General features: G+C 32.7%; 1 protein-coding gene and 2 pseudogenes across 1 annotated transcript; 1 reads left to right on the plus strand and 2 right to left on the minus strand.

Moving 5' to 3' along the window:
- The first annotated feature begins 10,411 nt into the window (after positions 1-10,411).
- LOC139900240 (calcium-dependent protein kinase 28-like) lies at positions 10,412-11,259 on the plus strand. The gene is made up of 3 exons (XM_071883030.1): positions 10,412-10,429; positions 10,609-10,698; positions 11,128-11,259. The coding sequence occupies exons 1-3, from the start codon at positions 10,412-10,414 to the stop codon at positions 11,257-11,259; spliced, it is 240 nt and encodes a 79-aa protein (XP_071739131.1).
- Positions 11,260-21,795: 10,536 nt separating this feature from the next.
- Positions 21,796-29,840, minus strand: LOC139896562 (probable inactive purple acid phosphatase 29; annotated as a pseudogene).
- Positions 29,841-33,971: 4,131 nt separating this feature from the next.
- On the minus strand, positions 33,972-35,732 carry LOC139896563 (probable inactive purple acid phosphatase 29; annotated as a pseudogene).
- Between the last annotated feature and the right edge of the window lie 36,357 nt (positions 35,733-72,089).

Below are 72,089 nucleotides of genomic sequence, written 5' to 3' on the forward strand. Positions count from 1 at the left end.
AAAAATTCAGAATGGGGGGAGAAGACTAGTTCTTTAGGGTCTGCTAGGGAAAGACCATACGTGTTCTATTTTCGAGAACTACATGAAAACAGACAATCTAACTCTAACAGAAATACATATTATCCTTTAAAGACTTGATTCTCCCCACACTTAGTTAGCTGTGGTGTCGAAATTGTGATTAACTTCGTTGTCGACTTCCATCGGACCATGTATGTAATGTTTAACTCTGTGACCATTAACTTTAAATTCAATCCCATTTGAATTTATCAATTCTATCGTTCCGTATGGGAAAACTCTTTTGACTATGAATGGTCCAGACCATCTTGATTTCAATTTTCCAGGAAATAGCTTGAATCGTGAATTGAAAAGAAGAACTCTGTCTCCTTCCTTAAATTCTTTTGAACTTTTGATTATTTTATCATGCCATTTCTTCGTTCTTTCTTTATAGATTAACGAATTTTCGTATGCTTCATGTCTTAATTCTTCTAATTCGTTTAGTTGACTTAATCGTAGACGTCCGGCTTCATGTAAATCAAGATTACATGTTTTCAAAGCCCAAAATGCTTTGTGTTCAATTTCTACTGGAAGATGACACGCTTTTCCATAAACAAGTCTAAAAGGTGTGGTTCCAATTGGAGTTTTGTAGGCTGTTCTAAAAGCCCAGAGTGCATCCTTCAATTTAATGGACCATTCCTTTGAATTTGATCCTACGGTTTTCTCTAGAATACGTTTTAAAGCTCGGTTGGTATTTTCAACTTGTCCACTTGTTTGTGGATGATATGCGGTGGAGATTTTATGAGTTACTCCATATCTTTTAAGAACTTTCTCAAGTTGATTATTACAGAAATGAGTACCCCGATCACTTATTAAAGCTTTCGGTGTTCCAAACCTTGCAAAAAGACGTTTTAAAAAGTTGACTACAACTCGTGCATCGTTAGTTGGGAGAGCTTGTGCTTCCGCCCATTTAGATACATAATCAATGGCTACGAGTATATATAGATTATTATGAGATTTTGGAAATGGACCCATAAAGTCAATACCCCAAATGTCAAATACTTCACATACTTGGATGACATTTTGTGGCATTTCATCACGTTGACTTATTTTTCCGGCCCTTTGACATGCATCACAGGATTTGCAAAGAAGGTGTGCGTCTTTGTAAATTGTGGGCCAATAGAATCCAGCTTCATAAACTTTTCTTGCTGTTAGTTGAGGCCCATAATGCCCTCCTGTTGGTCCTGTGTGACAATGGTTTAAAATTTTACTAGCTTCATCTCCAAATACACATCGGCGTATTATTCCATCGGGACAACTTTTAAACAGATGTGGATCTTCCCAGAAATAGTGTTTTATATTACTGAAGAATTTCTTTCGTTTTTGGTACGATAATCCTTTTTCAAGGAATCCACATACTAAGTAGTTTGCATAGTCTGCAAACCATGGGATTTCTTTATAATCTATCTTCAATAGATATTCATCAGGAAAGTTGTCTTGTATGGCTGATTCATTTAGAACTTCTAATTCAGGATTTTCAAGACGAGAAAGATGATCAGCGGCGAGATTTTCTGCTCCTCTTTTATCTCGGATTTCAATATCAAACTCTTGTAAGAGTAAGATCCAACGGATTAATCTTGGTTTAGCATCTTGTTTTGAAAATAGGTATCTAAGAGCAGAATGGTCGGTATAGACCACCGTTTTTGCTAGAACGAGATATGATCGAAATTTGTCAAAAGCAAAGACAATAGCAAGGAGTTCTTTTTCAGTAGTTGTATAGTTCGTTTGTGCTCCTTGTAATGTCTTACTAGCATAATATATAGGTTGAAATCGTTTTTCAATCCTTTGTCCTAAAACGGCTCCCATTGCAAAATCACTTGCATCGCACATTAGTTCAAATGGTAGATTCCAATTTGGTGTTATCATGATCGGTGCATTAGTGAGTTTTTCTTTAAGAATATTAAAAGATTTGATACACTCATCTGAAAAGATGAATGGCGCATCCTTTTCTAGGAGTTTATTCATAGGAGTGGCAATTTTAGAAAAATATTTTATGAAACGTCGGTAAAAACCGGCATGCCCTAGAAAACTCCTAACTCCTCTAACATTGGTGGGATGTGGAAGTTTAGCAATTACATCTACTTTAGCTCTATCCACTTCAATTCCTTCTTTTGAAATTTTATGTCCAAGAACGATGCCTTCTTTAACCATGAAATGGCATTTCTCCCAATTAAGTACTAGATTTGATTTTTCGCATCTAATTAGCATTCGTTCTAGATTAACTAGACATGATTTAAATGTATCACCGAAGACTGAAAAGTCATCCATGAAAACTTCCATGCATTCTTCTATCATGTCGTGAAAAATCGCCATCATACACCTTTGAAAGGTTGCAGGGGCGTTGCAAAGTCCAAATGGCATGCGTTTGTAAGCAAAAGTACCATAAGGGCACGTGAATGTGGTTTTCTCTTGGTCCTCGGGTGCTATTGGAATTTGAAAATATCCGGAAAATCCATCTAGAAAACAATAGTAACTATTTCCGGCTAATCTTTCCAACATTTGATCTATGAAAGGTAAGGGAAAGTGATCTTTTCTGGTGGCGTCATTTAATTTTCTATAATCAATACATACACGCCATCCTGTTACAGTCCTAGTAGGAATAAGCTCATTTTTCTCATTTGTAATGACAGTCATGCCACCCTTCTTAGGCACGCATTGAACTGGGCTTACCCATGGGCTATCAGAAATTGGATATATCAAACCTGCATCTAGCAGTTTAATAATCTCTTTCTTAACTACATCTTGCATATTAGGATTTAGTCTTCGTTGGCGTTGCACATACGTTTTATGACCTTCTTCCATAAGGATTTTATGTGTGCAATACGAAGGACTTATTCCTTTAATATCATGAATCTTCCATGCAATGGCTGGTTTATGAGCTTTCAACACAGAAATGAGTTGTGATTTCTCATTTTCAGTAAGAGAAGACGATATTATTACAGGTAATTCAGATTCACCATGTAAATAAGCGTATTCCAAATGGTTTGGAAGTGGCTTTAACTCTAATTTCGGAGGTTCTTCTATCGATGATTTATATCGATATCTGTCTTCTTCTTTTAGCATTTGAATTTCTTCTGTTGTTGGTTCATATCCATTAGCTATAAGTGTAGCTAACATTTCAGCTTCATCAATTGGTTCATTACCTTCTCCTAAAGAACATTCTCCTGTTCCTTGTAATTCTGGAAATTCTTCTAATAATTCTGCATGTGCATTTATAGTTTGAATATAATAACATGTATCATCTGCAGATTGTGGTTGTTGCATTGCTCTATCAACTGAAAAGGTAACACTCTCATCCTCTATACTTAGGGTCAGTTTCTTACCGAACACGTCTATCATTGCTTTAGCCGTGTTTAAGAATGGTCTTCCTAATATGAGAGGAACTTGAGAATCTTCTTCCATGTCCAAAACAACAAAATCTACTGGAAATACTAAAGTACCAACTTTAACTAGCATGTTCTCCATTATCCCTCTAGGATATTTTATTGATCTATCGGCTAGTTGTATGCTTATTCTGGTTGGTTTTAATTCTCCAAGGTCTAGTTTAGTGTATAGTGAATACGGAATTAGATTTATACTAGCACCTAAGTCTGCTAATGCTTCTATTGAACTAAGATTACCCAGAAAACATGGAATTGTGAAACTTCCTGGATCAGATAGTTTTTCTGGTATCTTATTCAACAGCACTGCTGAACAATTAGCATTCATAGTAACAGCAGAGAGTTCTTCCATTTTCTTTCTATTTGAGATTAGATCTTTCAAGAATTTAGCATATCTAGGCATTCCTGAAATCACATCAATGAAAGGAAGATTTACATTTATCTGTTTAAACATATCCAAAAATTTGGATTGCTCGACTTCAAGTTTTTCTTTCTTCATTTTACTCGGGTAAGGAAGTGGTGGTTGGTATGGTTTAACATAAGGTTTATCCTTAACTGTGTTATCTTCATTAACCTTTTCAACTACCGGTTCTTTTTCCTTATCTTGATCAGGTTGTGGTTCTTGTGGAGTAGGAATAGTTTCATCAGAAGTTACAGGTATTTCAGGTGGTTTAAGTGTTGTACCACTTCTTGTGGTAATAGCTTTAGCTGTTTCATTCCGGGGGTTAGCATTTGTATCACTAGGTAGACTTCCCGGTTTTCTTTCACCTATTAACCTTGCTAGGTTACTTACTTCTTGTTCCAGATTTTGAATAGAATCTTGTTGATTTCTAAATGCTTGAGCATTTTGTTCATTGGTTTGTTTTTGAGATGTGAAAAACTGCGTTTGAGTTTCAACTAGCTTCGTCATCATATCTTCTAAATTCGGTTTTTTATCATCGGTTTGTTGTGGTGGTTTGTTTTGAAAATTCGGTCTTTGCTGATTATAAGTATTATTGGATACTTGTTGATTGCTAGGACCTTGTTGGTTGTTGTATGGAATATTTCGGTTATAATTCTGGTTTTGATTGTAAATCGGTCTTGGCGGTTGATAATTATTCTGATAATTATTTCCAGGCCTTTGGTTTATGTATGAAATATTCTCTCTTTGTTCCATTGTTAATTCAATACTGAGACAATCTTTTGTCAAATGTGGTCCTCCACACTGCTCACAACTAATTCGTATAGCATGAATATCCTTAGTCATCTTTTCCATTCGTCTCTCGAAAGCATCTATCTTTGCGGAAATGGAATCTAAGTCATGGCTAGAATCGGCTCTAGCTGCTTTAGATGATCTAACGATGTCTTTTTCTTGATGCCACTCATGTGAGTGGGAAGCAGTATTATCAATAATTTTGTAAGCATCAGTTTCGGTTTTCTTCATAATAGAACCACCAGCTGCTATATCTATGTCTTTTCTTGTAGTGATGTCGCATCCTTGGTAAAATATTTGTACTATTTGACAGGTGTCTAAACCATGTTGCGGACATCCTCTTAATAACTTTCCATATCTTGTCCACGCCTCATATAGAGTTTCATTTGGTTTCTGTGTGAACGTAACAATTTCTGCTTGAAGTCTTACGGCTTTAGATGCAGGAAAGAATTGTTTAAGAAATTTGTCAATTAAAACATCCCATGTATCAATCGCCCCTTCAGGTAACGATTCCAACCAATCTTTGGCTTCTCCCTTTAAAGTCCAGGGAAATAACATGAGATATATCTGTTCATCCTCCACTTCTCGGATTTTAAATAGTGTGCAGATCCTATTAAAGGTACGTAGATGTTCATTTGGATCTTCCTTCGGCGCACCACTAAATTGGCATTGATTAGTCACCATTTGTAGAATTTGTCCTTTGATTTCATAATCTGGCGCATTAATGTCTGGATGAGTAATTGCGTGACCTTGGCCAGTGCGTTTAGCTCTCATTCGGTCTTCCATACTTAAAGGTTCCAGATTCTCCATAATTGAATTTGTTGAATCGGTATCACTAGATGATTCTGTTTTAATGGTTCGTTCCTCAACAATCTCTGTTTGAATGATTGGTGGTTCCGGAGGAAAGTTTAGTGGTTCAGGATCTACGAACCGTTCCTGAATATTCCCCGGATTCTCAATTGTGAGGTCGGGTTCAAAAAATGGATTATCGGAAATTTGAACTGAAGTACTTGGTCGACTGGATGACGATTCTAAAGAAAAATCAACGGCGGTTATATTTGTTAAACGATGTCTTGATCGAGTTACAGGTGGTGAACGTACAAAAGGTGATGAACGTCTTGCTCGGTGCATTCACTGAATATCCTATTAGTTTTTAAAAGGAAAGAAAAATTATAATAAGTTATCCAATCAATAGACTTTTCTGATTTTGCCCACGTTTCGAATAGCCAAAAGATGCAGCAGAGGGGCAGGATTCGTTTGGTCTCAATATAATTGAGGACTGTTTGGCTCCAATAACCCGGTCCACGTACAAATCCAACTATTACTACGAACCAGAAAATTTTGATGTCTATTAATTTAACCACTCAAAATAAATTTTCGTAATTTTAAGAAATTTAGATAAGAAGTAGAATAAATTCTAAGTCCTAAAAACTAGAATAGCGAGAAATAAGAGAGAAAAAGAGTTCGTCGAAAAAGGTCGAAAAAGAAAAAAATGGTTGAAAAATAAAAGGTGACGGAAAAATAAAAGAAACTTATAAAAACTTAAAAATACTTAACTAACCTAACCTTATTACTACAACTAACTGAAAATTATAATCGCAAATTGAAATTACTAATTGGAATGACAATTGATACATAGTAAAAGGTCTAAAAATATTAAAGCTTACAGGAAAAACTAAATCCCAAATGGAAATAACTTAAAAAGAAACTAAAACTTAAAAAGGCGTCGCAAAATTCTAAAGTACCTAAATCTTAGTCTAAAGAAAAAGCACTTAAGGAATTCTACGGCATAGCCTAAAAATCTAGGAGTAAAAATAACTATAGCAAAAACTAAGTTTAAAATTAAATATGAGCTAAAAATACAAATATTACGCTACAACGATTAAAAAGGGACAAAATATAAAAATATACAAAAAGTTGTAAAAAGTACAATTTTTATAAAAATATTATTTTTATATTATTTATTTAATAAAACTACTAATTTTATAATTTAATAAAACTAATTTAACTAAAATATATAAATAAAAAGTAAAAGTAAAAATAAAACTAATAATAATAATAATAATTAAAAATCCGTAATAAATGCTGAATTAGGGCATCTGTTCGCGTGTCAGAGAAGCTCCGCGAGTCGCGGCATTTATTGCATCAAACCCCGCAAGTCGCGGGGTTCAGAATTTCAGCTGACAGGTTTGAGTTTTTACGCGTTTTTATTTATTTATTTTTTTTTTATTTTCTGTTTTCTGTTTTTAAATAAATAAAAGATTTTAAAATAAAACTTATATTTTTATAAACTAAAATAAAAATAAAGAAACTTATAAAACTTAAATATTTACCAAAATCTTAAAAATACTTATATTTTTGTTTTTTTATATTTTTCGAATATTTAAAACGTATTTTTACAAAACGAATTTTAATAAAAGTAGACAAAAAATCTTTTTTTTTTTTATATTAGCGTTGCGCTTCCGGCGTTTAAGAGAGTTCCCCGGCAGCGGCGCCAAAAATACTTGATGTCGTACGAGGTGTATATAAAATAGTTTATATTTTACTAGGAAAAACTATTAAATACGATACAATTTTACACAAGATATTTATTTATTTATAGAATGGATATACTTAAACCTTGCTACAACACTTATAGGCAGTGTACCTAATCGTACAGTAGTGTAGTTTTTAGTAAGTCCGGTTCGTTCTACAGGGAAATCTTTAAACAAAGCTCAACGCTATATTAGTTTACTTTTATTAAAAATACAAATATATATAAGTAATATTATTATAAAGGGGGGTTTTCACCGTTTAATGACCGGTTTGTCGATTTTAAAACTTTAGTCGCAGTTAAAACCTAATGTAAAATATAAAATAAATACAAGACTTAAATTAAAGCGTAAAGTAAATAACGATAATGAAATTGCGAATAATAAAATTGCGATAATTAAAAAGTACGATAATTAAAAGTGCGATTAAATAACAATAAATAAAAGTGCGATAATTAGAAGTGCAATTAAATATAAAATAAAGGAAATTAAATATGAAATAAAAGAATTATGCTTATTTAAACTTCCGTAATCATGATGTTTGACGTGTTGATTTTAGTTTTATGCCCATGGGTTAATTGTCCTTTGTCCTGGATTATTTAATATGTCCGTCTGGTTTTTGTCCATAACAGTCCATCAGTCATAAATATAAAGTGCGAGTGTCCTCATCAAATTATTCTTATACCCGAAGTTAAATATTCCAACTAATTGGGGATTCGAATTGTAACAAGGTTTTAATACTTTGTTTAATGAATACACCAGGTTATCGACTGCGTGTAAACCAAGGTTTTACTACTTTGTTAACAATTACACCAATTACCCTTGAATGTAATTTCACCCCTGTTTTAATTATTCTAGTGGCTATTAATCCATTCCCGTGTCCGGTTAAATGAACGATTATTCGTACATATAAATACCCCGCCCATCGTGTCCGATTGAGTGTATATGGTAATTTATAGGGACGCCCAATTGTAAATCTTTATATTAACATTAACAAACTATCATTTAGTTAAACAAATATAAAGCCCATTAATAGCCCATAGTCTAATTTCCACAAGTGTCGTTCTTTTGTCCAAACCCCAATTATGGTACAAAGCCCAATTACCCAATTTTAGTAATTAGCCCAACATCATGATTACTTCGTTTTAAATAAGCATAATAATAACTTAGCTACGAGACATTAATATAAAAAGGTTGAACATAACTTACAATGATTAAAAATAGCGTAGCGTTACACGGACAGAATTTCGACTTACACCCTTACAACATTCGCTATCATACCCTTATTATTAGAATTATAATTAAAATTAAAATTAAAATATAAATTATATATATATATATATATATATATCGTATGAATGAGGAGAAAAAAGATGATGATTTTGATCAGAATTCGGTTGGCTTTATAGCCAGAGTTGATTTTTGGGGCTCCGCGACTCGCGGCAAAAGCCTCTTCAAACTCCGCGAGTCGCGGAGATAGAAATTACAGCTCACACCTTGGAGTTTTCTCTGCCGACGGTTTTTATTATATATATAATATATATATAATTAATATAATTAATTATATATTATATTATATTTATATACATAGTTAACTTGTAATTTTTAGTCCGTTGCGTCGAGCGTTAAGAGTTGACTCTGGTCCCGGTTCCGGATTTTCGAACGTCCTTGCGTACAATTTTATATTTTGTACTTTGCGTTTTGAATCTTGTACTCTTGTAATTTCGAGACGTTTCTTATCAATAATTGGAACCTTTTTGATTGTCTTTTGTACTTTTGAGCTTTTTGGTCGTTTGCGTCTTCAATTCGTCGAATCTGTCTTTTGTCTTCATCTTTTATTATTTAAACGAATATCACTTGTAAATAGAACAATTGCAACTAAAAGCTTGTCTTTCTTGAGGAATAATGCTATGAAATATATGTTCGTTTTTAGCATTATCAGAGATACTTGCAACGGAGGAGATAAACAAGAACTTCCCACCTCCGAAACCTATCGAACCGCGCTTCGCCGTGGATGAAAGTCAATATTGTATTTTCATGAGACAAGGGCACGTTGCTGATAACTGTCGAGAACTGAAGAAGGTAATCATCGAACGATTGAACCTAGGTGAGTTCGACCACTTGAAACCAAGCAAGAAGGGTGGAAGTGGAACGCGTAAGTTTGCTTGGCAAAAGAAAGATAAAATGTCAGAGAAACACATCCACATGATACAAATGTGGCATTCAGGTCACATACGTAAAGCTGAAGTAGTGGAGCAATGGGAATGTGCCCCCATATACTCCGCATAAAATTTGAACATTTATTAGATGATAACATACCAAGTTTCTATTATATATGATGATAGGTATTAAGAAATAAATCTGATTTCCGACGCAAACCATGGTCAAACATTAGTGCGAGTGCCAAAGATTTTGTTAAGAAGTTGCTCGTGAAAGATCCTAGCACAAGATTTACCGCTGCTCAATCCCTATGTATGTCTATCGTTTTCTTGTTCTTGTGTGTACTTATATTTAGAGTTTATTACACTAGTCAAACGCGGCCAAAATTTCGGAATTACTTGAAAAATCGGTCAGAGTCAAACTTGGTCAACATTTTGAGTACTACCTAATAAAAAGTCCCTCTAGAAATGGTTATCTTAGGCATGTAGAAGGTTAAAATGGTAATCTTTTCTCATTTAATACGAAAAATAAACAAAATATCATATAGCCTGTTGGTTCATTATTTTATATATCTTACTATGTCTTCACCTTTTATAGCACACCCATGGGTTCGAGAAGATGGAAATGCTTCTGAAATTCCTCTCGACATTTCTGTATTATCGAACGGTGAATTCAGTCGCCTAAAATAGTTTGCTCTACGGGTACGTATTTATAATTTTTACTCCTGGTTATTAAATCAATTTTACATAAAGTCTTCTAATATCCGATCTTCTTGTATAGGCATTGGCTAGTACCCTTGATGAAGCGGAACTAGCAGATTTAAAAGGTCAATTTCATGCAATTCATGTAGATAAAAACGGTGCTATTAGAGTCATGGCAGCATTTCCTTACCAGATTTAGTCGCCACATCAACGCCACATCAGCACTTCCTTACCAGGACTAACTCGGGACTAAACACTACCAACCATGACACACTTCCTCAAATAAATTGGGATTCACTATATTATCTATTTAATTAAATGTACAAGTATACAAGCAAAAAAGTACACTTAATATTACATTCCCTCCCGTCCCGAAATATGCTTGAGAAAGAAATGGAGGAGGGCGATGGGGTGAGAGCGGACACAGGGCTAGCCATTCAGGGCTAATTGCTGCCATTGGCGCCCTTGAGGGCTAAGAGGAGGATAGGTGTGGTGACACCGATGGGAGCACCCTTAGTCTCAAGGAAATGAAAGATGTATGTTTGACTTTGAACTAAAAAATTAAGCTAAACTTACCTGATTTTTGGTAGGCCCTTGCTAAGGACCTTCCGTGGAAGATGAAAGAATCGCATGTTTCAAAGATTCTAGAAACAATAAGATCGTCGTCTTTGAATGACATTGTTGGATTTTACATATTACTTACTTCGTCTCAATTTAATAGTCTATAAATAAAAAGTACACGTTTAAGAAATGTTATTATCACATTGTACTTTTTGTTTACCCTTAACTTTTTACCTACCTATTGTAATTGCATAAATATAAATAAAGGTTATAAAAGAAAATCACCACATTATTCTTATTTACATTTAGAAGGAGACTATTAATTTGGAACATCACAAAAAGGAAAATTGGACAATTAAATTGGGACCGAAGTAGTTTTATTCTACTTAGAATGTCAAACTATTCTTGATACTTCTGTTGTGATTTTCATGGGCTATATTTTATATTCTTTATGATGCAGATAGATAGTAACACAGATGGACTTTTGAGGTCAAACAACCTTTTGAAACAATATTGAGTTCTATTTTGTGACTTCTATTTTGTTGCAGCATACGGGACTAAAGGGTTCGATAGATCCACTTTTGGAAGAGGCCGATATTGACAAAAACGGTAAGATTAGCTTGTCAGAGTTTCGTAGACTGTTAAGAACTGCAAGCATGGGTTCACGAATAATCACATAATAAACATCAACTGAAAACAATGCCATATATCTCACGTGATCGATGATCAAGTGATATAGTGAATGTGATGAATGTGAATAGTAATCTTCCACCACATTAAATTTAGATATTATTTCAATTCAAATTTTAAGTATATATGTATATATGTATATGTATGTAAATTTAGCAAGCTTTTGTAATTTTAGCTTGTGGCATCGATCGGCTACTGAAGTATTACATATTTATACCATTAGACTGTTAGTTACTGATAGTGCTCCAAATGAACATATATTTAGTATCAATATCCCTCCGATATGTAAAGATTTCAGTTGCAATTGTTCCATTTTCATGTAATATTCATTTATATTAAATAAGTGCGAAGACAAAAGGCGAAAACAACGAATTGAAGACGCAAAGGTCCAAAAAGCTCAAAAGTACAAGATACAATTAAAAAGGTTCAATTTATTGATAAGGAACGTCTAAAAATGACAAGAGTGCAAGTTACAAAACGCAAAGTACAAAATATCTCAGCGTACGCAAGGACGTTCGAAAATCCGGAACCGGTACATGAACCAACTCTCAACGCTCGACGCAACGGAAAAAAAATTACGAGTCTACTATGTATATAAATATAATATAATATATAAATAATTATAAAAATTATTTATATATTATATATATTTAAATAAAAACCGTCGGCAGCCTTGGATCTTGAACTTGTGGGCTGGTTTTGGAACCTCCGCGACTTGCGGAGCTGGAAGGCCAAAATGGCCGCGACTCGCGGAGCAGTGAATTTCAGTTCTGGCTATAAAAGCTCTCGAGTTCGGCATGTAAAATATATAAAAAAATAAATAATAATAATAATAATAATAATAATACTCCATAAGATAATAAATAAATAAATATATATATATAGTATAGATTAGTGTTATATTAGATTAGTTCGGGTTATGTAAAGGTTATTTTACGGGTTTTTGAAGTCGAAATTCTGTCCGTGTAACACTACGCGATAAATACTCAATGTAAGTTATGTTCTCCTTTTTAAATTAATGTCTCGTAACTAAGTTATTATTATGCTTATTTAAAACGAAGTAATCATGATGTTGGGCTAATTACTAAAATTGGGTAATTGGGCTTTGTACCATAATTGGGGTTTGGACAAAAGAACGACACTTGTGGAAATTAGACTATGAGCTATTAATGGGCTTTATATTTGTTTAACTAAATGATAGTTTGTTAATGTTAATATAAAGATTTACAATTGGGCGTCCCTATAAATTACCATATACATTCGATCGGACACGATGGGCGGGGTATTTATATGTACGAATAATCGTTCATTTAACCGGACACGGGAATGGATTAATAGCCACTAGAATAATTAAAACAGGGGTGAAATTACATTCAAGGGTAATTGGTGTAATTGTTAACAAAGTAGTAAAACCTTGGTTTACACGCAGTCGATAACCTGGTGTATTCATTAAACAAAGTATTAAAACCTTGTTACAATTCGAATCCCCAATTAGTTGGAATATTTAACTTCGGGTATAAGGATAATTTGACGAGGACACTCGCACTTTATATTTATGACTGATGGACTGTTATGGACAAAAACCAGACGGACATATTAAATAATCCAGGACAAAGGACAATTAACCCATGGGCATAAAACTAAAATCAACACGTCAAACATCATGGTTACGGAAGTTTAAATAAGCATAATATATTTTATTTCATTTTTCCTCGTACTTTTATTTATTGTCATTTTAATTATTGTTATTTATTTTATATTGTTATTTAAATATCGTCATTTACTATACGCTTCGCTTAAAATATAAATCGACAAACCGGTCATTAAACGGTAAACCCCCTTTTATATATTATTATATATTATTATATATATTTTGTACAAATATAGTTGTTTAAAAATATAGTGTGCAATAAGCCCGCTCCCTGTGGAACGAACCGGACTTACTAAAAACTATACTACTCTACGATTAGGTACACTGCCTATAGTGTTGTAGCAAGGTTTAGGTATATCCCATTTGTAAATAAATAATTAAAACTTGTGTAATTTGTAACGTATTTCGTAGTAAAATATAGTACTATCACGTACCCCCACGCTACCACATCAAGTTTTTGGCGCCGCTGCCGGGGACTCGGCAAAACTCTATATTTTTAATTCATTTTTGTATAAATATATATTATTTTTAGAAAAACAATATAAAATCCTAAAAAAAAAAAAAAAAAAAAAAAAAAAAAAAAAAGCGCGTCAAATTTTAAACTGTACCTGAGTTGAAAATTGGAACCCCGCGACTCGCGGAGTTTGAAGCCTCGAATACCGCGACTCGCGGAGCCACCCTGACACCGACAGAAACCCTAATCAGCATTTATTACGGGTAATTTATTATTTATTATTATTATTAACCCTATTTACTTATTATTATTATAATTAGTTTTAAGTTTTTAATTTAATTTGTATTTTAAATATTAATTAGTATTATTAAATATATATATATAAATTAATACTTTTATAAAATAAATAATATAAAAATAATATTTTTATAAAAATAAATAATTTTTATAACTTCAAGTTTATTTTTATATTTTGTATCTTTTCATTTGTTTTAGCGTAATATTTGTATATTTTTCGTTCGTAGCTAGTTTTAAGACATAGTTCTTGCCGTAGCTTATTTTTATTTTCTAGATTTTTAGGCTTTGCCTTAAAATCCCTTAAGTGCTTTTTCTTTAGACTAAGATTTAGGTGCTTTAGAATTTTGCGACGCCGTTTTTATATTTTAGTACCTTTTTAAGTTATTACCATTTGTGATATAGTTTTTCTTTTAAGCTTTAATATTTTTAGACGCAACTTTTAATTCTTAGTTTTTAATTTTTTTTTTTTTAAGTTACGACGCGCTATTTTCTTATTTTTATTTTTCAACGTTTTTCGACGCGCATTCTTTTTCTTTCTTATTTCTCGACGCTTTAGTTTTTAGGACTTAGAAATTTTCTCTATTTCTTATCTAATATCTCAAACGGAAAGAAAAATTATTTAAGCGGTTAAATTAATGGACGTTGACATTTTTCTGCTTCGTAGTAATAGTTGGATTTGTTAGTGGCTGAGTTGTGGCTTTTCCGATTTAAAGGTGCCTGGCTCCCTGCTACATCTTTTGGCTATTCGAAACGTGGGCAAAAGCAGAAAAGTCTATTAATTGGACAACTTATATAAGTTTTTCTATTTTTATAACTAATAGGATAATTAGTGAACGCACCACATTGTAGCTAAAAATTTGTCCATCGCAATAAAATGGAAAATTTTGAAAACAGGGCCTTGGAAACTCTTTTTGAACTCCAAATTCAATTAAATCAATACCCTCAAACGAGTGTTGATAAAAATTCATTCGGTCAATCTTGGATCACGAACGACGAAACAATAACTGGTTGTGAAATTTGTGGAGATTATCACTCAACATGGGAATGTTACTATTACGTTCCTATGGAAAATTACGCACCCACGGAACCTGAATGGAACGATTACGAAGAACACAATTCAAATTGGGATTATTCCCAAGAATATATCCAAACTCAACAACCAGAAGACGAGGAAAATTACGTGTCCGAAAATTCTTTAAACATTATAAAAATCAAACTCGAAGAACTCGATGCTCAAAATGAACAAATGAGAGAGTTTGTAAACCGGCAAGCTGAAACTCTATCAAATTACACACCTGTTGATCTGAGGAGACATGTTCAAAAAAATCCCATATCATCGAATTTTGATGAATTCGAGAGCTCCGAAATCACCAACTACCCCGATGATACTTTTTATTCAGTCTTACCAAATTCACAACATATAGACACATTAGCCTCTACCGACAAAATCATCAATCCATCAATGAATGATGAAGAAGAAATAAGGGTGACAAATTGGTACTCTTGGGAAAACGATAACGTTGAAAATTTTAACCCCGAGACCAAACCGAACTTCACCATTCCACAACCTTCCAACCCAATATTCTCTATAGAAGAGTCATCTACCGAAGATGAACTACGAGCTGTAATAGATAATGACACCTCAGATTTCACCCAATTGGGTAATAGAGGTGAAAACTTTGATCCCGAGAATAAACGGAAGGAAATATTAGGAATTGTCCACCCTATAGAAATATGTATGTCGGTATATATCGATCCATTTGACCAAGAACCAGAAAAGAGACATATCCATTTACTAAAAGCTACACTTAAAAAAGAATTAAGTAGTGACGATCGGGTGAGTCTAAACTTTAAACCCATTGATATATTATACACCACCCGAGATATAAATAACTGGCTCACTATTCTAATTCGTGGAACTTATTCTACCGACTTCACATGTCGTCAGCTAAGTGTGGGGAAGTCTAACCCCACTTAACGTTAAAATAGGGGTTCGGGTTAGTGCATAACTCGTTAATAACCATGCATGATAAGTTAGGGTAAAATATGTATTTTCAAAAAAAAAAAAAAAAAAAAAAAAAAAAAAAAAAAAAAAAAAAAAAAAACATGTGTGATAAAACAAAAAGGAAGGAACGATGAGGCGCGCCATCTATCATTCGAAGAGCTTTGTAAGTACAAACTAGGTTTCTTAATCACTTTTCTACACTAATAACCCTCATGAATTTATAATTATAGTCTGATTTCATGCAAATGAGGGCATTGCATGATCTCAAGTGTGGGGAAGGGTTATAAATTCTCTCGGGTTTATACTTGGTTTATTTGCCAAATTTTATGAAAATTTGAAAAATTTTCAACTAAATGAATTTAAAATCATGTTTATATATATTTATGAACGGTGAAAACTAGGTGTTAATACCGAAATTATCGTTACCTCGGAAAGGACATAAATTGAGAAACACCCTAAAACGATTGAATTCATTTAAAATGGAATAAAGGAGAATAAAAAGGCAAAGAAAGAAACTAAGTGTGGGGAGAATGTACCAAGTTATTCAATTAAAAGCTATATATCACATGTTTCTGTAAAGTTATTGCAGGTACTTTTGTTTTGGACGATTTTAATCAGTTTTACCCGATTTACTGTAATATATTTGAAAGAAAAGATGGATCTACACGATGAATCAATTCCATCATTAAAAGGAAGGAAAGTCTTCCGAAAAAGACACGCGCTTCTTGATTTAGGTCAAGAAGTTGTCGTCCAGACCAGCTGTAGGTTGACGAAAAATCTAGAAAAGTCATCTCTAAAATCAGCAGGAAATCCACGGACCTCAGCATCAAACAGGGTCGTCAAGTGGTCAGATTTATCCTAACCATGAGAAGGATTTATCTCGTACAATGGGGGGCACCGTGCAAATTAGCTTGATAAGACTAATGAATCAGATCCCCAGAAAGGATAATCTCCTTAAAGATTAAAAATCAGCTTTTAAGCCTGATATTACTCAATCCTTGAGATTGACCTTAAAGATTGAGAATTCAAACTCATGGAATTCGATGATATCTAAACTCGAGCTTGAACGAGAAAATATTTTGATCAAAATTAAAACCGATTTGTTTTCTGAAAATCCATTTTCAATGCGTTCATTACCATTGAACGTAAAATCCTGGGAATTCAACAGAATTCATTAGGTCACCTGAACCAAATCGGGTGTCAACCGTAAGAACGGTGGTTGCATAGCATGGTCGGAGACAGGACCTTGTGCCAGACTGAAAAATCATAGGATGATCTTTACTATTGCTCCTACCAAGGATAGTACTAGCATCCGACACGTAATTAGACCATGAACAAATGCATGTCATTAGACATTGCCTTAACAGTTTCTTGTTCATCGCTTTCCTTTACAACCGGACGGTAGTTTATCGAAAGGTAATATACGGAACAAGTAAACTGGATGTGTGCTTTCCGATACCGGGATAGCAGTGGATTACACGAGCCTAAAAGTTTTTAGCCAAAATATTGATCCACAAATATATTTTGCAACACCAAAGAATGGATTAAATCAGAAAACTTGTCTAGGGTAAAAGCTAGATTGAATTTTCAAAAGATCAAATGTTTTCATAAAGATCCAATTTCCTTAAGGATCTACATTTTCATAGTCATGTGGGACTGTAAACCGCCTTTCAAATGTGCACTTTGCTTTGGAAACCGAAAGTAAATCGGCTATTTGATTGCAAGTGTCGTTGACCTAAACCCGAGGCAACTGTGGATGACACACCCACCTTTAACCATGGTTCTATCGTTACTATCATTGTTTATACCACCATATCAAAATCACTAATGTACAAAGTGTGATGAATAAAAAAGTAATTCATGTATGTTTTTATTTCAAGTTCTGTATTGCTTGAGGACAAGCAACGTTCAAGTGTGGGGATATTTGATAGTGCTCCAAATGAACATATATTTAGTATCAATATCCCTCCGATATGTAAAGATTTCAGTTGCAATTGTTCCATTTTCATGTAATATTCATTTATATTAAATAAGTGCGAAGACAAAAGGCGAAAACAACGAATTGAAGACGCAAAGGTCCAAAAAGCTCAAAAGTACAAGATACAATTAAAAAGGTTCAATTTATTGATAAGGAACGTCTAAAAATGACAAGAGTGCAAGTTACAAAACGCAAAGTACAAAATATCTCAGCGTACGCAAGGACGTTCGAAAATCCGGAACCGGTACATGAACCAACTCTCAACGCTCGACGCAACGGAAAAAAAATTACGAGTCTACTATGTATATAAATATAATATAATATATAAATAATTATAAAAATTATTTATATATTATATATATTTAAATAAAAACCGTCGGCAGCCTTGGATCTTGAACTTGTGGGCTGGTTTTGGAACCTCCGCGACTTGCGGAGCTGGAAGGCCAAAATGGCCGCGACTCGCGGAGCAGTGAATTTCAGTTCTGGCTATAAAAGCTCTCGAGTTCGGCATGTAAAATATATAAAAAAATAAATAATAATAATAATAATAATAATAATACTCCATAAGATAATAAATAAATAAATATATATATATAGTATAGATTAGTGTTATATTAGATTAGTTCGGGTTATGTAAAGGTTATTTTACGGGTTTTTGAAGTCGAAATTCTGTCCGTGTAACACTACGCGATAAATACTCAATGTAAGTTATGTTCTCCTTTTTAAATTAATGTCTCGTAACTAAGTTATTATTATGCTTATTTAAAACGAAGTAATCATGATGTTGGGCTAATTACTAAAATTGGGTAATTGGGCTTTGTACCATAATTGGGGTTTGGACAAAAGAACGACACTTGTGGAAATTAGACTATGAGCTATTAATGGGCTTTATATTTGTTTAACTAAATGATAGTTTGTTAATGTTAATATAAAGATTTACAATTGGGCGTCCCTATAAATTACCATATACATTCGATCGGACACGATGGGCGGGGTATTTATATGTACGAATAATCGTTCATTTAACCGGACACGGGAATGGATTAATAGCCACTAGAATAATTAAAACAGGGGTGAAATTACATTCAAGGGTAATTGGTGTAATTGTTAACAAAGTAGTAAAACCTTGGTTTACACGCAGTCGATAACCTGGTGTATTCATTAAACAAAGTATTAAAACCTTGTTACAATTCGAATCCCCAATTAGTTGGAATATTTAACTTCGGGTATAAGGATAATTTGACGAGGACACTCGCACTTTATATTTATGACTGATGGACTGTTATGGACAAAAACCAGACGGACATATTAAATAATCCAGGACAAAGGACAATTAACCCATGGGCATAAAACTAAAATTAACACGTCAAACATCATGGTTACGGAAGTTTAAATAAGCATAATATATTTTATTTCATTTTTCCTCGTACTTTTATTTATTGTCATTTTAATTATTGTTATTTATTTTATATTGTTATTTAAATATCGTCATTTACTATACGCTTCGCTTAAAATATAAATCGACAAACCGGTCATTAAACGGTAAACCCCCTTTTATATATTATTATATATTATTATATATATTTTGTACAAATATAGTTGTTTAAAAATATAGTGTGCAATAAGCCCGCTCCCTGTGGAACGAACCGGACTTACTAAAAACTATACTACTCTACGATTAGGTACACTGCCTATAGTGTTGTAGCAAGGTTTAGGTATATCCCATTTGTAAATAAATAATTAAAACTTGTGTAATTTGTAACGTATTTCGTAGTAAAATATAGTACTATCACGTACCCCCACGCTACCACATCAGTTACCTCTATATGTGAAGATCCATATACTAACTACAGTAGTACCCATAATATATACTGTAACTCGGAAGAATTATGCATGGACTGTTACCAATTTGATCAAGATTTTACATATATAATCTTATTTTTACTTAAATAAATATATATACATCTGGATGCTCTAATTAATATTAGAGCTTCTGATAACCGGAAAAGACTTTGACGTCTTAGCTAATGACTACATGTTGGATGCCTGCAGAAATGAAGCTGCAGTACCACAACCTATAGCCGATGCAATAATAGATAGTACGTGGCAATCAATTGAAGAAGATCTTGCCGTTCGAAAAAAAAAAAAAGAGAAAAAAGCTTGAAGAAGATCTTTTTTAAGTCTACATGTTTATAATCATGTACAGCTACACCGTCGGTCAGGAAAAAAACCAACTTTTGAATGATTTTGGTCATTAGTTTATTAATAATCAATGCAACACACTGATATACGGACATTAATACATCCAACTTACTGTGCATTAACGGATTGTACGGTACAACATGTTAATGCATAATTTATGGTGGATCAGAAAAAATAGTGGTGGATATATCACTGATAATTTCTGTATCTATACGCACCAACTGTCAAGGAGATTTGAAAGCAGAGTACGACATATGCATTTTGATTTGCACTATAAGTGAAGTTAATAAAAAGTGAAGAACACATGTACGAATACACGGTACAACCCGAATTAACGACTTCTTTCATAAAGCTTTAAGATTTCCTTGTTCATCAGTAAACAGTCCCTAAAAACTGTTGCTAATATCTGCATACATACATAGTCAATACAATTACTACCAATCAACAAAATTTGGGAACAGCGAAAGACAATTATGTACCTGTGTTGAGCTCGATTACTTCTATGTTGGTTGCCCTGTAATGTAACGTGAACATTCAGATGAGTCAATGTTTAAAGCGGCACATGAGTTGGTGACAACCGATTGTTGCCTACAAACTCCTACTTAATCCCGTAGATAGTTGAATTCACCATGACGTAAGGCGGGTTCTGAGTTCTGACATATATAACGATAAAAACGTAATCAAAGTTCCTGCATAAACGGTGTATAACTTGATCATACACCACTAATCATACATTATACCATTGTAATATACAACACTTTAAAATATGATTAGTGGTATATGGAAATCGGAAGACTTAAAAGGACTAAAAGGACATACTAAGCCATTATCTTCTAGGGAAATTGGTAAAGACGCATTAATACAACAACAACAAAACTCAAGCTCACAAAAGTGACGTATGGAGGAGTTAAGATGTAGAGACATCCTTCTCCTATCTTATAATAAAGGGAAGTCATTTCTCTACTCATAGTGAAACACACAAGAGTAGAGGAAATCCTCTTTCTCAATGTTCTATAGATAGAAAGAGTGTTTCCGAATGGACCTCCGGTAATAAGTAGGTTAAAATAAAGAAGAAGGAAAAAGTGCGAGACGCATCAAATTTTCATGGGTTTTAAACCTCCATGAAAGTTTAATTTAAGTTCTAAGCGGCGGTCAAATTTTTTTATATAACAAAATACACTTTTAAAAAAATAAATAATTGACAAAATACATTATTCGTTTGAACAGGTTTGCAATTTTTTTGTCAGTTCATTGTGTCTAGTTTGTTCCAAGTTCGTAACCGAAGACTTTTTATTAGGTACTCGTGTATCAAGTTTGAACGTGTCATACATGAACTCTTTCGAATTCACTAAACTTGTCGTAAACTAATTTTCTTTCGAAATTCTTCAAACGAATTGATCTTAAGAAAAACAATATTTTGTTATAAAATTTATGAAATGTGTATTTGTCAGTGAACCTAACCTAGGGGTGTTCAAAATATCTAAATTCGTAATTCGAAAAATCTGATATTCCAATCCAAAAATCCATTTCGGGGGTGAATTCAGTTAATTATGTTTATTATTTTTAAATCACAACTTAAAAGTTTAACTCTTACAAACTACGTTGTAATTAAATGTGATTATTAAGAGGTTTATTTTTTTTTTATTTTTTTTTATTATTATTTTTTTTTTTTTTTGACAAAAAACATGGATAATACTCCATATTAAAACAATTTTTCAACAAAAGCGAAAAAATTTAGAGTTACACCATGTGACAAACTGGTTTAGAGACTACTACCCATTTGCATAAGCCCAATACTAAGGCTAACAAGTTAAAAAGAAATCAAAACATATGTTAGTAGCTAATGCTTGGTTGGTTGAGAGTATTAGAAGGTGAGTAATGAGAATATTATTGATGATTGATGATGCTTAATTGTAATGAGATACTATCATAATTACTCATTAGTTAATTAATAATCCATCATTCCATACAAATTTGAAGGTGATAGTCTAAAAAATGAAATAATTGTTATAATTCAGAAGGCTTATAACTAATTTTGACCTAAGCCTATACAATCCTTAAATATGAGAGAGTAGTAATGGAAGAGAGAGATAGTATATTTCTTATATGTAAGAAAAATGGTGTGTATATGTGTGTTCATTATCCACATATATATATAGTACAAATTTTACTATCCATATTTGACTAATTACCATCCATATTTTACTACTAAATTTACAACACTCCCCCTTGGATGGTAATTTTTTTAAAGAGCAATTAATACTGCCTCGTTAAAAACCTTGCTAAAGAAAACCCAGTGGGATAAAACTTTAGCTAAGGGAAAAAGAGTGCAGCATAGAGTTGACTCCCCCTCAAGTAGACAACGCTGAGTCGTCACATCTTTTGAACTTACCTCATGCCAATATTGTGAATGTATGTTTTGAAAAACAGCGATTGACAGTGCTTTGGTATAAAGATCAACAGAGTTGTTGATTGAACGTATCTCATTTTAATCTGGTTGTCTTTTACGAGATCTTGAGTATATGAGAAGAATCTGAGGTTTTCATCTGAAACTGTATCATCTAAATCTTTTATGTACAAGTTTGGTCCACGTGATTTGTCTATAGTCTCCTTCATGGTTTGTTCAAACTGTTGTTTCAATTCCTATTCCCTTTCAGTCTTTTTCTGAGCCTTACCAACATACCATTCTTTTCCATCAAACTTATGACCGTTAAGACCGTCTATGGCTTTGGCGCCTCGTCAGTATTTATATTTTGTTCAGTCACTTTTGATACTCTTCTTTCATTGTATTATGCAAGCTGCATTATCTTCATATATAGTTGTTGGTGAAGATAGTTTTTAGTCTTTTATAGCGTTCTAGTCCACAAGAATCAATAATGATTTGTGTCATTGATCTCAACCAAACACATTTTCGAGTAGTTTCATATAATGCAATCACTTCGCCATGATTTGATGATGTTGCAACAAGTGTTTGTTTTAAGAACGCCATGATTTTGTGGTACCTCCATTTAGGAGTACATATCGAGTTTGAGATTTATCTTTATGAGGATTTGATGAATGACCTGCATATACATAATCAACCAAATCTTGTTTTGAAACGTTAGAATAAAATAATTTTAAATCAGCAGTTTCTCAAGGGTATTAAAATATGTGTTTGTCCCATTTCAATGTCTTTTTGTAAGGGCTGAGTTGAACCTTGTCAACAAATTAACTGCAAAAGAAATGTCAGGTCTTGTACAATTTGTAAGATACATAACAGTCCCAATTGCACTAATATATGGAGCTTCTGATCCGTTAATATCTTCATGATCTTCTTGGGGATGAAATGGATCAGTCTCAATATTGAGTGATCTAACAACCAATTGGTTTTATCTTTAAAAAATGTTTTAAAATCTTTTCAGTATAAGTTGTTTGATGTACAAGTAGACCATTAGGCATATGCTCAATTTGCAATCCAAGGTAATACTTGGTTTTTTCAAGATTTTTTATTTCAAAATAATTCTTTAGAAGTTGAATAATTTCATAGATTTCTTTATCTGTTCATATGATGTTAAGAACATTGACATAAACAACTACGATCAGATATCCGAACATTGTTTTTATAAAACATACGTGCAAAATAAGTTTATAAGTATACCCATTTTTTTTTATCAAGTAGTCATTTAATCGGTTATGCCACATACGTCCCGTTTGTATAAACCCATTTAGAAATCTTTGTGATTTAATGGAATATATTCCCTTGGGTTTTACATTAGATGCTTATGATACCTTAACCCTTTAGGTATATTCATATATATATCACTATTAAGTGATCCATACAGATAAGTAGTAACAACATTCATGAGATGCATTTAAATAACTACCAGGTTTATTAAGTATCTAATAAGTAATTGTATCCATTACAGGAGGATAAGTTTTCCTCCTAATTCATTTCTGGTCTTTGTGGGAAATATTGAGTTACAAGTCTAGTTTTGCCTTGTAACTTCATTTGAACATTTCTTTTCGGATAAAAATTCATTTGTATCCCATACGTTTCACATCTTTAAAAGTGATAACGATTGATCCGAAAACTTTTCTTTTATCGAGCGATTCTAATTCAGCTCGTATTGCTCCTTTCCATTGAGCTCAATCATGTCCATTTTGTATATTCAATGATAGATTTTAGCTCCAGATCATCATCTTTATTCATGAAGTCATTGTAACATTATATGAAAATATCTCATAGAGATTTTAATTTCATTTTGGTTCCATAATATTGCATAATTTATCGCAATTTTAGTATTTTCATTTATCAATATCCTCTGCAGAAGGAATATTGATTTGTGGTTCTTCTTGAACACTTTCTTTTACCTCATTATCAGCTGATTTTCTTTTTCGAGGATTTTTTATCTTCGGAACCAATCGATCTTCCACGTTTGATGCGTGGCAAAGACTCAATAGTGACATTATTGCCAACTTTTGGAATTTCAATTCGAGCTGGAGCATTTATCGCTGGTATATATGATTTAGTCACCTTTTTTTTTTTATATTCGTAAGTGCATAAAGTAATTAATTTGCAAGTTCTTGCATATGCATTATTTTTGAACTTTCGTTTCACATTCTTTTGTGCGAGTTCAATATACCTTAATTGATGTTCACATCATGAAGCATCATTTTTTTTTTATTTCTCCCCCTAATCTAGGGAACAATGTTTTATTAAAATGACAATCAGCAAAAACGTGCTGTAAAAATATCACCCATCATGGGTTCAATATATATCTTATGATTGAAGATGTTTTATATCCAAAATATATTGCCATCTTTCTTTGAAGAACCATTTTATTGTGTTGTGGTGATACAATTTGAACATACACTGCACAACCAATGTTCTAAGGTGGAAAATATTTGGCTCTTGGCCAAAATGAAGTAGTAAGTGAAAATATTTATGACTTCCACATGGTATAATGCGAATTAATGTCGCAGCATGTAAATTTACATGTCCACATATAAATATTGAGAGTTTTGTACTCATTATCATTGTCTAGTTATTAGTTGCAAGCGTTTATCTATTGATTTAGCTAAACCAATTTTGTGTATGCACATGAGCAACTGGATGTTCAACAACAATCCCTGTAGATATATAATGATCATTAAATGCTTGAGATGTTAACTCACCAGCATTATCAAGTCTCATCCTTTTAATGGTGTAATCAGAATAATGTGTTCTCAATTTAATAATTTGTGCAAGAAACTTTGCAAATGCCATATTACGGCTTGATAACATACAAATATGAGACCATCCGCTAGATGCGTCTATTAGAACCATGAAATATCAAAATGGTTCACATGATGGATGAATTGGTTCATATATCTTACCTTGAATTCTTTCAAGAAACATTTGTGATTCCTTTTCACAATATACTTTTCATTAATCACCGTATGTGCTTTCCATTAATCACCATATGTGTTTTTTTTTTTTTTTTTTCATAAATCACCATATGTGCTTTTTCATCATATATCATTTTCACCATATACGCTTTTAATCATATGTACTGTGTTTTTCATCATATGCGCTTTTAATCATATGCGCTTTTCATCATATACGCTGCGCTTTTCATCATATACGCTGCGCTTTTCATCATATTCGCTTTTTATCATATGCGCTGCATTTTCATTTTTAAACACCAATTATGTTTGCATAATTGCATTCACTGATGTTTTAATTGGCATCCATGTTCAAGGACTCATTTGAATTTTTAGATGATGTGATTTCTAATATTTGACAGTGATATACGAGTAGTATAATGTGTTTAAACATATCATATCATTCAATATTCATGTAATTAATCTGAAAATATTATTTTCACATATAATGGTTTGTAATTTCCGAAACTATGCATATCGAATAAATCTTGGTTAATTATTTGTTTGTTTGTATATCATGGGTTTTGTGGAGTACTACAACCACTCATCCATCTCCCTATATTCAAAAGATTTAGTATGCCTTACCAAATTATTGAGGAGAAATGAAATGAAAATAGATTTAATTTATTAGTATTAGAAAACAAAGGAACGGAAGCCGTTGATATTTTTCATTCAATCATTCCTTTAAAATTGAAAAGATCTCATTTCCTTCCCTCTCCGGAAATAGAGTCATAGTAGAAGCTTTAGATATATATATATATATATATATATATATATATATATATATATATATATATATATATATATATATATATATTTAAGAGACATCCAATTGAACTCTTGTTCATTGAAACAATTTGACTATATTTTTAACTCCCCATTATTAAACGGGCCATTTTGATGCACACCTTTAAAAAAAATAATTTGTTTTTTTTTTAAGTTTTATTATTCAACCTCCTTTTTTTTTTTCAACGGTCACGTTTTTAACAAAACATTTGACAAGTTTGGAAAAAGTTTTTTTTTTTTTTTTTTTAACATAAACAAATGTTCTCCGTACTTTAATTTGAGAAGTAACCGAGTAATAATTAACGACTGTTGTTCCATAAAAAAAACTTTTTTTTTTTACGTTACCCGTAAATTATAAAAAAAAAAACTTTTTGTTTAAAAAGAACTTTCTACTGAGTTAAATGCATCATGTTAGTAATTTAGTATTTTGCACATATCGAAATCCTTGATTTACTCATGCATGTCTCAAAATATACGAGTAATTATTTTGTTGTCACGAATAGAGCTAGGTAACATATCCTACACTTTCGCATATAACTAAACATCTATCTTGGTTCCAAAGTTAGATTTAATTATCACATAATTTAATAATACTAATAAATTATACATGTTAAAATAGAAATTACGGAGTAACAAATGTTTCGATTATCTTTTTCTACTATTACTTCTATATTACCCTTTTTAATTTTTTGTTGACTCGGTGAACAGTACTTTTGTCTTTCTGAACTCGTAACTTTCTTTTGAGATTCAACTACTTTCTTAGTGTTAGGTTGACAAGATTATTAGTGAGAGGTTATTGGTGAGACACGTATTTACATAACACCCACCTGTATGTTTACTCTTTATCTTTTTCATTGGTTCATTCTCTGTATCTAAAATCACCCACTTCCTTACATACCAATATTTCTTCATGTACTTGGTATCTAAAATCAAAATCACGAATTCTTTTTTTTTATAGAAACACCTTATTTTAGTCGTTTTGAAAGTGGATATTTAAAGTTACTAGACCACATGTTCCTTCACTGAAAGTGGGTAGTTGGGTTAGTAGCCTACGTGTTGCTTTCCCCATTTTTTTAACTGGTAAAAAAAAATTATATGGAGTAAAATAATCAGGATCCATAAAACAAACAAACCCTTACCTACCATTCATCTTTGAAGCTTACTTTCTGGAGCAGACACCATAAACGATCAACCAAAATAAGAAATTATACATAAATAATAAATTTTAAGAATAAACATTAGTATGCATGAAATAAATAATGATTAATTGCATAAGTAATCATAAATGTTAGATGACATATAAAGATCCCATCGTATTCGTATTGATCGAAATTAATCTCGACCCATGGTACCGTGTTGTCAAATGACGTGTTGCGTACATAAAGTACCGTGTTGTCAAATGACGTGTTGCGTACAATCATGAGGTCTTATTAACATAAATATAAATGTTAGTGAAGTTAATAAGAGTTAGATTACAGAAAATATAATTCAGGCGGTATAACCGGCCATATATAACTTAAATAACATAAATATAAATGTTAGTGAAGTTAATAAAAGTTAGTAAACATAAATGATAGTTAGGCGACAGTGTCGACCATATATAATTTAGGTGGCAGAGCCAACCATATAATAAGAAAAATACAAATGCACTAAGAACTTAATAAAAATTAGTAGTTCAAAAATGTTAGTAGTCCAAAATTTGATATGTCCGAGTCTGAAAAACCTTAATAATTTCATACCTTGATTAGTGACTCGTGATCATTTGAGATATCCTTTGATTACACTAAGCTCTTCGTGCTGATAACGTGTTATAATTCAGAAGGCTTATAACTAATTTTGACCTAAGCCTATACAATCCTTAAATATGAGAGAGTAGTAATGGAAGAGAGAGATAGTATATTTCTTATATGTAAGAAAAATGGTGTGTATATGTGTGTTCATTATCCACATATATATATAGTACAAATTTTACTATCCATATTTGACTAATTACCATCCATATTTTACTACTAAATTTACAACAATAATCACATTAATTAGTTAATTTACTAATAAGATCAACTTCTAATCGCTACCCCAAACACCTCCACCTCCACATCCACAGGCTTCTTGCTACTACTACTCCCCCACCAATACCTCCAAAGAACCTGATCATCAATAGCGGTTAAGTTTTCATCATCAAGCCGCTTCCATGTTTTTATAGACTTGACTTGACCCCATTCACCATTTAATTCCTGAAATAAAGAAACCTTAACCAACCTAGCCCTTCTTGACCATCCAACCTTCCCATAAGCATGATATCCAGATCCACCACCATAACAAAGATAAATCCCTTTTAAATCCCCACAGAAATCGTTAAGATGATCATGACCTGTAAAAACAGCCTTTACATCCTCTTGTTCAACTAAAGTTGTAAAAAAGCCCGAATTCAAAGAAGCAGAGCTAATCCCTTCTTGTCTTACACCTGTAATGCTTAAAGGATCCAAATCTGCATACTCGGGCAATGGGATATGAAAATATGCAAGTCCGGGAGGAGCATCTGACATCTTTTGAAGCTTTTCAGACGTTTGTTTCAACCAAAACTGCTGAGACGGTTTAATCCATCCTTACCCAGGAATCGAAGAAACTGTTGAGTAGTCTCCACTATCAAGAAAGTATAAGTTTAAAATCGATTCGTCAACGTAACTCGACCCTATAGCTCCATGAACTTCAAGATTATAATTTCCATAACCATCAAAATTATCAAAACCAGTTGGATTTAATTGGGATAGAGTGTTCTCCATTCCAACAATATGCTTCATAACATCTCCTCGTAACAACGTTGATTCTTGGTCATGATTCCCTAAAACTGCAACCCAGGGGATTTTCGACTTTATAGCAGGGGCAAACGCTGCATTCATGGACTCAACTGCGTCTGTGGCATCAGGTCCGTAGATATTATCTCCGGTGAAAACAATTAGGTCTGGTTTCTCAGCATCAATCATACGGTAGATGAAACGTCTTGTCATGAGATCATTACAATCTGCAAACTGATTTGGTAATACATCCTCGCAAGGAGTTTTCCAGCCATCAACATAGTGCATATCAGCCACTTGCAGAATCCTAAACTCACCGTTCTCTTGATTAAACCGTAACTGCTTCGCACCGCTACCGTTACTTGACGTAACTAGACTCGAATACAAGCACAAGCAGAGAACAGCAGCCATAATGAACATAACTTTCAATATTTTTATAAATGAACTCAAACAGAATATGTCAAGACTCCTTAAATTGTAATACTTCTTCATTGTTGTTGTCCTGAACTGGTAGTAAATACGTGTATGCAAATATATAAGATAAAATCGGTTATTCTGTTAAAATAAAAATACAATACTGTAATAAAACAAACAAGGTTAGAAAGTTAGTCCAAATTCAAGAATGATAAATTGTCGTTAATGAAAAAAAGTAGGAAAATTAATCAATCAGGTCAGATCATATAATAAATACGGTAACATAAAAGTCGATTCATAAGCTCGAACAAACGTTAATATTTTCCGGTAAAAAATTACGAACACTGAAACGAAAGCTAAACCTCATGATTGCAACAAACTAAGCAGAATCAGAATAATTATGTTTTATTTACAGACGTTATAGATTCAAAAACATAGATGCGAAGTAAAGGAAGAATCGTACCGGCGGACGGCGGTGACGATGTGCCGGAGCAGAGAAGAATAAGGTATAACCGCGTAAGCATACAGCAGGGGCTAATGGTATAACACAGAGTAACTAGAGCAGAACTTTAGATACATCGATGTTTAGGTTTACCCTCTGTCTCATATCTCATCTCATATTAATATGTAAAGTAGGGATTTTTTTTTTTTTGTTTTCGACTTTAGCTCTAAATATTTTTATTTTTATTTATTATTAATTATAAATTATTAATCAGGTTGGGCGCAGGCAATTTGAATGCGATTAGGAGTCTAATAGGGATTTCGCGGTTGCAAAAATCAGGTTGGGCGCAAGCAGTTTGAATGCAATTAGGAGTCTATGTTGTGTTTCGTTTCTAACTCGTATAGTACTATAAATACATCCCCATGTAACACGTAATAGTGTGCACGAAAATTATAGTAGATATCTCTTATTTGCGTCCGCGGTGTAAAGTCATCTCCGTGTTTGGTGTTGGGATATAATCACGTTAAATCGTTCGTTTTATGTATTTATCTATTGTTCATATGTGTTAGCTAGTTCGCTTATCATTCTTGAGTTAGTAACCCGTTATCGTAACCTGTAGCTTTGATATCAGCGTTATTAAACGACAGACCTAGGGTTTTGTTTGCAACATGTAACATAATCAAGGGATTTTATTCAGGTTGCCCACGATGAACTTACCGAGTACGATCTTGATATACAAGAATTGATCAATCAGAATTAGTCTCGTTCCTCGTTATCCTGTGCGAAGGAATGCTTGAGCTAAATTCAGATGTTCATGCGCAGCTGTAGAAGCAAATTCATAACGGGTTCGTTTCCCGTTTGATCGCTTTGAATATTAGATAAATGAGTCTACGTGTAGTAAAATTTTTGCGATGATCGGACCGTTGAAATTTTAGGTACGGTTTTTTGAAGTTGCTGCAGTTTCAGGATGAACTCTTCGGGTTTGATGACGCGAGTGCGAGACGATTTTGTCTCGAAAACTTCGGGCGATACAAGCAAAGTTTTTGGAAATGGTAGTTTGTTATGGGAGCTCGGTAGGGTGGTTTAACTCAGATTTGGGCGGTATTGTAATGAACGGGAACACATTCGGTTAAAGTCCATAGTTGGAGTTATCGTAGAAGTTTGGTACTTGCGGTTTTGAAATGAGATGATTATGAGTGTTTGGTCAATATTCCATGGTGTTCGGAATATTAGCGCGGTCTTGAGCTTCTCTCACTAGGGAAATTGGTTGTCGAAGGGTGCCGGATAAAACACATTCAACTGTTGCTCGGGTTTGGTTGATGGTTCAACAATGTTAGCGGTTTTTCTTCGAAGGTGATCAATTAGGGGTCTTTAGGTGATGGATGGAGTGGATAATTTTGTAAGTTCCGAAAATTGAGCTTTCTAGTATTGTTGAGGGTGTCGGGAACTCGGTGTGAGTTTGGTAATCGACGAAAGTTATCGAGCTAGTGAGAGTTGGACGACTAGTGAAGTTGTGGAGATAGTTGAGTGACATGTTTCCCAAATGTTCTCAGGTTTATTGCGTTGATTCCGGATAACACTGGGGCTTCGAATACTTGTTTTACTCTCTGATGGTAAAATAATTTGCGACTGACCGGTGGTACGAACCAAGTTTCTTATCGAGTAACCGTGTTTTAATTCTTACTCGAATAGTAGGTACGTGCATGGAATGAGAAGACAAGGTTTGTGAAATTCATAGCTATGAGGAGGTCAGTGTATCAGCGTGGAAGCGAAAAGTTGAAAAGGTGGTAGATTTCGAGGTGGAGATTGTGTTATCACTGGGTGCCATGATAAATAGTCTACAAAGGCGTATGCTGAGGTTTTCTGATTGTTGGGAAGAAAAATTATAGGTATACGGGTTAATTCTGTACGAGTGATCGTTGACACGGATTTAACACGATTGGACTTGTCTAGAGCGATGGGTGAGGCTGTTTTGTCTCATGAAAGAATCTTGTATTTGAGGCTCTATCACTTCAATGTATCTTTAAGTGTAAGAAGATGATCTTCTGGTTTAAGAAGATGGTGGCGAAAAAACCGAGATGACCCAAGTTAATAACTAAGAGATTGGATTATCACTCAGCAATGGTTTTTGATGTCGAAAGACTTCCTTCCCTCGTAGCATAGCGATGTGGAAGTGCAAAGTGATTCGGGTGTCTCATCCAGCGGTATTAAAAGGAGTTGTTAATCGACTAATCTGGGGTTGCCGTGGGTTGTGTAAACACAATTGACAGTTGAGATGAATTTTCGGTTGAAAATCGGTATGAGTTTATTTAATGTCTCCTTCAAATGGGAGATTTTTGTAGTGTGTGAAAAAGACTTGAAACAAGGATGACAAAAATCTCGCAATCCTAATGAATGCACTCACGGTTACGAAAGTGCTAACAGAAAAACTGGTGTTCTGATCGTGTAGTCTCGCGACGCTAATCGGTTTTTTGCGATCGCAAAAATCATTCTCAGTTTGAATGCGATTAAGAGCCTTGTTGCGTTTGGTTTCTAACTCGTTTAGCACTATAATCATGTAACGTGTAATTGTGTGCACAAAAATTATAGTAAAAGATCTAGTTTGCGCATGTGGAGTATACTCTTCTCCGTGTTTGAACTTGGGATATAACCAGGTTAAATCCTTGTGTCGTTTTATGTTTTTATATATGGTTCATATGTAGTTCGTTTATTGTTCATATGTTTTAGGTAGTTCATTTATCGTTCTTGGTTTAGTAGTTGGTTTAAATCGCTTGTCTTATAGATTCTACAAATCCCAACAAATTTGATGTAAAAAGTGTTGAAATGATCACTAAAGGGCTGTTTACTTGTGATTGTGACTTAATTTGGCTTACTGTCTTGTAGGGATTATTGGGTCAACAATTAAGGTTGTTTACTTGGGACTTGTAATCTGAGCTCAATTGTATCACGGGATTATTTGGTCATCCAGCAAATAGCACTTGTCTCCGTATAGCTCATATATTACCCCCCGACAGTTTCTTTCATATCCTTCACTTATAATTTTACCACTTGCACAGCAAATCAAACTAAAATTCCCAAATAAAAGCTCCGAATGTTGCTCAGAAAACGAACACACAGGAAAAAAATTATAAGCAATCGATTTAAAACCCAAAAAACATTTTACACAATAGAGACGCAAAAACGAAATGCTTGAATTAAAACCCGATCATGCTCCAGCTTTGAGCCTCTGATGTCGGATTCTTGAAAACAACGTTTGCAATTGGCTGTCAAAGTTTGGCCGGAATCTTAATCGAACTCCACCGAGATATAACAAAGTGAACCATCATTGCTTGACGATCTACAACAACAAAACTGAACTAAAGACAAACTACACCACAAAAGTCAAACTACACCACAAAAACTAAGAACATGTAGACCAAACACAATCTTTACTGTTGAAATTTACAACAAAGACAACGGAAGAAGTATAAAAGAAACCATAATAGCACAAATAATTGTTACATACATCATTCTAGTAACATGTATATGTATATTATGTGCTTTCATAGAATCATAGCACAATTAAAATTCCATTATTCACTTCTCATTCTCAGACTTCATTACATGCATATTAATCTACAATTACGTAGGTGTCATCAATAGTATAAAACTATAAACGAGTGATAGGAGGTACGTGCTTCGTTGCGGATAACGAATGGAATATTACTTTGTAATGTACATGTCAATTGAATTAAGATAATAAGATGTAATAAGAGTGTAATTTAAAAGTTAACTCTTACAAACTACGTAGTACTTTAATTTGATTATTAAGAGTGTGCTTGTTTTATTTTTTATTTTTGGAAAAAACATGGATAATACTCCGTATTAAAACAATTTTTCACAAAAAGCGAAAAATTTAAAGTTACACCATGTGGCAAACTGGGTTTACAGACTACTACCCTTTGCATAACCAAAGGGCCATTGGCCTAGTGGTATCGAGGTGACCCTTTCAACCTATAGATTAGGGGTTCGAGTCCCGGGGTGGACATGTATATATTCGTGTTTAAATTCGTGTATGGGTGTATGTATTTGCCTTTCAAAAAAAAATAAAAATAATCCCAATACTAAGGCTGACAAATTAAAAAGAAATCGAAACATATGTCAGTAGCTAATGCTTTGTTGGTTGAGAGTATTAGAAGGTGAGTAATGAGAATATTATTGATGATTGATGATGCTTAATTGTAATAACATACTATCATAATTACTCATTAGTTAAATAATAATCCATCATTCCCTACAAATTTGAAAGTGATAGTCTAAAAAATGAAATAATCACATTAATTAGTTAAATTACTAATAAGATCGATCAACTTCTAATCGCTATCCCAAACACCTGCACAGGCTTCTTGCTACTGAATCCCCACGAATACCTCCAAAGAACTGATTATCAATAGCGGTTAAGTTTTCATCATCGAGCCGCTTCCATGTTTTTATGGACTTGAGTTGACCCCATTTACCATTTAATTCCTTAAATAAAGAAACCTTAACCATCCTAGCCCTTCTTGACCATCCAGGCTTCCCATAAGCATGATATCCAGATCCACCACCATAACAAAGATGAATCCCATTTAACTCCCCACAGAAATCATTAATATGATCATGACCTGTGAAAACAGCCTTTACATCACCATCTTCAACTAACCTTGTAAAAAATCCCGAATTCAAAGAAGCAGAGTTAATCCCTTCTTGTCTTACACCTGTAATGTTTGAAGAATCCAAATTTGCATACTCAGGCAATGGGATATGAAAATATGCAAGTCCGGGAGCATCAAGCTTTTAGACGTTTGTTGGAACCAAGACTGTTGAGAAGATTTAATCCATCCATACCCAGGAATCGAAGAGTGCGTTGAGTAGTCTCCACTATCAAGAAAAAATAAGTTTAAAATCGATTCGTTAACATTACTCGACCCTTCAGGTCCATGAACTTCAAGATTATAATTTCCATAACCATCAATATTTTCAAAACCACTTGGATTTAATTGGGATAGAGTGTAGTCCATTCCAACAATATGCTTCATAACATCTCCTCGTAACAACGTTGATTCTTGGTCATGATTCCCTAAAACTGCAACCCAGGGGATTTTCGACTTTATAGCAGGGGCAAACGCTGCATTCATGGACTTAACTGCGTCTGTCGCTTCAGGTCCGTATATATTATCTCCGGTGAAAACAATTAGGTCTGGTTTCTCAGCATCAATCATACGGTAGATGAAACGTCTTGTCATGAGATCATTATAATCTGCAAACTGATTTGGTAATACATCCTCGCAAGGAGTTTTCCAGCCATCAACATAGTGCATATCAGCCACTTGCAGAATCCTAAACTCACCGTTCTCTTGATTAAACCGTAACTGTTTCGCACCGCTACCGTTACTTGACGTAACTAGACTCGAATACAAGCACAAGCAGAGAACAACAACCATAATGAACATAACTTTCAATATTTTTATAAATGAACTCAAACAGAATATGTCAAGACTCCTTAAATTGTAATACTTCTTCATTGTTGTTGTTGTTGTTGTTGTCCTGAACTGGTAGTAAATACGTGTATGCAAATATATAAGATAAAATCAGTTATTCTGTTAAAATAAAAATAAAAATACAATTTACAATACTGTAATAAAACAAACAAGGTTAGAAAGTTAGTCCAAATTCAAGAATGATAAATTGTCGTTAATGAAAAAAAGTCGGAAAATTAATTAATCAGATCAGACCTAATGATTCAAAAAATTATAAACACTGAAAACGAAAGCTAAATATAAAGATTGTAACAAACCTAAGGATTGTAACAAACTAAGCAGAATCAGAATAATTATGTTTTATTTACAAAAGCTATAGATTCTAAAACATAGATGCGAAGTAAAGGAAATAATCGTACCGGCAGACGGCGATGACGATGGGCCGGAGCAGAGAAGAATAAGGTATAACCGCGTAAGCAGACAGGTGGGGCTAATGGTATAAGACAGAGTAACTAGAGCAGAACATTAGAGTTGATACGATATTTAGGTTTTACCCTATGTCTCATATCTCATCTCATCTCATCTCATACTAATATGTAACTAGTACGGGTCCAGTCCGCGCGATGCGGCGGGGGCTCATGGTCCGGTTCGAACGTAGTTAGTTTCGTTTTGTTGATAAAAGTATTTCGAGTCTAACGGTGCTGTCGAAAAAATTTAACTCGCGGCGAGCAGGAATATACGGGCTGTCGTTGTGTTTAGACTTTTTTAAAAAGTGTGCGTTTCGAACTCACTTTTTTTTCGTTTTGTTCATAAAAAAATTTCAAGTATGATGTTGATGTCGAAAAAATTTAACTCGCGGCGAGCGGAAAGAGATGGGCTGTCGTGTTTAGCGTTTTTTTAAAAATTGTCCGTTTCAAACGTACCTAGTTTCGTTTTGTTCGTAGATTTATTTCGAGTTTAACGGTATGATCGGTGAAATTTAACTCGGGCCGAGGAGGAAGATACGGGCTGTCGAAGTGGTTTTGTGGAGTTTTTATTTTAATTTAAACAATTGACGGTTTACCCCTGGAGGTTGGGGTATTTTTTGTAAACTGTTTATAGATGAGAGGGTAATAATGAAAAAGCAAGTGTATAAAAATATTATTTATTTTTTTTTTTTTACTTTAGCTTTAAATATTTTTATTTAGATTGATATTAATTATTTTTAATAAAAATTTTATTAATGAATATATATATATATATATATATATATATATATATATATATATATATATATATATATATATATATATATATATATATAATTAGGATTTATTTATTTATTTTTTTACTTTAGCTTTAAATATTTTTATTTATATTTATATTAATTAGTTTTAATAAAAATTTTATTAATGAATTGTTTCTCGAATATATATATTTTTACAGATATAACGTGTATTAAGTATTGAGTATTACGAAGTATATAACACACAAAAAGTAATTTAAAATCAAAGTTGTGTTTAAACACTTGGTTACCATTAAAAATACTAGTAAAGCAGTAGTTGTATTAGAATCTAGTGCTCTCTGATAAAAAAGAACAGCCCTAGTCTTATATACTGACTACCCAATTCTAGTAAAATTTTTCAAAATTTTCAATTAAATGAATTCAAATCATGTTTATACATATTTATGAACGATAAAACTAGGTTTTAACACCGAAATTATTGTTACCTAGGAAAGGACATAAATTGAGAAACAAACTAAAATGTTAAAATTCATTTAAAATGGAATAGAGGACGATAAAAAGAAAAAATAAAAAGCCAAGTGTGGGAAAATTTACCAAATTATTTTAAACATATGTCACATATATCTGTAACAAATAACTGAAAATACTTTTGCTTTGGACTAAACTAAACTGTTTTACCCGATGAAAGAAAAGAAGAGATGGATCTACACGATGAATCAATTCCATCATTAAAAGGAAGTAAAGTCTTCCGAAAAAGACACGCGCTTCTTGATTTAGGTCATGAAGTTGTCGTTCAGACCAGCTGTAGGTTGACGAAAAATCTAGAAAAGTCATCACTAAAATCAGCAGGAAATCCACGGACCTCAGCATTAAACAGGGTCGCCAAGTGGTCAGATTTATCCTAACCATGAGAAGGATTTATCTCGTACAATGGGGAGGCACCATGCAAATTAGCTGGATAAGACTAATGAATCAGATCCCCAGAAAGGATAATCTCCTTAAAGATCAAAAATCAGCTTTTAAGCCTGATATTACTCAATCCTAGAGATTGACCTTAAAGATTGAGAATTCAAACTCATGGAATTCAATGATATCTAAGCTCGAGCTTAAACGAGAAAATATTTTGATCAAAATTACAAACCGATTTGTTTTCTGAAAACCCTATTTTCAATGCGTTCATTACGATTGAACGTAAAATCCTAGGAATTCACCTGGAATTCATTAGGTCACCTGAACTAAATCGGGTGTCAACCGTAAGAACGGTGGTTGCATAGCATGGTCAAAGACAGGACCTTGTGCCAGACCGAAAAATTATAAGGGTGAGCTTTACTATTGCTCCTACCAAGGATAGTAATTGCGTCCGACACGTTATAGACCATAATCAAAAGCATGTCACGGGACATTGCCTTAACAGTTGCTTGTTCAACGCTTTCCTTTACAACCGGACGGTAGTTTGCCGAAAGGTAATATACGGGACAAGTAAACTGGACGTGTTGCTTTCCAAATACAAGGTTAGCAAGTGGGTGACACAAAACCGCAAGTTTTGAGCTAAAATTTTCAAATCTGAAACCCACCAAACCCACAAAAATATTTTGCAAACACCGGTAAAGGGTTATTCCGGAAAACTTATCTAGGGTAAAAACTAGATTTAATTTTCAAAAGATCAAATGTTTTCATAAAGATCCAATTTCCTTAATGGATCTAAATTTTTATAGTCATGTGGGACTGTAAACCATATCGTTACTACCATTGTTTATACCGCCGTATAGAAATCACTGATGTACAAAGTGTGAAGAATAAAGAAGTGATTCTAGTATTTCAAGACAATATTGCTTGAGGACAAGCAACGCTCAAGTGTGGGAATATTTGATAATGCTAAAAACGAACATATATTTCATAGCATTATTCCTCAAGAAAGACAAGCTTTTAGTTGCAATTGTTCTATTTACAAGTGATATTCGTTTAAATAATAAAAGGTGAAGACAAAAGACAGATTCGACGATTTGAAGACGCAAACGACCAAAAAGCTCAAAAGAACAAAAGACAATCAAAAAGGTTCCAATTATTGATAAGAAACGTCTCAAAATCACAAGAGTACAAGATTCAAAACGCAAAGTACAAGATATTAAATTGTACGCGAGGACGTTCGAAAAACCGGAACCGGGACCAGAGTCAACTCTTAACGCTCGACGCAACGGACTAAAAATTACAAGTTAACTATATATATAAATATAATATAATATATAATTAATTATATTAATTATATATATATTATATATATATATTTAAAACCGTCGGCAGCAGGAAACTCCAAGGGTGTAAAATGAAAATACCTCTCCGCGACTCGCGGAGTTTTAAGGGTATTTGGCCGCGAGTCGCGGAGCCCCAAAAATCAAGTCTGGCTATAAATCAACCCGAATTCTGATCAAAATCATCATCATTTTTTTCTTCTCATTCATACGAAGTAATATATATTTATATTTATAATTTATATTTTAATTTTAATTATAATTCTAATAATAAGGGTATGTTAGCGAATGTTGTAAGAGTGTAAGTCGAAATTCTGTCCGTGTAACGCTACGCTATTTTTAATCATTGTAAGTTATGTTCAACCTTTTTATATTAATGTCTCGTAGCTAAGTTATTATTATGCTTGTTTAAAACGAAGTAATCATGATGTTGGGCTAATTACTAAAATTGGGTAATTGGGCTTTGTACCATAATTGGGGTTTGGACAAAAGAACGACACTTGTGGAAACTAGGCTATGGGCTATTAATGGGATTTATATTTGTTTAACTAAATGAAAGTTTGTTAATGTTAATATAAAGATTTACAATTGGGCGTCCCTATAAATTACCATATACACTCGATCGGACACGATGGGCGGGGTATTTATATGTACGAATAATCGTTCATTTAACCGGACACGGGAATGGATTAATAGCCACTAGAATAATTAAAACAGGGGTGAAATTACATTCAAGGGTAATTGGTGTAATTGTTAACAAAGTAGTAAAACCTTGGTTTACACGCAGTCGATAACCTGGCGTATTCATTAAACAAAGTATTAAAACCTTGTTACAATTCGAATCCCCAATTAGTTGGAATATTTATCTTCGGGTATAATAATAATTTGACAAGGACACTTGCAATTTATATTTATGACTGATGGACTGTTATGGACAAAAACCAGACGGACATATTGAATAATCCAGGACAAAGGACAATTAACCCATGGGCATAAAACTAAAATCAACACGTCAAACATCATGATTACGGAAGTTTAAATAAGCATAATTCTTTTATTTCATATTTTATTTCCTTTATTTTATATTTAATTGCACTTCTAATTATCGCATTTTATTTATTGTTATTTCATTTTATCGCACTTTTAATTATCGTACTTTTTAATTATCGCAATTTAATTTTTATCGCATTTTTATTATTCGCAATTTCATTATCGTTATTTACTTTACGCTTTAATTTAAAGTCTTGTATTTATTTAATATTTTACATTAGGTTTTAACTGCGACTAAAGTTTTAAAATCGACAAACCGGTCATTAAACGGTAAAAAACCCCCCTTTATAATAATAATATTACTTATATATATATTTGTATTTTTATAAAAGTAAACTAATATAGCGTTGAGCTTTGTTTAAAGATTTCCCTGTGGAACGAACCGGACTTACTAAAAACTACACTACTGTACGATTAGGTACACTGCCTATAAGTGTTGTAGCAAGGTTTAAGTATATCCATTCTATAAATAAATAAATATCTTGTGTAAAATTGTATCGTATTTAATAGTATTTCCTAGTAAAATATAAGCTATTTTATATACACCTCGTTCGACATCAAGTATTTTTGGCGCCGCTGCCGGGGAATTACTCTTAAAAGCCGGAAGCGCAACGCTAATAAAAAAAAAAAAAAAGATTTTTATCTACTTTTATTAAAAGTCGTTTTTGTAAAATTACGTTTTAAAAATTTGAAAAATATAAAAAGAAAAACAAAAATATTAGTATTTTTAGGATATTGTTAAATATTTAAGTTTTATAAGTTTCTTTATTTTTATTTTAGTTTATAAAAATATAAGTTTTAATTTTAATATCTTTTAATTATTTAAAAAACAGAAAACAAAATAAAAAAAAAAAAAAAAAATAATGAAAAACGCGTAAAAAGTTAAACCTGTCAGCTCAAATTCTGAACCCCGCGACTCGCGGGGTTTTCCTCTTTATTTGCCGCGACTCGCGGAGGTCTTCTGACACACGGACAAAACCCTAAAGTTGCATTAATTACGGAGTTTTAATTTATTATTATTATTATTTAACTTAATTATTATTATTATTATTATTAATTTTATTATTATTTTTACTTTTTACTTTATATTTATGTATTTTGTTTAATTAGTTTTATTAAAATTGTAAAATTAGTAGTTTTTATTAAATAAATAATATAAAAATAATATTTTTTTATAAAAATTGTACTTTTTACAACTTTTTGTATATTTTTATATTTTGTACCTTTTTAATCATTGTAGCGTAATATTTGTATTTTTTAGCTCATATTTAATTTTAAACTTAGTTTTAGCTATAGTTATTTTTACTCCTAGATTTTTAGGCTTTGCTGTAGAATTCCTTAAGTGCTTTTTCTTTAGACTAAGATTTAGGTGCTTTAGAATTTTGCGACGCCTTTTTAAGTTTTAGTTTCTTTTTAAGTTATTTCCATTTGGGATTTAGTTTTTCCTGTAAGCTTTAATATTTTTAGACCTTTTACTATGTATCAATTATCATTCCAATTAGTAATTTCAATTTGCGATTATAATTTTAAGTTAGTTGTAGTAATAAGGTTAGGTTAGTTAAGTATTTTTAAGTTTTTTTTTAAGTTTCTTTTATTTTTCCGTCACCTTTTATTTTTCAACCATTTTTCCTTTTTCGACCTTTTTCGACGAACTCTTTGTCTTTCTTATTTCTCGCTATTCTAGTTTTAGGACTTAGAATTTTTTTCTACTTCTTATCTAAATTTCTTAAAATTACGAAAATTTATTTTAAGTAGTTAAATTGATAGACATCAAAATTTTCTGGTTCGTAGTAATAGTTGGATTTGTACGTGGACCGGGTTATTGGAGCCAAACAGTCCTCAATTATATTGAGACCAAACGAATCCTGCCCCTCTGCTGCATCTTTTGGCTATTCGAAACGTGGGCAAAATCAGAAAAGTCTATTAATTGGATAACTTATTATAATTTTTCTTTCCTTTTTAAAACTAATAAAATATTCAGTGAATGCACCGAGCAAGACGTTCACCACCTTTTGTACGTTCACCACCTGTAACTCGATCAAGACATCGTTTAACAAATATAACCGCCGTTGATTTTTCTTTAGAATCGTCATCCAGTCGACCAAGTACTTCAGTTCAAATTTCCGATAATCCATTTTTTGAACCCGACCTCACAATTGAGAATCCAGAAAATATTCAGGAACGGTTCATAGATCCTGAACCATTAAACTTTCCTCCGGAACCACCAATCATTCAAACAGAGATTGTTGAGGAACGAACTATTAAATCAGAATCATCTAGTGATACCGAGTCAACAAATTCAATTATGGAGAATCTGGAATCTTTAAGTATGGAAGACCGAATGAGAGCTAAACGCACTGGCCAAGGTCACGCAATTACTCATCCAGACATTAATGCGCCAGATTATGAAATCAAAGGACAAATTCTACACATGGTGACTAATCAATGCCAATTTAGTGGTGCACCGAAGGAAGATCCAAATGAACATCTACGTACCTTTAATAGGATCTGCACACTATTTAAAATCCGAGAAGTGGAGGATGAACAGATATATCTCATGTTATTTCCCTGGACTTTAAAGGGAGAAGCCAAAGATTGGTTGGAATCGTTACCTGAAGGGGCGATCGATACATGGGACGTTTTAATTGATAAATTTCTTAAACAATTCTTTCCTGCATCTAAAGCCGTAAGACTTCAAGCAGAAATTGTTACGTTCACACAAAAGCCAAATGAAACTCTATATGAGGCGTGGACAAGATATGGAAAATTGTTAAGAGGATGTCCGCAACATGGTTTAGACACCTGTCAAATAGTACAAATATTCTACCGAGGATGCGACATCACTACAAGAAAAGACATAGATATAGCAGCTGGTGGTTCGATTATGAAGAAAACCGAAACTGATGCTTACAAAATTATTGATAATACTGCTTCCCACTCACATGAGTGGCACCAAGAAAAAGACATCATTAGATCATCTAAAGCAGCTAGAGCCGATTCTAGCCATGACTTAGATTCCATTTCCGCAAAGATAGATGCTTTCGAGAGACGAATGGAAAAGATGACTAAGGATATTCACTCTATACGAATTAGTTGTGAGCAGTGTGGAGGACCACATTTGACAAAAGATTGTCTAAGTATTGAATTAACAATGGAACAAAGAGAGAATATTTCATACATAAACCAAAGGCCTGGAAATAATTATCAGAATAATTATCAACCGCCAAGACCGATTTACAATCAAAACCAGAATTATAACCGAAATATTCCATACAACAACCAACAAGGTCCTAGCAATCAACAAGTATCCAATAATACTTACAATCAGCAAAGACCTAATTTTCACAACAAACCACCACAACAAACCGATGATAAAAAGCCAAATTTAGAAGATATGATGACGAAGCTAGTTGAAACTCAAACGCAGTTTTTCACATCTCAAAAACAAACCAATGAACAAAATGCTCAAGCATTTAGAAATCAACAAGCTTCTATTCAAAATCTGGAACAAGAAGTAAGTAACCTAGCAAGGTTAATAGGTGAAAGAAAACCGGGAAGTTTACCTAGTGATACAAATGCTAACCCCCGGAATGAAACAGCTAAAGCTATTACCACAAGAAGTGGTACAACACTTAAACCACCTGAAATACCTGTAACTTCTGATGAAACTATTCCTACTCCACAAGAACCACAACCTGATCAAGATAAGGAAAAAGAACCGGTAGTTGAAAAGGTTAATAAAGATAACACAGTTAAGGATAAACCTTATGTTAAACCATACCAACCACCACTTCCTTACCCGAGTAAAATGAAGAAAGAAAAACTTGAAGCCGAGCAATCCAAATTCTTGGATATGTTTAAACAGATAAATGTAAATCTTCCTTTCATTGATGTGATTTCAGGAATGCCAAGGTATGCTAAATTCTTGAAAGATCTAATCACGAATAGAAAGAAAATGGAAGAACTCTCGGCTGTTACTATGAATGCTAATTGTTCAGCAGTGCTGTTGAATAAGATACCAGAAAAATTATCTGATCCAGGAAGTTTCACAATTCCATGTTTTCTGGGTAGCCTTAGTTCAATAGAAGCATTGGCAGACTTAGGTGCTAGTATAAATCTGATGCCGTATTCACTATACGCTAAACTAGACCTTGGAGAATTGAAACCAACTAGAATAAGCATACAACTAGCCGATAGATCAATAAAATATCCTAGAGGGATAATGGAGAACATGCTAGTTAAAGTTGGTACTTTAGTATTTCCAGTAGATTTTGTTGTTTTAGACATGGAAGAAGATTCTCAAGTTCCTCTCATATTAGGAAGACCATTCTTAAACACGGCTAAAGCAATGATAGACGTGTTCGGTAAGAAACTGACCCTAAGTATAGAGGATGAGAGTGTTACCTTTTCAGTTGATAGAGCAATGCAACAACCACAATCTGCAGATGATACATGTTATTATATTCAAACTATAGATGCACATGCAGAATTATTAGAAGAATTTCCAGAATTACAAGGAACAGGAGAATGTTCTTTAGGAGAAGGTAATGAACCAATTGATGAAGCTGAAATGTTAGCTACACTTATAGCTAATGGATATGAACCAACAACAGAAGAAATTCAAATGCTAAAAGAAGAAGACAGATATCGATATAAATCATCGATAGAAGAACCTCCAAAATTAGAGTTAAAGCCACTTCCAAACCATTTGGAATACGCTTATTTACATGGTGAATCTGAATTACCTGTAATAATATCGTCTTCTCTTACTGAAAATGAGAAATCACAACTCATTTCTGTGTTGAAAGCTCATAAACCAGCCATTGCATGGAAGATTCATGATATTAAAGGAATAAGTCCTTCGTATTGCACACATAAAATCCTTATGGAAGAAGGTCATAAAACGTATGTGCAACGCCAACGAAGACTAAATCCTAATATGCAAGATGTAGTTAAGAAAGAGATTATTAAGCTGCTAGATGCAGGTTTGATATATCCAATTTCTGATAGTCCATGGGTAAGCCCAGTTCAATGCGTGCCTAAGAAGGGTGGCATGACTGTCATTACAAATGAGAAAAATGAGCTTATTCCTACTAGGACTGTAACAGGATGGCGTGTATGTATTGATTATAGAAAATTAAATGACGCCACCAGAAAAGATCACTTTCCCTTACCTTTCATAGATCAAATGTTGGAAAGATTAGCCGGAAATAGTTACTATTGTTTTCTAGATGGATTTTCCGGATATTTTCAAATTCCAATAGCACCCGAGGATCAAGAGAAAACCACATTCACGTGCCCTTATGGTACTTTTGCTTACAAACGCATGCCATTTGGACTTTGTAACGCCCCTGCAACCTTTCAAAGGTGTATGATGGCGATTTTTCATGACATGATAGAAGAATGCATGGAAGTATTCATGGATGACTTTTCAGTCTTCGGTGATACATTTAAATCATGTCTAGTTAATCTGGAACGAATGCTAATTAGATGCGAAAAATCAAATCTAGTACTTAATTGGGAGAAATGCCATTTCATGGTTAAAGAAGGCATCGTTCTTGGACATAAAATTTCAAAAGAAGGAATTGAAGTGGATAGAGCTAAAATAGATGTAATTGCTAAACTTCCACATCCCACAAATGTTAGAGGAGTTAGGAGTTTTCTAGGGCATGCCGGTTTTTACCGACGTTTCATAAAAGATTTTTCTAAAATTGCCACTCCTATGAATAAACTCCTAGAAAAGGATGCACCATTCATCTTTTCAGATGAATGTATCAAATCTTTTAATATTCTTAAAGAAAAACTCACTAATGCACCGATCATGATAACACCAAATTGGAATCTACCATTTGAACTAATGTGCGATGCAAGTGATTTTGCAATGGGAGCCGTTTTAGGACAAAGGATTGAAAAACGATTTCAACCTATATATTATGCTAGTAAGACGTTACAAGGAGCACAAACGAACTATACAACTACTGAAAAAGAACTCCTTGCTATTGTCTTTGCTTTTGACAAATTTCGATCATATCTCGTTCTAGCAAAAACGGTGGTCTATACCGACCATTCTGCTCTTAGATACCTATTTTCAAAACAAGATGCTAAACCAAGATTAATCCGTTGGATCTTACTCTTACAAGAGTTTGATATTGAAATCCGAGATAAAAAAGGAGCAGAAAATCTCGCCGCTGATCATCTTTCTCGTCTTGAAAATCCCGAATTAGAAGTTCTGAATGAATCGGCCATACAAGACAACTTTCCTGATGAATATCTATTGAAGATAGATTATAAAGAAATCCCATGGTTTGCAGACTATGCAAACTACTTAGTTTGTGGATTCCTTGAAAAAGGATTATCGTACCAAAGACGAAAGAAATTCTTCAGTGATATAAAACACTATTTCTGGGAAGATCCACATCTGTTTAAAAGTTGTCCCGATGGAATAATACGCCGATGTGTATTTGGAGATGAAGCTAGTAAAATTTTAAACCATTGTCACACAGGACCAACAGGAGGGCATTATGGGCCTCAACTAACAGCAAGAAAAATTTATGAAGCTGGATTCTATTGGCCTACAATTTACAAAGACGCACACCTTCTTTGCAAATCCTGTGATGCATGTCAAAGGGCCGGAAAAATAAGTCAACGTGATGAAATGCCACAAAATGTCATCCAAGTATGTGAAGTATTTGACATTTGGGGTATTGACTTTATGGGTCCATTTCCAAAATCTCATAATAATCTATATATACTCGTAGCCATTGATTATGTATCTAAATGGGCGGAAGCACAAGCTCTCCCAACTAACGATGCACGAGTTGTAGTAAACTTTTTAAAACGTCTTTTTGCAAGGTTTGGAACACCGAAAGCTTTAATAAGTGATCGGGGTACTCATTTCTGTAATAATCAACTTGAGAAAGTTCTTAAAAGATATGGAGTAACTCATAAAATATCCACCGCATATCATCCACAAACAAGTGGACAAGTTGAAAATACCAACCGAGCTTTAAAACGTATTCTAGAGAAAACCGTAGGATCAAATCCGAAGGAATGGTCCATTAAATTGGAGGATGCACTCTGGGCTTTTAGAACAGCCTACAAAACTCCAATTGGAACCACACCTTTTAGACTTGTTTATGGAAAAGCATGTCATCTTCCAGTAGAAATTGAACACAAAGCATTTTGGGCTTTGAAGACATGTAATCTTGATTTACATGAAGCCGGACGTCTACGATTAAGTCAACTAAACGAATTAGAAGAATTAAGACATGAAGCATACGAAAATTCGTTAATCTATAAAGAAAGAACGAAGAAATGGCATGATAAAAGAATCAGAAATTCAAAAGAATTCAAAGAAGGAGACAGAGTTCTTCTTTTCAATTCACGATTCAAGCTATTTCCTGGAAAATTGAAATCAAGATGGTCTGGACCATTCATAGTCAAAAGAGTTTTCCCATACGGAACGATAGAATTAATAAATTCAAATGGGATTGAATTTAAAGTTAATGGTCACAGAGTTAAACATTACATACAGGGTCCGATGGAAGTCGACAACGAAGTTAATCACAATTTCAATACCACAGCTAACTAAGTATGGGGAGAATCAAGTCTTTAAAGGATAATATGTATTTCTGTTAGAGTTAGATTGTCTGTTTTCGTGTAGTTCTCGAAAATGGAACACGTATGGTCTTTCCCTAGCAGACCCTAAAGAACTAGTCTTCTCCCCCCATTCTGAATTTTTATTTTTTTTAGGTTTTTACGTAATGAAGACTGCCTGTGAATTAAACCATGGTCTAATGCTACACGCTTTGATCACTAAAAGAAATAATGACATACTCCCGAGTGAAATAGTATCAGTAATCAGAGAAAGAATGGACGGAGTTAGAAAAGGATCCAGATGCGAAGATAATAAGTTACAATTTGGTAAAGGAAAATCAAAATCCGCAGCGAAAAGAAGAGCACGACACCTAGAAAAATGTCACAAATGCGGAAAATGGTCACATGGAGGTAAATGTTCAAATAATCAAACCTATTCAAATACCGAATTTGTTACTTTATGCAGAGACGGACCGTTCATATGTTTAGAAGAAAAGACAATGAATGCTCGAGGTTACGCCTATGCAGCCATGGAAAACCAATTAAACCGACTATCTTATGAATATAATAGATCATATAACTAAGAAATCTATTTCACAGGTATGTCTGTATAGTTTTTATTTTTATTTTTATTTTTAACCTTTTGATAATAAACGCTAATTTGTTCGCTAAAAAGTATTAAATTGGTATTAAATAAAATTAGGTTTGGCGACCGAAATTATTGATATCATTCAAAAATTTATTACATCACTGCGAAATTTAACGTTTATTCTTAAGGTATAAATATCTTTAATCAATCAACCCAAAATATTTCAAAAATTCGTCATGAGTTAAATTAGGTCTTGGAACCGAAATTACTTTACCGAAAAGAGGGGCGTATATTTTTGATAATATTTGATTGATTAAAGTGGGATAAAAAGACAAAAAGATTTTTAATTTTATTTTTACCATGTTTTTAATCTTAATATTTAAATCTTAAATTAATATTTTAAACTTTGTAAAAACAATATTTTTAAAATTGTAAATATTTGAAAAATTAATATAAGTTTGGTATGAATTTATGAATTTTTAAATTAAGTTTGGTGTGAATTTTTAATATGAAATTTTAATTTTATGCATTTTAAATTTTGAGTTTGGTGTGAATTTTTAATTTTAATTTTGAATTTTATATTTATGTTGTGTGAATTTAAAAACAAAAATTTACTTTATCTCATTAAGTTAAGAATATGATTTTTAAAATTCGTCGTAAGTTGAAGACTAGGTCTTTGAACCGAAATTGCTTTACCCGAGGGAGGGACGAGAACTTTTATTATCATTATTTTTAATCTTATTGATTTAAAGTATGCCAAAAACATTGAAAAAACCCAAAAATCTTAGCTTTTAAAACAATCGCTACAAAAAGACAAATTTTAAAATTTTGTCGAGGGACAGACTAGGACATCGATCCGAAACGACCTCATCCTAAATAACAAGGGAAACAAAATTTTAAAAATTAATTTCTTAATTGTGTTATAAGTTAAAGATTATAAAAAAAAAAAAAAAAAAAAAAAAAAAAAGGTAAACTCCGCGACTCGCGGAGTTTTCAGTACAAAACCTCCGCGACTCGCGGAGGGACAAAATTACAGAAAAAAAAATATAACAAGCTGCACGATCTGTACACACCACACACAAAAACACTGCAATTTTAACAGCGAAAAAAAACCCCCGAAAACCCACGAAAATCACCCCCAAAAATCTCAATTTTTAACCGTTAATCACCAAATTTTTTGCTACAATCATGTTGAGAAGGATGATATCTAGGAACTACTCAAGAAAAACGGTAAATTTCTACACCTAAACACCATTTAATTCGAATTTTAGTGTTCTTGAGCTATTTTTCCCCAATTTGATTTTGATGCTTTTTAGTGTAATTAGACTTAAATTGTTTATGTATTATGCTTGTATAACCTAGATTGATGCTGTTTAACATGATTAGAAGCCTTAAACTTCAAATTTTGAATAATCTAGGGTTTGTGTTCTTGAGCAATTTGGGGCTTTTTGATATAAACAGGTTATGGCCGATTTTTGTCATGAATTGTTGCTAAATTGAGTAGTGTAACATGTCTAGGTAGTTAAATGATCCAAACTTTGAGCCTAAACATGATTTTGAGAATTAAAGTGGACTTTTTCAAGTCCAAAATTCATGAACTTGATTTTTGAAAGATAATGCCATTTGAGACTTGTTTATTTGCTAGTAATGATTATTTTGACATGTTATTTAAGTTGAATGCTTATGAACTTGGCGAAAATTTTCGTATATGCTTATTTGAAAAAGTGTAGATTTGATAAAAAGGTGAAAATAAGCTTAAGTTTGATATAAATTGATAATGTCATTGTAATTATTTTGATTGATGATTTTGCTGACACTAATGCATATTTGGATGCACAAAATTTGTGTTTGATGTGTTTTGCAGAATGAAAGGGGTGAATCTTCATCCCAAGCCCGCCATGCTCCTGCTGAGAACTTGGAACAACAGGAGGTAGATAACTACTACAAGCAGGATGTACCTCATCCAGTCATGACCTTTTCAGATATGCACTTGGAACAGTTGCACCCGAACCTGCGATTTGACAGACTTTGGATAGATTATCCAAAATATCAACGGGGTTTGCATACTCTTCATTCCAAGGTTGTTGAGGTACCGAGGGTCATAGAATGGGGACCCTTGGAAGCTGTAGAATTGGCCGGGCCAATTAGGGAATTACTGGTACAGAGGTATGGTAATTCTTCTTTTAATGACTGGATATGTTTATTCACCATACGCAGACCTGTATATAAAGTATGGTGTGAAGAGTTGTTATGTAGTATAGAGTTGAATGATCGGGTAGCTAGTTTAACCGATCGTTCTTTTATTAGATTTTTGTTAGGCGGTTCGATGCGCCACATGTCTTTACTGGACATGGCTCAGGCTTTACGTATATATACGCCTGAGGAATTAGCGTCTGCCGATTGTAGAGGATTGATACTAAACGGTAGGAAAATAGATGAGAATTTTGATACACACGGTGTGTGGAGTCAAATGACAAGCCATCACCGTTTTAAAGGGGGAAACTACTCTTATTTGGATATAGATAGAGCCGAATTAAGAGTAATACATAGATTTTTAGCTAATTCGATTACACAAAGGGGTAAAAACAAAGAAAAGGTAAATGAACAAGATTTGTTTTACCATATGTGTATTCGAGACCCACACAGCGCTGTAAGTATACCATATTGTGTGGGTTATTATTTATCAGCTATGGTTCGAGGGATGCGTCCACATAGCATAATAGGAGGTGGTATTTTTATTACTTTGATTGGTGAATATCTCGGTGTGGATATAAGTCGGGGGGGATTATTAGTAGAAGAGCCGGAACCCCGCGACACTATAGGTTTAAATGTATACCATGGTGCGAAAGTGTTGAAGCGGCGAAATAACGCCGCAGTACGATACAATGGTAGACATCCACAGGCAGAGAGAAACCAGGAACAAGGTAATGTAGGAGGGGGGAACCAGATGCAAGAAATGCATAGGTTTATAGATTCTCAGGAATACGAAAATGCTAGACAGAGAGCATTTGAAGATTGGCAAGTTCATCAGAACCAGATCATAGCGCATTGCCAACATATAGGTAGAAACTATATTCCTACACCGAAACCCGTCTTCCCTCCTTGGTCGATAGAGATGCAGCCACCATATCCTACGTATGACCCTGCCGAAGCATTCTATAGCACTTATGGTTATGCGTGGAATCCCTATTGGTACCAATATCATCCTTAGTTTACTTATTTTTTTTTATTATTTTGTAATTTGTAATTATTGATATATTTAATATTTTTGTTAATATTGTAATTATTTTTATAATTATCTAACTTTTATTCTTATATTTTAATAATTTTTGAATGTGGGGTAATAAACCAAACTTCAAAAATATGTATATATGTTTGCAGTTTATCTTATGTACACAACAGGGTAAAACAACGCATTTTCAAAGACTGGCATTAAGTTCAGCAAAAGCAAGTAATTTTGACGACAAAGATGCAAAATATATGTGAAATAACAACAAGACGGAATGAACAAATGATGTGCACCATTTATCATTCAGCAAACAAACGCCAATTTATTTGGAAACTTTGGTAAAAATTTAATCATTTTCACACAAATCACCCTCAATAATTTAAATTGTTACTGATTTCTTGCAAATGAGGGCATTGCAAGATCTTAAGTGTGGGAAGGGGTTAAATTCTTTCGGATTTTAAAATTTTTATATTAAACACTTGGTTACCATTAAAAATACTAGTAAAGCAGTAGTTGTATTAGAATCTAGTGCTCTCTGATAAAAAAGAACAGCCCTAGTCTTATATACTGACTACCCAATTCTATTTTGTAGTATTTTGTAGTATAGTGGTAAGTATTCCCGCCTGTCACGCGGGTGACCCGGGTTCGATCCCCGGCAGCGGCGCCAAAAATACTTGATGTCGAACGAGGTGTATATAAAATAGCTTATATTTTACTAGGAAATACTATTAAATACGATACAATTTTACACAAGATATTTATTTATTTATAGAATGGATATACTTAAACCTTGCTACAACACTTATAGGCAGTGTACCTAATCGTACAGTAGTGTAGTTTTTAGTAAGTCCGGTTCGTTCCACAGGGAAATCTTTAAACAAAGCTCAACGCTATATTAGTTTACTTTTATAAAAATACAAATATATATATAAGTAATATTATTATTATAAAGGGGGGTTTTTTACCGTTTAATGACCGGTTTGTCGATTTTAAAACTTTAGTCGCAGTTAAAACCTAATGTAAAATATTAAATAAATACAAGACTTTAAATTAAAGCGTAAAGTAAATAACGATAATGAAATTGCGAATAATAAAAATGCGATAAAAATTAAATTGCGATAATTAAAAAGTACGATAATTAAAAGTGCGATAAAATGAAATAACAATAAATAAAATGCGATAATTAGAAGTGCAATTAAATATAAAATAAAGGAAATAAAATATGAAATAAAAGAATTATGCTTATTTAAACTTCCGTAATCATGATGTTTGACGTGTTGATTTTAGTTTTATGCCCATGGGTTAATTGTCCTTTGTCCTGGATTATTCAATATGTCCGTCTGGTTTTTGTCCATAACAGTCCATCAGTCATAAATATAAATTGCAAGTGTCCTTGTCAAATTATTATTATACCCGAAGATAAATATTCCAACTAATTGGGGATTCGAATTGTAACAAGGTTTTAATACTTTGTTTAATGAATACGCCAGGTTATCGACTGCGTGTAAACCAAGGTTTTACTACTTTGTTAACAATTACACCAATTACCCTTGAATGTAATTTCACCCCTGTTTTAATTATTCTAGTGGCTATTAATCCATTCCCGTGTCCGGTTAAATGAACGATTATTCGTACATATAAATACCCCGCCCATCGTGTCCGATCGAGTGTATATGGTAATTTATAGGGACGCCCAATTGTAAATCTTTATATTAACATTAACAAACTTTCATTTAGTTAAACAAATATAAAGCCCATTAATAGCCCATAGCCTAGTTTCCACAAGTGTCGTTCTTTTGTCCAAACCCCAATTATGGTACAAAGCCCAATTACCCAATTTTAGTAATTAGCCCAACATCATGATTACTTCGTTTTAAACAAGCATAATAATAACTTAGCTACGAGACATTAATATAAAAAGGTTGAACATAACTTACAATGATTAAAAATAGCGTAGCGTTACACGGACAGAATTTCGACTTACACTCTTACAACATTCGCTAACATACCCTTATTATTAGAATTATAATTAAAATTAAAATATAAATTATAAATATAAATATATATTACTTCGTATGAATGAGAAGAAAAAAATGATGATGATTTTGATCAGAATTCGGGTTGATTTATAGCCAGACTTGATTTTTGGGGCTCCGCGACTCGCGGCCAAATACCCTTAAAACTCCGCGAGTCGCGGAGAGGTATTTTCATTTTACACCCTTGGAGTTTCCTGCTGCCGACGGTTTTAAATATATATATATAATATATATATAATTAATATAATTAATTATATATTATATTATATTTATATATATAGTTAACTTGTAATTTTTAGTCCGTTGCGTCGAGCGTTAAGAGTTGACTCTGGTCCCGGTTCCGGTTTTTCGAACGTCCTCGCGTACAATTTAATATCTTGTACTTTGCGTTTTGAATCTTGTACTCTTGTGATTTTGAGACGTTTCTTATCAATAATTGGAACCTTTTTGATTGTCTTTTGTTCTTTTGAGCTTTTTGGTCGTTTGCGTCTTCAAATCGTCGAATCTGTCTTTTGTCTTCACCTTTTATTATTTAAACGAATATCACTTGTAAATAGAACAATTGCAACTAAAAGCTTGTCTTTCTTGAGGAATAATGCTATGAAATATATGTTCGTTTTTAGCATTATCAGTTAAAAAAGAGAAAAATTTCATGAATAATATTAATAACAAATTTATATATAAAAAGTCGATATTAAAAAAAACATTATTTATACTGTGTAATTAATTAAACAAAGTTTATAAACTTATTTATCGTCAGAGGCGATAATATGAAGGGGCAAGCGGCGGCGGCTGCCCTTAGTGAATTTGTGATTTTTAATTTGAAAATTTTAGATTTTTTAATTTTGCTGTTGGTGAATTTTTTTTGCCCAAAACATTCGAATTTTGCCACAAAACATTCATATTTTACCAAAAAATCTTCAAATGTTGTCCAAAAACCTCTAAATTTTATCCAAAACCTCTACATTTTGCTCCAAAAAAGTTGTAACACTTTAAAAAAATTCACCACTGTTTATGGTATACTTAAACGTAGCCTTAAAGACTACGTTTATCAAAATCCTTATATGTTATACAAAATAGGGCGTCATTAAACTATTCTCCAAATCTCCAAAATTAATAATATATCAATTAAGTATAGACTTTCATTGTTCAACTTCATAAAAAATTACAAAAGAGTATTTTTATCTTTTTGCACCAACAAGGTATTTATACTTTCTACTCTGCTTCCCTTTTCCACCCGCTCACCCGACGAAATTAAACTATTCTCCAAATCTCCAAAATAGAGTGTTAGGAAGAGAGGATCGCCTGGACGTTGGGAGATACAAATTTGAGAGAAAAACAACTCTATTACTCACAAGAATAGATTTACAGAGTATTACAAAACTCTTACAAAAAAAACTCTCAAACTCACACACACTCTCTAGGTTGTGATTACACTTCTCTGAATGATTTTGGGATGATTTACAATGGAGGTTTGCACCTCTATTTATAGGGGAAAATTTATGCCGGTGAATGGTGTGAACGAGGAAGGTTGGCGAAAGTTGGCGGCCGTCATCGTGTTCAAGTTTGCTTCTTCTTCATGAGTTGTTCAAAGATGTCTTACTTTGAACATCTAGAAAGATTAGGCTGGAAACCACTGGAAACCATCAATTCTCCCCCTCCAGCCAAATCCACGAACATTCCAGTTATGTCTCTGCATAACTCCAACTTCTCTCGAGTCACCACCTTTGTTAATATATCCGCAGGATTCTCCTTTGTATGGATCTTCACTAGTCTCAGCAGTTGTCGATCAATTACCTCTTGTATCCAATGATAGCGAATATCAATATGTTTTGTACGGGAATGGTACATGGAGTTCTTGCTCAAATCTAGAGCACTCTGACTGTCACAATATACCTTGTACTCCTTTTGCTTTATTTCAAATTCTTGAAGATAACGCTTTAACCACAACATTTCTTTTCCAGCTTCTGCGGCAGCAATATACTCTGCTTCAGTTGTGGATAATGCAACACACTTCTGTAGTCTTGACTGCCATGAAACAGCTCCTCCTGCAAAAGTGTAAATGAATCCTGAAGTAGATTTCCTACTATCAGGATCTCCGGCCATATCCGCATCTGTATAGCCTTCCAAGATTGGATCAGCTCCCCCGTAACAAAGACATAGATTCTTTGTACCTTTAAGATATCTGAGAATCCATTTTACAGCCTCCCAATGCTCTTTCCCGGGGTTGGAGAGAAAACGACTCACTGTTCCCACTGCGTGAGCAATATCGGGCCTTGTACACACCATTGCATACATCAAACTTCCAACTGCTGAAGAATATGGTACTGAAGACATCTCCCCGATCTCTTCCTTGGACGAGGGACAAGAACTCTTGCTTAACTTGAAATGGTTAGCTAATGGAATGCTAACAGGTTTGGCATTGTTCATATTGAAACGTGAAAGCTCTCGTTCAATATACTTCTCCTGAGATAGCCATAACCTTTTATTCTTCCTGTCTCGGGTTATCTGCATTCCCAAAATCTGTTGAGCCTGTCCTAAGTCTTTCATGTCAAAAGACTTCGAGAGTTCCTTCTTCAGCTGGTTGATCTTCGTTGCGTCTTTCCCTACGATCAAAATATCATCTACATATAGTAGAAGAGCAATGAAATTTCCTTCAGAAAACTTCTGAATGTAGACACACTCATCTGCTGCAGTTTTCTTGTACCCTTGACTCACCATGCATGATTCAAACTTCTTGTACCACTGCCTAGGTGCCTGCTTCAAACCATACAAACTTTTCTTCAGCTTGCATACGAGGTTATCTCCTGAAACCTCAAAACCTTTCGGCTGCTCCATGTAAATTTCTTCATGTAAATCTCCATGAAGAAAAGCTGTCTTTACATCCATCTGTTCAAGCTCCAAGTTCATACTTGCGACCAATCCAAGTATGACTCTAATTGAAGTCATCTTGACTACTGGTGAAAATATCTCGTCAAAATCAATCCCTTTCTTCTGTTGGAATCCTTTGACTACAAGTCGTGCTTTGTATTTCACCACTTTTCCACTACTATCCTTTTTCAGCTTGAACACCCATTTGTTTTTCAGTGCCTTCTTCCCGCGTGGAAGTTCTACAATCTCATAAGTTTGATTTTTCTACAGAGAATCCATCTCATCCTGCATTGCGAGCAACCATTTTTCTTTATCCCTATGAGTTACTGCTTCATGAAAACTCTCTGGTTCTCCATCTTCAGTAAGTAGAAGGTACTAGGATTCTGGATATCTACTCGATGGAATCCGACCTCGTTCAGATCTACGAACTTCTGGAATATTCTGAGGAGATCCACCATCATCTTAACCTTGTGATGGTTCTAGAAAGTCTGGCAGATGGGGTTGTGGCTCCCCCTGCTCAGCACCGTCATTTTCCTCATTATCTTCTACTTCTGGCATTTCTTCCTGCACTGAAAATTCATTTCTCATGAATGATTCTGTTGTTGCCTCTGGCACCTGAGCAGCAACATTTGACTTCTGAGATATTGTGGGCTTTTCAATATCTTCTATTGTCTGGCTTTCATGGAACACCACGTCCCTACTTCTGATCACCTTTTTCTACTTTGGATCCCATAATCTGTATCTAAATTCTTCATCTCCATAGCCTATGAATATGCATGGAGTGGTCCTTGCATCCAGCTTCTGCCTGAGCTCCTTGGATACATGTGCGTACGCCAAACATCCAAATACTCTTAAGTGAGAGTATGATGGATCCTTTTCAGACCAAAGTTTCTCGGGAACTTCAAAATTCAGTGGTACTGATGGAGATCGGTTGATCAAATAACAAGCGGCTCTGACTGCTTCTCCCCAGAATGGCTTTGGCAGCTTAGCCATACTGAGCATGCTCCGAACACGTTCCATGATTGTTCGGTTCATTCTTTCTGCTATACCATTATGTTGAGGGGTACGTGGGACCGTCTTCTCATGTCGGATGCCATATGATCTGCAATAGGCATCGAACTGCCTGGAAGAGTATTCACCGCCGTTGTCGGATCGAAGACACTTTAACTTCTTTCCTGTCTCACGTTCTACCATGACATGAAACTGTTTGAAGTAATCGAACACCTGGTCCTTCGTCCGCAAGAAATATACCCACACCTTTCAAGAAGCATCATCGATAAACGTCAGAAAGTATCGGTTGCCGCCAATTGATTCAACCTCTAAGGAACCGCAAACATCAGAGTACCAGACTGAGTAACTCTGATCTTCTCGTTGAAGAGGAATTAAACGAGACTCTTGAAAGGACCCGTTCATATACATTATAAACGATTCACAATAGTTGATTACATTGCGAGGTATTTGACCTCTATATGATACATTTTACAAACATTGATTCGTTTTTAAAAGACAATCTTTCTTTACATTGAAAATTGACAGGCATGCATACCATTTCATAATATCCACTATCCAATTATAAATTGATTTAATAATAATCTTTGATGAACTCAATGACTCGAATGCAACGTTCTTCGAAATATACTATGAAAGACTCCAAGTAATATCTTTAAAATGAGCAAATGCACAGCGGAAGATTTCTTTAACACCTGAGAATAAACATGCTTTAAAGTGTCAACCAAAAGGTTGGTGAGTTCATTAGTTTATCATAATCATTTATTTCCATCATTTTAATAGACCACAAGAATTTCATTTCTAGTTCTCATAAATATACGTCCCATGCGTAGAGACAAAAATAATCATTCATATGGTGAACACCTGGTAACTGACATTAACTAGATACATATAAGAATATCCCCTATCATTCTCGGATCCTCCTTCAGACATGATATAAATTTCGAAGTACTAAAGCATCCGGTACTTTGGATGGGGTTTGTTAGGCCCAATAGATCTATCTTTAGGATTCGCGTCAATTAGGGTGTCTGTTCCCTAATTCTTAGATTACCAGACTTTAATAAAAAGGGGCATATTCGATTTCGATAATTCAACCATAGAATGTAGTTTCAATTACTTGTGTCTATTTCGTCAAACATTTATAAAAGCGCATGTATTCTCAGTCCCAAAAATATAAAGGGTAAAAAGGCAAATGAAACTCACCATACTGTATTTCGTAGTAAAAATACATATAACGTCATTTAACAAGTGCAAGGTTGGCCTCGGATTCACGAACCTAAATTAATTATATATATTTATGTGTTGGTCAATATTTGTCTAACAAATTAGGTCAAGTCATAGTGTACCACAATCCTAATGCTCGAGACTAATATGCAAAAGTCAACAAAAGTAAATTTGACTCAAAATAATTTCCAAAAATCTATACATGATTAATATATAGTTTAAATATCGTCATTTTATATTTTTAAATATTTTTAAAAGATTTATTAGAGTAAATAATATAATTTATTTATTAATAAATAAAATTTTATATTAAATTTATATAATAAAATATACTTTTATATATATTAAGTAATAAAATTTATAGGGTTTATTTAATATTATAAAGATAATATGATAGGTATTATTAAAGTAACTTATTACACGTAGTAAAATATGTTTGTATAACATATTTATTTGATAAAATAATATCTATAATGATAGTAAGTAAAAGTTGTATTATTTTGTAATAATAATAATTATTATAAAAATATCAATATTTATAATTACTAAGATGACATTATGATAAAACGATAATTCTAATTATGATAACTTTAATATTTACGATAATTTTTAATATTATCTTTAAAATAATAATTATATTTAAAATAATAATAATAATGATATTTTATAGTAACAATGACATGTCTATTAAAATGATAATTTTTGTTAAAATGATAGTTTTAATACTAACGATACTTTTAATAATAATAGTAATGATAAAAATAATAAGAACGATAATTTTATCTAAATCAATATCTTATAATATTTAATTTCATCATGATACTCTTACCTATTATTTCCTAATCATTTCGTTTAATAGCTTTTAATCGTCTTTTATATCGTGTTCATAATAATGATAATAATAGTAATCAAAATAATTAGGTGTTACAAATATTTGTTTTAATTACACTAATATTAATAATGATAGTTACTATAACATTATTAACGATAATACTATTAATTATCTTAATGATAATATAGTAATAATAATAATAACAATAACAATAACCATTTTTAAATAATGATATATATATTAATAATGATAATAATAATAATTATACCAATAATAATAATAATAATTGGATAATAATAATAATACTAATTATAACTTTAACGATAATAACGATAGTAATAATAAAAAAAATAACAATTTTTAATGATAAATCCCTTTTATTGATAAAGATAATAATAATGATAATAATAAGATAAAACTAGAACGACGATAAAAACGACGATAATAATAATCATTTTTAATAAAAATATCAAAAATTCAATTGATTATAACTTTTAATCCGTTCATCGAAACCATTCGATATCTAAAGGAAAAGTTCTTAATTTTTCGCTAGCTTTCCAAGGACATGCATATCTTATACCTTATCTCAACCGCAAGTGTAACTAATTCAAGATTCAACCTAATCTGTCTAAGGGCAATATCAAAAGTACAAGCATGCATAATCCTAAATACTCGAGCACTAGTCAGGGATACACTATTAGTATGTAAAAGTTAAATTATGAGGACTCACGTATCAATATTGTGATTCAATATTGCAAGAAAGGTACGTAGACGCAACAGAAATGATAAACACTATATTGACCTCACGAGCATACCCATGAACCATACTCAATCACCTCCATAGCTATAACCCATAATTTCCTTAATCATATCCCACTCGAAAAATAATTTCGAAATCACTCGGACAGCACTCCGTAGTAATATTTTATGTATACTAATAATATCTTGAAATAATACGGAGTAAATATATATATATGTATATCGATTGAGAGAGTTTAGAGAAAAATATTTTCAAGTTTCTATGAAATAATGAAACCTATTGAATTCTATTTATAATAGATTTTTGAATTATTAAAGTGAATTATTAAAGTATGAATTATTAAAGTGAATTATTAAAGTATGAATTATTAAAGTGAATTATTAAAGTATGAATTATTAAAGTGAATTATTAAAGTATGAATTATTAAAGTGAATTATTAAAGTTAAAGTAAAGTAAAAATAAAGTAAAGGTAAAGTTTAAGTATAGTAAAAGTATAAAACTATGTACGTATAATACGCGTATAAATATATATAATATTAATTTAAATCGTTATATATATTTAATAAAATAAAATATAAATATCGTTATCTTTATCATACTAGTTAAGTAATGAGTTGTCAAAAGTGGTTCTAGTTATTTATAAAAGTTATATACGTTTTAATAATAAAGTTCTTTTTAAACTAAAAACGTTTTTTGTACGTATGAAACTAAATAGATCAATCGAGTCTTTATGAAATTCAATCTTCCACTATCCTTTGTCTAGTTCTCAATGATTGATAATTTGTTCTTATTTATAAATCACTTTACCATTTTTCGAATATTGTTAAAATGGAAAGATTTCTCAAATCAATGTGGGCCTTTCAACAGAGACTTGTAATCATAATTCAATATATCTGATAATTCAATCATTTGATCTTATCTTCTAATTCCATTGATAAACATTTTGAAACAGATACAATCATATAAAGTATTTAATCTAATATTTTATTTACGTTTCAAGTTATAATATATATACACATATACATATATAATCATATTCGTTTAATGGTTCGTGAATCGTTGGAACTTGGTCGAGGTTGAATGAATGTATGAACATAGTTTAAAATTCTTGAAATTTAACTTAACAAATATTGCTTATCGTGTCGGAAATATATAAAGATTAAAGTTTAAATTTGGTTGGAAATTTCCGGGTTGTCACAGTACCTACCCGTTAAAGAAATTTCGTCCCGAAATTTGAGTGGAAAGGTCGTGAATGATAATAAATATGTTTTCATGATGCATACGGGCTGAAAATTAGAGTTTTATCATCAACGAATAATTTGGATAAACAATCTATTTATATGAAGAGTACGAATGAAGAAACATAGAAGAGTGAAATGAGTAAGTGTAGATTCATCTTATCATTTGACGTAGATATGATTGATTCCCAGATTTCAAGGGATTTGAAGAAAATCTTCTTAATAAGATTTGACTCTCCGGTAATCAAGGGAATTAGGACCCGCTTTAAATGCGATCGTCCATTTTAATTGTTCTGTCGGAGATTTTCTTATAAATTCACCTCCTTCATTTCCTTACAACTCACACCTTCCGTTGATGCATTTTATGCAAGTCCCTAGACATCTACCCACGTCCATTGCAGGTACAACAGTTTACAGGCCACCATGATTGCTCGTTATTATCCTATCCGTGTTTGTATGTGGTTACAAGAACTGCAGGAACGAGATTTAGATGTTTGACTATATTAGACTTAGTCAGACGTACGAGTGAAGCCTCACTAGTACGACTGACAGGCTCATACGCACGGTTGATGCTGAGCTAAGTCACAATTACAACCTAAATGAGAAGACACGAGTGAGTGATCACCCGTACGGCTGATGAAGCCAACTCGTACGTGTGATGAATGAATCGTATGGATGAGTCAACAGCAGGGGTATATAAAGTCTTATGTTCTTCATTTTAGGTTAAGCCTCTCATTTGTTACACACACTCAGATCTAGTGAGCTCCTCCGATTCTCTCTCAGTCCAAATCACCCAGGTGGTGAATAATAGCTCTAGGTGTTGATCTAATCACACTTGATTTAGTTGTGGTTTGACTAAATTAATCAAAAAAAAAAAAAAAAAAACTTAACCTATTCACTAGAGGGTTTGATTCACTTATTCCGCCATTGTGTGAGTTAAATCTGTTGATTTCTAAGTTCCTAGTCATGTTTCATCACCTTCTATTCTTTCCCCCTCAACTCATATTTTAAAGTATTCATCAATATGCTCCATCCAGTTTTGATTCTCGATATACTTCTAACTTTCATATCGGTCATTCTTCTTTTTCATCTACCGCCGGAAGAATCTATTTACTTCTACTATACTCTTGGGTTTATAGTGTTTCTAGTTCTCCCGTGTCTTTATATTGCTATATGCGTCGATATATATGGTGTATAATTTCTGGTTTATCGTTGGGCTTTATATGTTCCCTTATATTTCAAAGTCTCTGCTTCTGTCTTCTATAATCATTATCATTCACAGTTAATGCTCTCTTTTATTTGCTGCAATTTATACCCCAATTTCTATTTCGGAGTTTTGTCCTTTCGTTTCTTCTTCTTGCGATTAAGCACCGCTTGTAATGGTCCAGAATTCACAGATATGAATTTCGGAATGAACATTGTTAATGTTCTAGGAAGGAAATTGTGATGGCATGATCTTGACTTGTCAAATTACTAGAATACCTTGGAAAAGGCCGAATCATCAAGAAATATTTTCTTGATATTTTAGAGGTTAAATAGAATACAAGAGTCGTATAACATGGCACATGATGATGTTATGATCTGTTAATCATCACGTTCCATTTAGAAACTCAGCATGACTTACTGTAATATAATCACGTTGATCAAGTGTCATTATATTATACTAATTCATGCTTCAGTTCCCAACACTACTTCAAAATATTCCTATTTTAAACTTGAATGTTTCAGAATTTAGAAACTAAAATAGTTTCTTTTATGATGTAATACAGATAGCGCGAAGAGGTAAATGATTTCAAATAAGAAAAATTAAGAAAATATCTTCAGAAATATGGAGGATATTTATAATGAAAGATATGATGATATTTTAGAATTTCTAATATCAGAGGATGATGAAGAATATTGTCCGCAGGGGTTTAGAGTCAGGAGAAAGGTATTCGTTAATGACTTCCGCAGGTACTGAATCATTTGGATCCTTTGAAGTCAGGTTCCGTCTTTGTAATTTGTCCACAGCCTCCTTCCTACTTTGTTCAATCCGTTTTCCAGTTCCAAAACTTCTCTTTTTCTGCGCTTTGCCAGCACACTTCATTATTATCATCCAGTTTTTACCGTTTAAAGTCGTTTATAGTTTTTGCTGCTTCATCAGTATTTTTTTTTTCCATTTTCGGAGAACCAATTCGTAGTTCGGAGTGTTTTTCAGAAACTTCACATTCAAATTAAGTCCAGAAGATAGACGTTATATATACACATATAACTGTTGGCGTAGACATGCTGCGAGATTTCAAAATACTGATTGCTAATTCCCAATGATTCGTATGGCAATTCTCATTACAAGATGCGAATGAGTAAATGATAGGGTTTCAATAAATAATTATAATGACTTTTTGGAGAGGCTAAAGTCAAAGGGTAATGAAGTTGTTGGTACATCTGTTAATAATGTGGTGGAATGTAAAAGGTTTCCTGGTAACGATGGTGTATATCTTAAGGTTATAATAAGGTTAGTCTGACTAAAAATTCGAAGTTGACTTGCTGGAGCTGTGACAAAACTGGGTACTTTGAATAGGAGTCGCAAAGTTATTTTTGCTAATAAATGCCAAAGAATCTGACGCGGATACGTTGTTTAAACTTTTACTTTGGTTTCAAGAGTTTTTCGGGTACATAACTATGGGTAACATGTGGTTGGATCCTCGTCTCGATTGCTCATCATTCGAAGTGTCTTCAGAAATTTTCAAAAGGTTTGAACACAGATTGTAATCGTTAACATACATTTGATGTTCTAACACAGTTTTGAAGTCAAAATATAGCTTGTGAAAGATGTAAGGATCTAAGAGTGATGATTTTGGTCATATCTCGAGTTGAATATTGAGATTTCAAGATCAGAATATGTAATTAAATTTTGAATGAGTATGGTTGTTTTGATTTCTATAAAAGAATGTATACTGTTGTGAAAGTAGGGAGCATAATGGATGATTTGCTGAATCAGATTCGAAGAATGTAACATATTATTTGTGAATTTATATATCTCTCGGGTATTACCAACCCGTTAAAAAAAAATATCATAATTAATATTTTGTACAAAAGAATTTTATTACAGTCTTTATGAAAATATATATATGTATATTTTCTTCAGATGTAACATAGATTTAATGAGTTAATGTTAAATTAAACTCATTTGATTTATGATTGAAACTAGAATTGAATAATCCCTAAAGGCTTTAAAAAGTACATAACTTTTACGCAGTATTTCTTTAATGACATTGAAATTATGAATCAATACTTCATTATTTGTTGATGTATGATGTTCGGTTCGTGGAATTCTTGTGAATTTTGCAAAGTACGAATGATGTTATCTGAAAAGTTTCGGGTACATCGATGATGAAAGTGTAAAATCAAATATATACTTGATTTATTATGAATTGGAATTTGTTGAATTGTGACAGAGATTGTAGTTAACGCTGGTTAAGTTGCGGCCGAAGGACGTACATTATTGCATATTTGTAATATGAATTAACCGAGTAGTTAAGATTCACACACAATAGCTTAGCACGGAAAGATTTATTTCAAAATATATATATATATATATATATATATATATATATATATATATATATATATATATATATATATATATATATATATATATATATATATATATATATATATATATAGTTTCTTCAGAGGGAATGACTTAATTCTTCATAACTCGTTGATACAATATACACGTTATTGATTCGTAATGATGTCCACAGTGATTCTTGAACTGACGGAGTTTGTGATGTTATCGGTGTTGTTGATTCGGATGTTGACTGTACTGACGATGCTGGTAATGCTGACGGTACTGTTGATGCTGTTGGTAAAGCAAGTTTAGCTTGTTAATCACACACCATTTTTGTCAGGGTTTCTACTCTTCCTTCTATCATTTTGGTACGCTTAACTGATTTATGGTTAGGGCTAGATTAGATAATCTCTAAGACTTTAGAGATTACATAATAGCCGCGGAATGTTTCTCCAATGAAGTTATGAATTAATACTTCGTCAGTTATTGTTGTTGGTACTCCTTGGTATCTATGGTGCGTATGACGTTGATGCTCGTGGGACAGATTGTGAAGTTGAGGTTTACGACGCGGTTGTGGTTGGAGGTGGTAATGGTACTGTTGGCATTGATGATGGTGGTACTGGTTATGCTGCTGATGCTGCTGGTGGTGTTTGTAATCTCTGCACCATATTCTCCAAAGCCACTACCCGAGCGCGAAGCTCGTTGACTTCTTCTATTACACCGGGGTGATTGTCGGTTCGGACGAGCGGATAAATAAAATCTAAAATTTGATGTAATATATAATCGTGATGAGATACTCTGAAAATGAGCGAGAACACGGTATTTCGGACAGGTTCGCTGGTAAGTGCTTCAGGTTCTTCGTCAAGAGGGCAATGTGGTGGATGGAAGGGATCACCTTCTTCTTGTCTCCAATGATTGAGGAGGCTACGAACCCATCCCCAATTCATCCAGAATAGGTGATGACTGATTGGTTGATCTATTCCGGTCACACTGCTTTCGGAGCTTGAATGGGATTCCATTTCGGAATCTGAGTGACTTTAACTGATGACGAATTCCATTTCGTACGATTGGATAAAGGATTTTTTTTATATGAAATGATTTTGGCTAACGGATGGTATTCTAATTACATAGAATATATATATATATATATATATATATAGAGATCAAAAGATTTCCTAGATTACGGAGGACTTTGCGGGATATGTTAGGCAAAGTTTAAAGTAACAGATACGATAAGATATGATTTAGCAGATATGCTAAGATATGAATTTTTGTCTATACACTATTCATGCAATCAATGCAGCAAGACGTGTCTTAGACTAAAAATGATAAGCAGGTAATTTCCTGAGGATGATAAGTAGTTAATTTTTGACACAAAATGATAAGCAAAACTTTTGACATGCAGACACGGTCGAAGTCCAGACTCACTAATGCATCCTATTGACTTATCAGTTAGACACACTAATGCAGACCTGGTTCGTTAAGACCACCGCTCTGATACCAACTGAAAGGACCCGTTCATATACATTATAAACGATTCACAATAGTTGATTACATTGCGAGGTATTTGACCTCTATATGATACATTTTACAAACATTGCATTCGTTTTTAAAAGACAATCTTTCTTTACATCGAAAATTGACAGGCATGCATACCATTTCATAATATCCACTATCCAATTATAAATTGATTTAATAATAATCTTTGATGAACTCAATGACTCAAATGCAACGTTCTTCGAAATATGCTATGAAAGACTCCAAGTAATATCTTTAAAATGAGCAAATGCACAGCGGAAGATTTCTTTAACACCTGAGAAAAACATGCTTTAAAGTGTCAACCAAAAGGTTGGTGAGTTCATTAGTTTATCATAATCATTTATTTCCATCATTTTAATAGACCACAAGAATTTCATTTCCAGTTCTCATAAATATACGTCCCATGCGTAGAGACAAAAATAATCATTCATATGGTGAACACCTGGTAACCGACATTAACTAGATACATATAAGAATATCCCCTATCATTTCGGGATCCTCCTTCGGACATGATATAAATTTCGAAGTATTAAAGCATCTGGTACTTTGGATGGGGTTTGTTAGGCCCAATAGATCTATCTTTAGGATTCGCGTCAATTAGGGTGTCTGTTCCCTAATTCTTAGATTACCAGACTTTAATAAAAAGGGGCATATTCGATTTCGATAATTCAACCATAGAATGTAGTTTCAATTACTTGTGTCTATTTCGTCAAACATTTATAAAAACGCATGTATTCTCAGTCCCAAAAATATAAAGGGTAAAAAGGTAAATGAAACTCACCATACTGTATTTCGTAGTAAAAATACATATAACGTCATTGAACAAGTGCAAGGTTGGCCTCGGATTCATGAACCTAAATTAATTATATATATTTATGTGTTGGTCAATATTTATCTAACAAATTAGGTCAAGTCATAGTGTACCACAATCCTAATGCTCGAGACTAATATGCAAAAGTTAACAAAAGTAAATTTGACTCAAAATAATTTCCAAAAATCTATACATGATTAATATATAGTTTAAATATCGTCATTTTATATTTTTAAATATTTTTAAAAGATTTATTAGAGTAAATAATATAATTTATTTATTTATTAATAAATAAAATTTTATATTAAATTTATATAATAAAATATACTTTTATATATATTAAGTAATAAAATTTATAGGGTTCATTTAATTTTATAAAGATAATTTGATAGGTATTATTAAAGTAAGTTATTACACGTAGTAAAATATGTTTGTATAACATATTTATTTGATAAAATAATATCTATAATGATAGTAAGTAAAAGTTGTATTATTTTGTAATAATAATAATTATTATAAAAATATCAATATTTATAATTACTAAGATGACATTATGATAAAACGATAATTCTAATTATGATAACTTTAATATTTACGATAATTTTTAATATTATCTTTAAAATAATAATTATATTTAAAATAATAATAATAATGATATTTTATAGTAACAATGACATGTCTATTAAAATGATAATTTTTGTTAAAATGATAGTTTTAATACTAACGATACTTTTAATAATAATAGTAATGATAAAAATAATAAGAACGATAATTTTATCTAAATCAATATCTTATAATATTTAATTTCATCATGATACTCTTACCCATTATTTCCTAATCGTTTCGTTTAATAGCTTTTAATCATCTTTTATATCGTGTTCATAATAATGATAATAATAGTAATCAAAATAATTAGGTGTTACAAATATTTGTTTTAATTACACTAATATTAATAATGATAGTTACTATAACAATATTAACGATAATACTATTAATTATCTTAATGATAATATAGTAATAATAATAATAACAATAACAATAACCATTTTTAAATAATGATATATATATTAATAATGATAATAATAATAATAATACCAATAATAATAATTGGATAATAATAATAATACTAATTATAACTTTAATGATAATAACGATAGTAATAATAAAAAAAAATAACAATTTTTAATGATAAATCCCTTTTATTGATAAAGATAATAATAATGATAATAATAAGATAAAACTAGAACGACGATAAAAACGACGATAATAATAATCATTTTTAATAAAAATATCGAAAATTCAATTGATTATAACTTCTAATCCGTTCATCGAAACCATTCGATATCTAAAGGAAAAGTTCTTAATTTTTCGCTAGCTTTCCAAGGACATGCATATCTTATACCTTATCTCAACCGCAAGTGTAACTAATTCAAGATTCAACCTAATCTATCTAAGGGCAATATCAAAAGTACAAGCATGCATAATCCTAAATACTCGAGCACTAGTCAGGGATACACTATTAGTATGTAAAAGTTAAATTATGAGGACTCACGTATCAATATTGAGATTCAATATTGCAGGAAAGGTACGTAGACGCAACGGAAATGATAAACACTATATTGACCTCACGAGCATACCCATGAACCATACTCAATCACCTCCATAGCTATAACCCATAATTTCCTTAATCATATCCCACTCGAAAAACAATTTCGAAATCACTCGGACAGCACTCCGTAGTAATATTTTATGTATACTAATAATATCTTGAAATAATACGGAGTAAATATATATATGTATATCGATTGAGAGAGTTTAGAGAAAAATATTTTCAAGTTTCTATGAAATAATGAAACCTATTGAATTCTATTTATAATAGATTTTTGAATTATTAAAGTGAATTATTAAAGTATGAATTATTAAAGTGAATTATTAAAGTATGAATTATTAAAGTGAATTATTTAAGTATGAATTATTAAAGTGAATTATTAAAGTATGAATTATTAAAGTGAATTATTAAAGTTAAAGTAAAGTAAAAATAAAGTAAAGGTAAAGTTTAAGTATAGTAAAAGTATAAAACTATGTACGTATAATACGCGTATAAATATATATAATATTAATTTAAATCGTTATATATATATTTAATAAAATAAAATATAAATATCGTTATCTTTATCATACTAGTTAAGTAATGAGTTGTCAAAAGTGGTTCTAGATATTTATAAAAGTTATATACGTTTTAATAATAAAGTTCTTTTTAAACTAAAAACGTTTTTTGTACGTTTGAAACTAAATAGATCAATCGAGTCTTTATGAAATTCAATCTTCCACTATCCTTTGTCTAGTTCTCAATGATTGACAATTTGTTCTTATTTATAAATCACTTTACCATTTTTCGAATATTATTAAAATGGAAAGATTTCTCAAATCAACGTGGGCCTTTCAACAGACACTTGTAATCATAATTCAATATATCTGATAATTCAATCATTTGATCTTATCTTCTAATTCCATTGATAAACATTTTGAAACAGATACAATCATATAAAGTATTTAATCTAATATTTTATTTACATTTCAAGTTATAATATATATACACATATACACATATAATCATATTCGTTTAATGGTTCGTGAATCGTTGGAACTTGGTCGAGGTTGAATGAATGTATGAACATAGTTTAAAATTCTTGAAATTTAACTTAACAAATATTGCTTATCGTGTCGGAAACATATAAAGATTAAAGTTTAAATTTGGTTGGAAATTTCCGGGTTGTCACAACTCTATGCTGCTTACTAAACAGACAATGATTGCAAGGATCTAGCACAACATCCTTGTCTACATTGATAAGCTCCTTCTTTATTAGGGTAGACAACCCTTTCTCACTCATGTGACCGAGTCTATGGTGCCATAAATTTTGTGAAGCCTCCTTTTCTGCAACATTAAGGCTGTCTGTGCAGATCTTCACATGAGTTTTGTATAGTGTGCCACAAATGTGTCCTCGAGCGACTATCATAGCGCCTCTTAACAATTTCCATGTGCCTCTACTGAAATGACTATCATAGCCCTGTTTGTCTAAAGCTACTCCAGAAAGTAGATTTAGCCGAAGATCTGGCACATGGCGGACATCCTTCAAAGTGATTGTGCTCCTGGAACTTGTCTTTATCTTGACATCACCAATTCCGACAATCTCAGTGGAACTAGAATTTCCCATCTTCACAGCTCCAAAGTCACCAGCTTTGTATGTTGTGAAGTATTCCTTGTATGGAGTCACATGGTAGGAAGCTGCAGTATCTACCACCCATTCTGTTTCTTCTCGTGAGACGTGAAGGCATGTCTTATCATGGGTTGAACAATAAGCTACATCACCAGAGATAGTCACTAATGTTTCTCCACCCTTATTCTTCGGCTGTGAACTGCTTTGACTTTATTCCTCTTTCAATTTATAGCAGTTCTTCTTCATATGTCCCTCTAATCTACAATGATGGCATTTATATGTTGGTTTTCTACCATCAGCTGACCTACCCCTGCTCTTGCTTCTGTCTCTCCATTTATTTTTGCTACTCATTCGCTGTCTCCCCCGATTCTCTGTGACAAAGGCATGGGTCTGATCTGTGCCCATGTCCTTTCTCCTTGCCTCTTCACTGAATAGGGCATCCTTGACCGTTGACATGGTAAGTTTGCCATTCAGGGCTGAGTTGCTGAGTGTTACTTCCAGCGTTTCCCAACTATCGGCGAGTTGACCAAACTTTGACCGTGTTTTCTGGGCTCGTTATAACTCCGTTTAAGTCGCCGTTTTTTGCGTTGGACTCGGTTCGACGAGACGAATCTAATGGTACACTCAAAATTGAATTTTGAGGAAACTTCAGAAGACCCAAAAACTCAACCAACGTCTCTAACCAAGCTCTTGATACCACTTGTTAGGAAGAGGGGATCGCCTGGATGTTGGGAGATACAAATTTGAGAGAAAAACAACTCTATTACTCACAAGAATAGATTTACAGAGTATTACAAAACTCTTACAAAAAAAAACTCTCAAACTCACACACACTCTCTAGGTTGTGATTACACTTCTCTGAGTGATTTTGGGATGATTTACAATGGAGGTTTGCACCTCTATTTATAGGGAAAAATTTATGCCGGTGAATGGTGTGAACGAGGAAGGTTGGCGGAAGTTGGCGGCCATCATCGTGTTCAAGTTTGCTTCTTCTTCATGAGTTGTTCAAAGATGTCTTACTTTGAACATCTAGAAAGATTAGGCTGGAAACCACTGGAAACCATCATAGAGTAAATAAGTAAACAAAATATGGCGTCATTAAACTATTAAAATTTAAGTTGAGATGATCAACACACGATATAATTTTGGTGTGTCTATCTCCTTTAATTTAGTTCATCTTTTTTCCAAGGTAAGCTATAGCTATTTTGACCAATTATTAACTTATACGGAGTATAAAATAAAATTTATCAATTGGTTTTTATCTATCTATCTGATGATATACGGAGTAATATATTACATGCTTAATATATGACGTAAAGCCATATATTGAGAGGCAAATAACCATCAACCATTCCATAACCCATACGCCTCTTATCATTTAATTCAATAACCATCAACGATGCCTACTGAAATGTCCCGTTCATATTGATTATAAACGTTCCATATTAATTGATTTCGTCGCGAGGTTTTGACCTCTATATGAGACGTTTTTCAAAGACTGCATTCATTTTTAAAACAACCATAACCTTTATTTTATCGATAAAGGTTTAAAAAGTATTACGTAGATTATCAAATAAGGATAATCTAAAATATACCGTTTACACACGACCATTACATAATGGTTTACAATAAGAATATATTACAATAAAAATAAGTTTCTTGAATGCAGTTTTTACATAATATCATACAAGCATGGACTCCAAATCTTGTCCTTATTTTAGTATGCAACAGCGGAAGCTCTTAATAATCACCTGAGAATAAACATGCTTAAAATGTCAACAAAAATGTTGGTGAGTTATAGGTTTAACCTATGTATTATCAAATCATAATAATAGACCACAAGATTTCATATTTCAATATACATCCC

This window comes from Rutidosis leptorrhynchoides, chromosome 3, assembly GCF_046630445.1.
Source record: "Rutidosis leptorrhynchoides isolate AG116_Rl617_1_P2 chromosome 3, CSIRO_AGI_Rlap_v1, whole genome shotgun sequence".
Lineage (NCBI taxonomy): Eukaryota > Viridiplantae > Streptophyta > Magnoliopsida > Asterales > Asteraceae > Rutidosis > Rutidosis leptorrhynchoides.

Bases quoted from the DNA above. Each gene is read 5' to 3' on its own strand.
- LOC139900240 (XM_071883030.1), top strand. The intron at 10,699-11,127 runs GTTGGATTTTAC...ATTTTGTTGCAG, and splicing joins CGTCGTCTTTGAATGACATT to CATACGGGACTAAAGGGTTC.